Source organism: Pocillopora verrucosa, chromosome 10, assembly GCF_036669915.1.
Source record: "Pocillopora verrucosa isolate sample1 chromosome 10, ASM3666991v2, whole genome shotgun sequence".
NCBI lineage: Eukaryota > Metazoa > Cnidaria > Anthozoa > Scleractinia > Pocilloporidae > Pocillopora > Pocillopora verrucosa.
In genome coordinates this window covers 386497-450000 of record NC_089321.1, presented here as the reverse complement: position 1 = coordinate 450000, position 63504 = coordinate 386497, and the positions used below count along the sequence as shown (strand labels likewise).

The following is a 63504-nucleotide window of genomic DNA, read 5'->3' as shown; positions in this document are numbered from 1 at the left end:
TAGTTGACAAGTTCAACCATTGTCTGAAATAATAAAATCAACTCTTCTTTAGGTGGTCATGGGAAAACATGATTTTCATTCACCAAATTGACATTTTCCCTTTGTATTTTATGTGATATTTAACAGCATGTATGACTGTATGAAAACCTTAAGGCGAATTACTCTTGAAAATGTAAAATGGTCATCTACTCTATATAGACAGAATTTATACAATTATAGAAATGAGATTAACCTGTGCCTGTGTTATTTATTGTATTTAAATAAAAATTGCTACTATTAAAAATAAATCAAACTTTTCTTATTTGAACACTAACTAGAAACCCATAGCTTATTGCCCTATAATGCCTGCTTTAGTTCCAGCTGATTCCCTATAAAGAGTCATTTGATGCTCATAGCTTGTGTGCTGTGCTATCAAATTGGCATTGGTCGGTACACGACTAAGGAACAAGGAGATATTCTTGAAAAAATTATTCCAATAAAGTATAAGATTAAAATTGAATGCGAAAAAGGAAAATGCAAAGGAAACTGTAATAAAAATTGGGCAAAGTCCATTAAATATGGGAGCTGTACTTTAAGTATTTGCTAAGCCTCCTAAGATCCTACTAGCGAGAGGTTGTAGACTAAATAAGAGAGAAGTTAATGTAAACATATTCATGAAAAAAGTGGTTCCAAGGAGTGCATGACTAATTTGGAGTGCAGAAAAGTAAAATGAGCAAACCGAAGTAAAAATAGTCCGCCTTATTGTAATAGCCGACAATTTCCGATAATCACCCGAGTCGGAAACTCGTCACTCGGGCGTATCTCTGGCCGGTAGGATTTAGGCGCAACCCTCTAAAAAGGTCTATTAAACCGCAGTGTTAATCTTGGTGTCGGATGACACGATCGGTTGCACTGCAAATTATTACAACTGCCGATTGTGTTGCTGACACCTGAGGAATTCGATAATTCTCACTTGCTGTTGTTAAGGAACTTCTATCGAGTCTCGTTCAAAACATATTTTTCCTCTGATTTTCCTCAGTTGCTATCATGGCCATGATCTCAACACCAGTTTTGCAAGCAGCTTTTGGATGGCTTGTGAATAAATGCAGAGATACAGCAGTGGAAAAGTTTGGCAATATAACAGATCAACAATTTCGTAAAATCCTCATGAGTGAAATCGAAGGCATGAGCTCTAAGTTGGATGGATTATCAAGAAAAGATTTGCTGGCAAGTATCAGCTTCTTTAAAGAAGGAATCGAGTTGTTGTATGAAGCATTTGACGAGACAAGGTCAAGGAGTGAGTTTGGCGCAGATACAGCACAAGCGGCTTGTGCGGAAGCTGTGCAGCTCACTGAAGGAATGCGAAACTTGGAGCTTACTGAAGCTGCCACAAGAAAGCTTTCTGGTGCAAAGAAGAGATTCGAACGAGCTCGTGAAAGAGCAACAGATGCCTTTTCTAATGAAGCGCTATCACCAAATGACCGCATCTTAGCAATGCAGTACCGAGTGATGGCAACAGTATTAGAGACAATTGACAACCCATCGGATGCTGTAGCACCGTGTAAAGTGTGTATTAAGGAGCTAAACGGTCTGCCAGTGGTTCAGCAAAGTTTTAAAGTACACTTCAAGACAGGATTCGGAGCCGTGTGGGGTTGGTTTTACCCAGAAGAACGAGTAAAAATCATTTCAGGCGTCTATCGCGTCAATCGTGTTGCCTACGATGTCTCACAAGCGATATGCAGCAGAGGGCTTCTATTTCTGGAATGGCCCAATGTAGATACAGGAGAGGAGAAAGTTGACTTACTGCATGATGGGAGAGTAGCTCTATTGCAACGTGAACAAGATTTGGAGTACTGTGATCTATCATGGACAATTGGTCAGGATGGTGAAAAGGAGCAAAGGATGAAAAATCTTCTAGATATCGCTACCAACTCAAGCGGGCAATATATTGTAGCCGACCATAAATTGACAATCAAGGTGTTTGGCAATAGTGGCAAGCTTATGAAGTGTTTCAGACTTCCTCCTCTTATTGATGACAATAGAAGAAAACTATTGATTGATATCCATTGGGTTCAGCTGGCCACGGACATGAATGACAACATTTATGTCCTGGTTAGAGAATGTAGTCATAAGGACTCACACTGGATTTTTATGTTTAATAAAACGGCTGACCAGCATCACAGGTTTTGTTTCAGGACAATGAGCTCCGACTTTGACCTGTGTAAACTGTCAGTCAGTGATAGTGGTAAAGTGGTGGTACTGAAGGGTGACTGGAGAAAGAAACATTATATTGTGGATGTTTATGAGACTGATGGTCGCTTCGTTCGCAGTTTTGGAAAGCAAAATTTGCAGTGCCCACGAGACATCACCTCTGTAAGTGATGGCAGAGTTATGGTGGTGGACGAAATTCCTTCCCACTGTGTGCACATATTTAGCGAATGCGGTGACTATCTGAGCAAGTTTGATCTCAATGGGTTTCTGCACTTTCCAAAGATTGCATTTCACAGGGAAAGTCAACAAGTCGTCTTGGCTAGTACTGACGATGATAAGGAGCTCTCATGTTTTGAAATATACACCAAAGATGGTGAGTTTGTACGAAGCGTTTTTGTTTACAATATTGGCTATACCCTGAGTGCAATTGCAGTGAGCCTTGATGGACGCATTGCAGCTCTAGGAACTCCGTTTGTCAAGCAGTATAACGAACTTAGATATGACTTTACGAGATATGGATCGATTGTAGTATTATAGTAGTTTGGGGTAAGAGCGCAGTTTCGAAAAAACTGCGCTCTAACCACCCGACTACTACTCTACCGGAAGATATGCGTCATTTATATGTCACGCTATCATTTTTGTTTGTAATATATTGAAGGAGTGTGTCCGTTGCTACCATGTGACATTATCACATCATGGTTATAATATGGTGAAAATGTCTGATGTTTCATGTCACTGTGGTTATGATATATTGACATCATCTTATTGTTATTATTATACATTCAACTGGCTATCTCTTTTCTGATTGGCCAAAGGCGTAGAGTGGATTTTCGAAATCAGTGCCTGGGACGTCGTCTAGCTGTAGATTATACAATAATCATGTTAAGGACACTCAAGATCACGAGTAATCATGTCATGTATGACCGCGATGCATGATTTCTAAGGGTAACGGTATCAAGTTCGCGCGCTTTGTGTTGCCTGCTGATTTGTATATTTTTACACGTTTAGAAATAAATTATCAGGTCCACTTACTGTCGTGACCTTTTTTTGGGGGTTATTACAAAGCCGAAGGCTTTGGCTGATAACCCCTACCTCAACCTTGATTAATCTGGATATAACAAAAGCCTCAGCCAATAACTGTTTATAATATATTAAAAATTATATATTTTTAGTTTATGAATAATTATTATGATTATACAGATCCTTTCATTGATTACTCGGAATTAAAAGATGCTGTTTTCATTGATGGTAAAAATAATGTCAAAACAATTAATGAAGAAACTAAAGAAGAAGCAGCTAAATTATTTCAAGAAATATTAGATGAATTAAAAAGACCCAAACTTACGAAAAATACTATAAATTTCTAACTTAAATACATACAATGAATTGTAGTGAAGAAATACATGGTTATAGAGATGAAGTTATCTGTCCATTTTGTAATGGACAGATTAAAGAAAGAGTCGTCAGGATTGTACCATGTTGTCCGGAAATGAAAATGAAAATAAAATAAAAATAAAAAATATGTCTGTATTAAAAATGTGGTCAAATTGATGGATATGAGCATGACAATAAATTTATTAATTTTCATGAAAATAGATATAGATTTGCAAGAAGGTCTGAATATTATAGAGAGTATTATGATATAAAAGTAATTCATGGTGTTACAAGGGAACATCAATTAACAACAAAAAATCAAGAGAAGATATTTAAAATTTTTTAACTAATCGGTAAAACTATTCCCAAAATGCATGAAAAAGGAAGGAGAAGGATTAATACACATTATATGCTTAGAAAATACAGGAATGTTCATCATGCTGTTATATTTGAATTGAATGATGTTCCCTTTAGAATTGGAAAACATTGCTGATACTCTAAGGTTTTTGTAGAAAAGAATACAATAAAACTCAAGGAAAGTCACTGTTTTAAATTCATTGCACCGGAAAGATAAACGAGTAGAGAGTGGAAATAATTTGGCCTATCTATACACTGCAAGAGTCTTTCGTCACGCAGTAGATCGACCTCGTGATTATATGACCACATTGGTTTGTTTATTTGATCGTCCCAGTTGTTTTCTTAAATATAACCACTCCTAAAACTGTCTCGAAGCCCTCACACAGTGCAAGAGACGGGATATAATTAAATTTAATTGCACTTGGAAAAGGCTATTAAATTAAAGGTAACCTTTTGGTTTAATGAACCTTTTTATTTCTTTATTATCAAACCTGTGAGGTAAACGTTTGAGCGAAAAAAGAAAAAAAAACTTCTCAAACAATCTTTAAAATGTCGGTGATTTCGACAGAGTTTTATCTCAAACGATTATTACTGACATCTTTGATGGAGGCCTAGTCTAACGAGAAATACATGCAGTAACTTAGTTATGAGTTGCCCCCTCATTATTTCCTGTCATCTCTGACTTTGTTCGATAAAGACAAATCTTTCGTTACCCTTTTAAAACAATTCTGAGTTGATAAACGCCACGAAATACAAAAATGAATGGTCATTGTGATTTTTTTTAGTTTTTTATCAGTTTGAATTCATCTTGTGAGTCACGGCACAGTTATTGTCATCGTGTGAGTATTCACATATATTAAGTTTCCAATCGACGATCAGGTTTAAAACTGTTTATTTCTGTTGTGACATATTTATAGCTTCTGATGGACTGTTATCATTCTTGGACATGCATAAAAGCTGGTACTGATTTTGACCTGCTTCTTTGACTGTTTCGCCCCATTTGATTTGCCTCCTGATATATGTTTTAATTCGTTGATTCGTTCTCTTTGCAGTTGATGATGTTTGGGTTATATTCGAAGACAACTTCTTTAATCTCAAGGGTTACACGGCCCAGTTTTTAAGCCAAGTAGAAAGAGGAGACTAGAATGAATATGAAAATAAATTAAACTTTTAGATCTATGGAGCTTCAGTACACCTCTTAAGAATTTCAAGAGCTGCACAATGGACATAACGATAAGTTTTTTCCGGCAGTTTGGCCATGATTACCCAACTGTAGCAGAGCCACCAGTCATTCCCTTAATTTCTGAAATACCAACGCGTATAGCAAATATGAGAGTAGTGTGAAGATTGGTGATAAGTTGAAGGTATAGCTCAGTAAATTCATTCCTCGAGTCTACAGAGCCTTGGTAGAGGTAAGAGGCGAGAGGCGAGAGGTGATTATGACTTGGGCTTTATACAAAGGAGAACCCCTTCCGTCGGTGGAAAGTTTCAGTCGCAACGCAGGTTATGTTATAAAGCAGAGACAAAACATATCATCTAAAGCAGTTGACCTCTTAATCGTTATCCAATCCCCGAGGTCAAAAATACTTTAAAAACATTTTTAACCTAACATAATTAATCTGATTGCTTCCTTCGTTATCGGTAATGTTCTCCAATCCCTGCCGGCGTTTGTATCTTCGCTTTTTCCTTGTTGAGGTTTCTGTTAATTGCTTCTGAATCTGAAACACCTGCCTAAGCTGCAAACGAACGGAATCGTGCAATGTAACTTTCCGACTTCAAAATAAAACGACCATTATTTCGGTTTTGAGGTCAAAAGTAGAACATCATGTGGGGCGGGACTGCAGATCGAGAAAAATTGGTCGACGACAGTGAACTGCAGATTGATGAAGTACGTTAAAATTGGAAATATACATTGAAGCATTTAAATATTTATGGGCTTTGAAACATATGAGTCACGTTGAGGTGCTCCTCCTCCTTCCTGAAAGAAAGAATAGCGTTCATAACCAAATGACAGACTAGAAAATGATTAGATGCACTTAAGAACATATGCCTCGAAGAACTCACTTTGAAAGATAACTATTTTTTTTGGTGTTGGGTACAAGATAATTTTATCTTCAATTTAAATTGAACTCATGGAGATCAAAAACAAGTTTTATAGGAATTTAAGAGCTTTTGAAATAACTTATCGTATGGAACCAAGAGAATATAAACTGCTTATGATCTCTCGATGGAACAGTTTCGAATTAACACAAGAAACAAATCAATAATTAGATTAATGAAAAAATGAAAGCTTATTTCAAGAAAACAGAACATGAACCTCACCAAACGAACAAGGAAATAATTTGCCGAGAACAGTACATGGAGAGGCTCTTTTCCTTTTTTTTTTTTTCCTTGAAACTGTCTAGACTTGCCTTTTCATTTTTAACATCATGGCCTTCCTTTCGCTTTTTTTTTTGTTTATTGGTTCCTTTATTTTCAAATTTTATTTCATTTTACTGCCTCTTATCTCCCCACTCCAAACTCTTCAATCCACAATCACAACCGAAACATCTGTCGCACCGGTGTATTAACTAATTAAACCGCAGTGTTGACCTTGGTTTCGAGTGACACAACGGGCTGCGCTGCAGATTAACACAACTGCCAATAGCGTTGCTGACGGCTGAGGAATTCGATAATCCTAATGTTACACTCATTTGCTGTAGTCAAGGAACTTCTATCGAGTCCCGTTAAAAACGTATTTTTCCTCTGATTTTCCTCAATTGCTATCATGGCCGTGATCCCCATTGCAGTTTTTCAAGCGACTTTTGGATGGCTTGTGCATAAAGGCAGAGATAAAGCAGTCGAAAAGCTAAGCGATGTAACGCATAAACAATTTCGTAACATCATCATGAGTGAAATCGACGACATGAGCTCCAAGTTGGATGGATTATCGAGAAAAGATTTGCTAGCAAGTATCAGCTTCTTTAGAGAAGGAATCGAGTTGTTGTATGAAGGATTTGACGAGATAAGGTCAAGGAGTGAGTTTGGCGCGGATACAGCACAAGCGACTTGTGCGGAAGTTGTGTCGCTCACTGAAAGAATGCGAAATTTAGAGCTTACTGAATCTGCCACAAGAAAGCTTTCTACTGCGAAGAAGAGATTCGAACGTGCCCGTGAAATGGCAACGATAGCATTTTCAAATGAAGCACTATCAACAATTGACCGCATTTTAGCAATGCAGTACCGAGTGATGGCAACAGTATTAGAGGCAATAGAGAATCCATCCGATGCTGTAGCACCGTGTAAAGTATGTATTAAAGAGCTAAACGGTCTTCCAACGGTTCAGCAAAGCTTTAAAGTACAGCTCAAGACAGGAATCAGTGCGGTGATGGGTTTGTTTTACCAAGAAGAACGAGTAAAAATCATTTCCGGTGTCTGTCGCGTCAATCGTGTCGCCTTCGATGTCACACAAGCTATATGCAGCAGAGGGCTTCTACTCCTGGAGTGGCCCAATGTGAATGAAGATTTAGATATATGAAAATTCACATATTTGCACTGCGGTGGAAAGATGAAATTAGAAGATCCTCGCAGCTAAGAACACTACTGAAACTAGTAGTTGTAAATAGGACCTGAAAAAAATTTCAGGCCCGTACGGGATTTGAACCCATGACCTCTGCGATACCGGTTCATTCACTCGGATGTTAATTTATTTGTACCCAATTCATTGACCAGCTCCCAGTTGGCTTGTTAGCTCAATTGGTAGAGCGCTGCACCGGTATCGTAGAGGTCATGGGTTCAAATCCCGTACGGGCCTGAAATTTTTTTCAGGTCCTATTTACAACTACTAGTTTCAGTAGTGTTCTTAGCTGCGAGGATCTTCTAATTTCATCTTTCCACCGCAGTGCAAATATGTGAATTTTCATATATCTAAAGCTCCTTTGTATTGGAATATACACCAAAGATGGTGAGTTTGTACGAAACGTTTTTATCTACAAAAGTGGCTATTTCCTGTATAAGATTGCAGTGAGCACTGAAGGACACATTGCAGCTCTAGGACCTTCATATGTCAAGCTAGAGTCCGGCGTCATGGATTATAAAATAGGATATCGAATGATTGTTCTATAAAACAGATGCAAATGTTCTTGACTTGTGTCCTCGTTCATTTTGCGGAATCAACTCAGGCCTGAGAAAATAACCCCATTACTTCCTCTTGGTTGAAGCGCAAGGTTTTGAACAATCCTACTTTCAAGAGAGGTCTACTGCAAAGTGTATGATCTGATTTCGTTTTTTGTCTGGATTGTTTGCTATGTGGGTTTTCTTTTTTTCCTTACGAAATTACTTATAAAACAGTTAAACACATAATACGTTTTAGGTAAGACACAGAATCATGTACCTTGTTGGCGACGTTTTTATGCCACTTAGTCGAGTTTTTCACTTTATGCCTTTTTGGACCCTGAAACATACTCAAACGAATGTAACGTAGTTTCGGTTTTTCTTGGTGAGCAAAGCATATCGAGTTAGGAATTTTTTTCTTTTGTAATAATAGCATTCATGGTTCTAGGCTAATCATCACTGAACCTCAACCTCATGATTGTAAGTATATTTTTTTCCAAGATGTGATTATTAATTCACGATTTTAGCCGCCAATCATTTTCTTATACCGAGATAAAACTAGCATGTAGCGGATATATTTTTCTATTCTCATAACACATTTTTGTCGGATGACGTGAGGTTATTGTAAGGAGAAGCTGAATGTGATTCCCATCTGTTAGTGAAAGGGTTGATAGACAATTTTCTTTGGGTGTATGTGTATGATTTGATATTTTAATAAGCGTGTTCATAGACCCTGTATAATTTCAGTCGTGGCATTCACCGTAATGATTCGATTTAGCGCTCGGGGCGCTTATTTACTTTTGGTAGGCAAGGCGGTAATTAGGGACAGGGCGCTTATCAAGGACAGGGCGCTTACCGATATTTCTTTTTTAGAAAAAGCAGAATGAGCAAAACAAAGCTTTGATGATTTTATTTGAGGAGAATCAAGAAGACAGGAAAAAGGACTTGTTGTCTCTTGATCCTTCCTGACTAGAACGACCAGCCTAGCAATCGTCACACGGAAAACATATCTTATTGACCAAACGATGGTCTCTCAGATTCGTTCATCCCACATAGACCATACTTACCACGCTGAAGTTGCAGTTGGGTAAAGTAAATGTTTCAGCATTATACTAGTTATAATCAAAACAATCATGTTTCACCCTTCCATTTTTAAGTGCCAAAAAAAATCCATGTAAGAGAACAATCATACCTGCTGAGCAACCATACAGCTCCATTCTTAGTGATATATGACCATACCATGCTGTTGGTCGAAGTTTGATGTAGCGAGCTTTAATGGGTGGGTTTAACTGGTGATAAACAATGCTGTCTCTGTCTTTATTTCCTTTGAATACCTACAAATACATGCAAGTAAAATTAATAATCAGTTACCACAGTCATGTTATTGTTTATGTCAGTTTCAACTTACATTTAGAATTGTAACAGGTTGATTGCACTTGTTGTAAATATGCAAGAGAAAGTCAAAGGCTAGATATGTGGTATAATTAATTTTTTCCATAGTAGAATGCATGATTAGGGGCTTAGCCCCTTGGTATTTGCAGATGCCTTAATTAAGAAATACTTGCAACATATTATAACTGTTACCTCAGTCTATACTGTGCAGACATAAGGATATGTTTTTAAACACAGTAACTACATTTACCTTAGGTGAACTCTGTCCCAGTACTTTGAAGTAGTAGAAGGTCACTCCATCTTCACTGTACTGCAGTGTGTATGCTGTTACCCACTGGCTGTGAGCATTCCTTCCCTGTGTTGCTATACTTGTTAATTTGGTGTAACTGCCAAGAGCCACCTGTATCCATTGATTTCCGTTATTCTTCCCTGCTGACCATCCTCCTTGCTTGCCTCCACCAGCCTTGAAGTTTAATCTTCCCTGGATTGCTGCATGATTTCTATCCCATTCTGAAGATGCAGTGACCTGAGCATCTTTAATGCGTCCACTCTCCAAGCCAAGAGGTGCCGAACATTCTTTAAAGAAATAAAGAAGGTAAAAGAACAGTTTATGTGTATGTATTTATGTACTGAGATATGTAGGTATGTTTGAGGGTAGGTACATACAGTTCTATTGAAAATTTAAAAGTAACACAAAATTTGGATTAAGCAAAAATTTTCTTTGTATGTCATAACGTAGTATCTAACAATCTAGAGATTCTTGCCATATCAAATTCAGCATTATACTGGTTATAATCAAAACATATGTTTCACCCTTCCGTTTTTCAGTGCCAAAAAAGTTCATGTAAGACAACAATCATACCTGCTGAGCAACCATACAGCTCCATCCTTAGTGATATATGACCATACCATGCTTTTGGTCGAAGTTTAATATAGCGAGCTTTGATAGGTGGGTTTAACTGGTGATAAACAATGCTGTCTCTGTCTTTATTTCCTTTGAATACCTACAAATACATGCAAGTAAAATTAATAATCAGTTGCCACAGTCATGCCATTTTAAAGGTAGTTTAAACTTACATTTAAAATTATAACATGTTGATTGCACTTGTAAATATGCAAGAGAAAGTCAAAGGCTAGATATGTGGCATAATTAATTTTTTCCATAGTAGAATGCATGAGCAGGGGCTTAGCCCCTTTGTATTTGCAGATGACTTAATTAAGAAATACTTGTAACATATTATAACTGTTACCTCAGTCTATACTGTGCAGACATAAGGATATGTTTTTAAAGTGTTAAACCAAGTTACTGCTTCAACATTTACCTTAGGTGAACTCTGTCCCAGTACTTTGTAGTAGTAAAAGGTCACTCCATCTTCACTGTACTGCAGTGTGTATGCTGTTACCCACTGGCTGTGAGCATTCCTTCCCTGTGTTGCTATACTTGTTAATTTGGTGTAACTGCCAAGAGCTACCTGTATCCATTGATTTCCATTATTCTTCCCAGCTGACCATCCTCCTTGCTTGCCTCCACCAGCCTTGAAGTTCAATCTTCCCTGGATTGCTGCATGATTTCTATCCCATTCTGAAGATGCAGTGACCTGAGCATCTTTAATGAGTCCACTCTCCAAACCAAGAGGTGCCGAACATTCTTTACAGAAATAAAGAAAGTAAAAGAACAGTTTATGTGTATGTGTTTATGTACTGAGGTATGTAGGTATGTTTGAGGGTAGGTACATACAGTTCTATTGAAAATTTAAAAGTAACACAAAATTTGGATCAAGCAGAAATTTTTTTTGTATGTCATAACGTAGTATCTAACAATTTAGAGATTCTTGCCATATCCATATTTCAGCATTATACTGGTTATAATCAAAACATGTGTTTCACCCTTCCATTTTTAAGTGCCAAATAAGTTCATGTAAGACAATGTTTAATCATACCTGTTGAGCAACCATACAGCTCCATCCTTAGTGATATATGACCATACCATGCCGTTGGTCGAAGTTTGATGTAGCGAACTTTGATGGGTGGGTTTAACTGGTGATAAACAATGCTGTCTCTGTCTTTATTTCCTTTGAATACCTACAAATACATTCAAGTAAAATTAATAATCAGTTACCACAGTCATGTCATATTTAATGTCAGTTTCAACTTACATTTAAAATTGTAACATGTTGATTGCACTTGTTGTAAATGTGCAAGAGAAAGTCATGGAACTCCAATTTTGAATGTCAGGCTAGATATGTGGCATAATTAACTTTTTCCATAGTAGAATGCATGATCAGAGGCTTAGCCCCTTGGTATTTGCAGATGACTTAATTAAGAAATGAATAAAGGGGTAAATTACCTGTTAATTAAGAATTACTTGTTCCATTTTATAACTGTCACCTCTATACAGATATAAGGATATGTGACATAATAAAGCACACTCAGCACTAATCTGAGGTTACATTGTAAACTCACTAGAGAATAGACAAACAATTCTGAGTGATAGTCACTAATTAAAATCAACTCTGGATTGTATGAATTTAGAGGTCAGAAAAATAGCATATAAGGGAACTTTATTGCCATCATTCATCTAACAGTCATAAGGCCATCAAAAAAAAAGTTCTTTCTTTTTTTGGTCTATCACACAACAAGATAAATGGTAATTTGTTTCATGATTTAAGAGGCTTTCCTCCTTCGAGTTTCCTTTTTTCTTCATGCTTAGGAATAGACAGCACAATCACCTACATGCCAACATTTTTGGCATCACTTTGATGCCAAAATATTATTCAATTCATGTAATAATGATTTAACTGTGACAAAATATAATTTTAGTTGTGAAAGTAATTATCAGTTATAAGTTGCCTAAAAAATAATGATAACTGAACTCTGTGTTGTGCAATTTGTCTTGGTAATCACATGATTTCAAGTGCAATTTGGAATAAATAAGCACAAGTGAATTTTTTTAAAGACTAACAAAATTGCACTAGCCTGTAGGGTGAGTGCAATTTGTGGTCTTTGAAAAAATTAGGTCTGAAATCATGTGCATGATTTGAAATCGGACAAAAATTGCACAACATGAAGTTCAATTACCCCTTAATTACCTAGTCCAGTTTTAAATTGCAAATTTAGTCCCTCAGATAAGGATTTTTGTCTACAAATATTTTTATTGATCTAGTAGTGAGCTGGTTTGTAGAAGGTTACAAAAGTTGTTTTTCATTTTCTTGCAATTTGATTTCTTTCTTTGTAAACAAGTCTTGAAATCTGATTGGTTGTTGTGTCTTGGTAAGGCTTCCTTATTAGCAGGGAAAATATGTGATTTAAAGCACATGAATTAATTGCACCAATGAGAGCCAATCAGATTACAAGGATCATCAGTAATTTTAAACTAGATGAAATAAAGTCTGTAAACAAAGCACCCTCAAGAATGTTATACAAGACTGCATCCAGTATTATTTATGAAAAGACAGCCTATTTAATATTCTCCTTGTGACCCAAGCCATTTTCAAAGGAAACAACATGAACTTCAACAGATTTTCCTTCATTTAAAGGTTCATTTTCTGCACATACCAAAAGGATACACCTGAAAGTCATTCAGTAGGTGACACATGGCAGTAGACATACCTTAGGTGAACTCTGTCCTGATACTTTATAGTAGTAAAAGTTCACTCCATCTTGGCTGTACTGCAGCTTGTATGCCGTTACCCACTGGCTGTGAGCATTCCTTCCCTGTGTTGCTATACTTGTTAATTTGGTGTAACTGCCAAGAGCCACCTGTATCCATTGATTTCCATTATTCTTCCCAGCTGACCATCCTCCTTGCTTGCCTCCACCAGCCTTGAAGTTCAATCTTCCCTGGATTGCTGCATGATTTCCATCCCACTGTGAAGATGCAGTGATTTGAGCATCTTTGATGCGGCCATTCTCCATACCAAGAGTACTTGAACATTCTTTACATGACAAAAATAAATGAATAAACACATATTGTTGGGAATGTAAGAGGAATAAAATTATTCATAGCCCTGCAGTTGCTGCTTTAATAGAATTGTATTTCTTGACTTCAGTGGCAAGGGTAAATTTGTTTACAACAATTTATTAAGCATGCATATCAAGCTGTGTTGTGGGTTTTCTCCTTTTCTGCAAGATTACATCAAAAATAAACAATCATTGATTTCATTGATAAATAGTGCCTTTGGCATCTTTAAATTTAAAATGGTATGCTTAGTTTGTAAGAATAATTTTGAACTAGACTGCAATGGAAAATGTAAAAGAAATTTCTTCTCAAACATTAGCCCATTGTTTCGTGTTTATGAATCAGTTCAAATAGGTGATTTAAAGTGCAAATTTTCCTTCTCAAGCAAACTGATGTTATTAATAATAATCTTGAATGCTTTCATTATTTTGAAAACTTGTTTGATCTATCTGCAGTCTGCAGTATACCTTTAGTCCTGACTATTTTCTGAGCACCAAACATCATCAGTTCCAATTGTAGATCAGGTTACTTTCCAGATCAACATGTTGAAAACTGTATTAACCATAATTATATGTAGCAGACAGCATTAAAGTTTAATTGTACCATCTGTACATGTAATGTTAACCCTTAAACTCTCAAAATGTTTAATATGTAACTTCTATTTGTAACATCCATATTTATAATCATTATTACTTGAATATAGAACATTGCTTGGGCAAATTATTTTTCAACTAAAACTGTGGTTTTTTTTTTTTCTTCTGTTCTCTATTGTTGAGCTCAGTGACATGTCTGACTAGGACAGATCAAAAACTACAGTACATGCATTAAATTAAAGTTTGGTTGTCATTCACTTTCATTCTAAAGCACATCTTGTTATGACAGGTTCAGTACACATCCAAAAGTCAAGAAAAATACGATCTTTCCACAATTTACAGCCACAAAGTCAATGTTATATGTACATGCCACCTAAAAACAACATTTCGATTTGATATTTTCATTATTATCATTATAATCTTTTTTCTCTCTTTTTTTGATCGATTGGATAATTGGACGCCTTAGTATAATTCCGAACGCACAGTGCCTGTAACACTCGGACGCTCATAAGGTTTCAAATCAGACACATAACGCGTTTGGCAATACCGTAAATAACAAAAAACGGAGAGTAACCGTACAGTTTAAATTACATTATCCACGCAAACACCTTTCCTAATTGCGGCTTCGACATTCAGCGATTCCAGATATTTTCATTACCTCAACAACTAACTCACTTACATCTTTGCATGATCCAGTACTAAGCTGGCATGGATTGCTAAAGTTTTTTTCATTTAAGTTATCGATATTTGCCACCATTTCGCTCGAGCCCATTGCACACATCGCCTCCAGGAACATACATTGGGTTGATCTTTCGAAATCGATAAGCAATCGGCAAAACCGAGTATTACAACCGGGCTCATTCCGAGAAAAAATCATTGGCATATTTCCATTTCGCAAATGACAGATTTCTATTTTGCACATCATTCGCATATTTCCATTTCGCAAATGACAGATTTCTATTTTGCACATCATTAGCATATTTCCATTTCGCAAATTACAGAAATCTGTAATTTGCAAAATGGAAATATGCTACTGATTTGAAAAATCTGCGTGGTGAACTTTGCGAAATTACATTTTCTTCGCAAACACGATATTTCATCTAGAAACACACTGCGACATTTTCCATGTGCATTTGCGGTCAGGTAAGTGTGCTGGCACGCATTCGAATTATTCATCGACAACGATTTCTAGAAGTCTGTAATTTGCGAAATGGAAATATGCTAATGATTTGCAAAATACAAATCTGCAATTTGCGAAATGGAGATATACTAATGATTTGCAAAATAGAAATCTCTAATTTGCGCTTTCTATTTTGCAAATCATTAGCTTAATTATTTCCATTTTGCAAATTACAGATTTTCATTTCGTTTCGTTTCGCAAATTACAGTAAGCCTGATCCAGCACTATCTGGCATGGTTTCTAAGGTTTGTTTCATTTTAGCTATCAATATTTGCTACCATTCTCGGCGTGAGTCTTCGCTCCTAGTACTCAAAGCCTAAAGCCTAAATCGATATGCAATCGGCCAAACTGAGTAATACAACCAAGCTCACTCCGAGAAAAAATGTTAATCTGATTGATTTTCATCTAAACCTACTTTACTTGGATGAATCCCTCGAGGAAAAAAGGACTTCGGTCAGATTTCAATTCGAAAAACAAACGCAGGCTGTAAAAGAATATATATCTGCGATTATCTAATCCGACCATTGAGAAACCTTTTTTTTCGGAATGATTGTGTTTCACTTTTGAATTTTACTCCGTTGTCCTATTTTAGCTTCCTTGAAAGAGTGTCTCGGCTTGTTTTTTAGGCTTACTACTTACCATGACCGCGACTGATTGAGATAAAAAGCGACGGAAGCGCCAGGAGTATAAACGGCCAGTTGTACATGTAAGTAGAAACCATTCCGAAAATAACGGAATGCAAAGTGCTCGCGACTCTGCTTTGAATGAATGTCGAGAAACCACTCTGAGTTACTTCAGTTGAAAATAATCTTAAACGCAGGAGAGACGCAGTGATGAAGCTTTTACTCAGATAGCCTTGTTTGATATAGCCTTCTAATATGTTATAACGGGTCTATTCCTGTCCTGAAAATCAATCAGCCAAACGTTCATGCGTCGATCATTTGGAAGAATCAAATGAACGGGCAGCCCACATTAAACTTTTCAAGATTAGTTCAATTGCCAGTAATCGGATCCTTGTGTTTGCGCACATACAATTTTTTGTTTATTTTAGCAATTTAAGTACATATCTAACAATCCCTACCGGCAAAATAACGAAGCTTATTGAGGCGGAAGGGAAAAAAACATTAAAAATAAATTCTTCAAAGACAAGTTTTACTGAATAGATAAAATGACTAGGAGAGTATGTCTGTAGTCGAACAATGAAAAACAGTACGATTAGATATAGATAAGCCAATTAGGTATTAATTGAAATCTTAAACGCAGGAGAGACGAGACTAGGAAACTTTTACCCAGTTGGCCTTGTTTGATATAGCCCGCTAATATGTTACCCAAGGATTTATTCCTGTTTCGAAAATCAATCAGTTAAACGTTCATGCGTCGATCCACTCGAGGCGTCAAATGCAACGAGCAGCCTTCGGGCATATGAACTTTTCAAGATTAGTTCAGTTGCCAGTAATCGGACCTTGTGTTTACGCACAAACAAAACAGACAAATTTTCTTATTTTAGCAATTAAAAAACATATCTAACAATCTCTACCCGCAAAATAGCGAAGCTAATCGAGGCGGGAGGGCGACAAACATTAAAATATATTCTTTATTAACAAGTTTAATTGAACAGAGGAAATGACTAGGAGCATGCATATACACGAACAATGAAAAACAGCACGATAAGATATAGATAAGCCAATTAGGTATTACAAAAACTAAAAAAGATTATAATTTTCTAAATTTATCAATGAAAGTATGGACATCAATATAAGTATCCTCTCGCATCAAAATGTTCAGTAGCTGTCTATGCAATAGTCCTTTAATTTATACGTATTTTATGTAGTCTTTCGGTTCCAGAGTGACAAGGGAATTGGTGCTATAATTAAAGATGTTTATGTTCATTTCATAATCAACACGCTTTTGGTACGGTCTGAACATAACATAATTAGATTTTTGACGTTAAGAGATAACTTATTTACTATCAGCCACTTGCTCACATTCCTTAACTCCTCGTTAATTGCTAATTAAAGGGATCTCAAACTCTTATCACAATAATTTTTAAAATTGAGACAGGTCATCGTGCATGGCACTTCAAAGTTCGTTAAATTGTTCTTTATTATCGGCGAGAAAAAGTGAACCAGGAGATTAGGGGCAGAAGATGTGGAAAGAACACCTGGTGTACATGTAGCTTTGAGAATATTTATCTGTCGTCCTGAAATTTATTTTGCCAGTGATATCCATTTGGAAGGGGTGACACTTTCTGTATATACATCGCTATACGTTCAGTGTTACTTTAATAAAGCCAAACAAAATCAAAACAAACAAACGAGAGGAAACAAAAAGAGGAAAAAGAAACAAGCAGAAAAAAAATTCGGCCAAGTCAAACTCGGTCAAAAAGTATTTTAACATGACCATATAATAGGACGCGATAGACTGGCGCACGTGGTACAACCTATAAAAAATGGAAGATTCCTTTAATTTTTTCGAGTCAGAACAAGAAACTCACAGTTTTATTTCCTTATCTTGCTAAATATTTGTTGATGTTATGAAGAGCAATAACTATTTTTAATTGGTTAAACTTACTGTCAAAAGAAACACGCTGCTGAAAAAAGTTAAGTGATTTATATTGTGTTTTGTTCTGAGTGGCTCGCCTTGCATTTTCACTTTCTAATCATCTGATTACATTGCAATACTTACTGATGCATAAAACCTCAAAAGATTACATTGCAATACTTACTGACGCATAAAACACTCAAATAAGGCTAACAGCAGTGACGTGCATGAGAGACATATTATTCACAACAAAATTTTGATGTTCAATAGCCTTTCTTTGTCAACTGTAAAGTGCAAAGCTGGGCGAAAACGATATCATCTGGTTTGAAATCATGATTTAGCCTATGGGTTTGAGTCTATAAATAAAAACTCAGTCTTTCACCCTCCGAGTTCACACGGCTCGCTTTTCAACCCATGCCGTGCGAAGGGATTTCAATGATTCCAAAAGTAAACTAGATCGTAAGTGTGTAGGGCCGAAACCCGATGAGTAGCCGAATACAAATTTGGTTGAAGGAACCCGTTTTAACTCCAGTTGTAGTATAACAGCTATATTCGGGTAACAAGATAAAGAAAGAACAAAAAATAAAAGAATAAACTCTAAAACACATCACAGCTGAGAACAAAGCTAAGAACTAAGGAAGATTAATGAACAATTATCATCCTTTTTCGCCTCGAGCATCAAACAACATTTCCTTTGAGAAGTCGAATGATGCCGGAACGTGATTGAAATTTCTCAGTACTCAATAATCACGAGCAACATTTCACTAAACAAAACATTTTTCAAAAAGAGCTTTAAATTGCACTTTTGTTGATACCAGTCAGGGATTTCTGATGCTTACATTATCATTCGTTAGCGAAAAGAAGAACTTAAGACCACAACGGCCTATTTTTCAAACAGAAATATATTTTTTACCATAGATTCTTTGAAGAGGCTATAAATCTTCACACCATCATTCCTTGGTAGCTTTCTCTTTTTTATGTTCTGTTTTGTTTCATTTTTTGGGCTGACAGTAATTATCATTCAAAAAATTGCGATCATTCTTGAAATTTTGCCATCGTTTGTTTTTTCCTTTCCGTTCATCGACGCTGGAGAAGTTACTTATCGTGAAGATTCGCTGAAAAAAGCTCCCAGTTTCTTCCGATTACTAAGTTCCAAGCTGCCATTATGTCTGCAATCATAACAGCAGTTTTCAAAGCGACTATTGGATGGCTTGTGGATAAAGGCAGAAATGAGGCAGCAGAAAAGCTTAAAGATGGCGACATTACAGATCAACAGTTTCGTAACATCATCGTGCGTGAAATCGATGACATGAAGTCCAAGCTAGATGGATTATCAAGGAAAGATTTGTTAGCCAGTATTGGATTCTTTAGAGAAGGAATCGAGTTGTTGTATGAAGTATTTGAAGAGACAAGGTCGAGGAGTGAGTATGGCGCGGATACAGCACAAGCAGCTTGTGCGGAAGCTGTGTCGCTCACTGAAGGAATGAAACATTTGGAGCTTACCGAGTCTGCCGCAAGAAAGCTCGCCAATGCAAAGAAGAGATTCGAACGTGCTCGTGAAAGAGCAACAGATGCCTTTTCGAATGAAGCGCTATCACCAAATGACCGCATCTTAGCAATGCAGTACCGAGTGATGGCAACAATATTAGAAACAATAGACCATCCCGAGGATGCTGTAGCACCATGTAAAGTGTGTATTGAAGAGCTAAACGGTCTGCCAGTGGTTAAGCAAAGTCTTCAAGAACAGCTCAAGACAGGAATCAGGGCAATAAAGAGTTTATTTCATAAAGAAGAACGACGGAAAGTTATTTCCGGTGTCTGTCTTGTCAATCGTGTCGCCTACGATGTCACACACACAGTATCCGTAAAAGAATCATTTACAAAAGAACCATTCCTACCATTGCCTATGATTGATACAGGAAAGGAGAAAGTTGATCTGCTGCGAGATCGGAGAGTAACAAAAATACTTTGTAAACAGGGTATTGAGAACTGTAGTGTACCATGGATACTTGGTCATGATGGCGGAGAGGAGCGCGGGTTAATTTATCCGCATGCTATCGCTACCAACTCAAGCGGGCAATATATTGTGGCAGACGATGACTCGACAATCAAGGTGTTTAACAACAGTGGCAAGTTTGTGAAACGTTTCAGACTTCCTCCTCTCATTGATGACAGCGATAAAGAGCTATCGATTAAAACCCAAGCGGTTCGGCTGGCCACAGACATGAATGACAACATTTATGTCATGGTCGAAGAAAAGAGTGGTGAGGACCCATACTGGATTTTTAAGTTTAACAAAACCGCTGACCAACATCACAAGTTTCGCGTCACGACAATGGGCTGCGAATTTCAGCAGTGTATACTGTCAGTCAGTGATAGTGGTACAGTGGTGGTACTAAAGAGTGACTGGAAGAAGGGATGTTATATTGTGGATGTTTATGAGAATAATGGTCAGTTTGTTTGCAGTTTTGGAGGACAAAACTTGACTATCAGGTGCGACATCACTACTGTAAGTGATAACAGAGTTATGGTGGTGCAAGGATGTAATCCAACAGATGTTCACATACGCAGCGAACAAGGTGGTTTTCTAAACAAGTTTGATCTGCAAAGGTCCCTGGACACTCCTAAAATAGCATTTCACAGGGAAAGTCAACAAGTCGTCGTGGTCGGTGGGCAGGGACTTTTTCCAGACATCTTTTATATAGAAATATACACCAAAGATGGTGAGTTTGTGCGAAGTACTCTTTTCCATATGGGAGAGCCCTCTTCTCTGGAGGGGATTGCATTGACCACTGAGGGACGCATTGCATTAGCAATCTGGAGTCTAAATTTAGGAAAAAAAGTAATCATCATTTAAAAAACACAATGATTTCCTCTTCTTATTTTCACGTTTAGTTTACTAACTAATTATTATTAACGATAAATTGGTGTTTTGTATCAATAATCATGCAATTAACATAATAAGCACAATGCCTTTATTTTTCACACGGCATGATGTAGCTTGAGACAAAAGTTTTATGCCTAAAATGAAAGCTTTTATAGCCTCAATTTATTAACTTTTGATGCGTTGGAATTTAATTGAACAAATGCAATGCAGTTTTGAAATTTTCTTGGAAAATAAGTATTACATCATTGATCATGTAGGAACTTTATTGATGACTCCAGGCTTAGCCAGAGATATGATGCTTATTTGGAAACCAGCCTTGTGGTCCTCACTTCTATAGATATAGTGATAAAATTGGACATTGCAACTGCCATACATCTCCTTGTAATGGGAGGAAATATTCTCTTATGTCATGGCAAGGTGACACGTCTGACACAGCTATAAGCTGAGATATTTGTTTATTCTCATTACTAGTTTACTGGATAATGTATGGATATTGTAAGGAGAACTTGAATGTGATTCTCTTCTGTAAGTGAAAGCGGCTGATATCCAGTCTCTCTCACATATATGTGCGTAATTTTATATTTTAAACATGGTGTTCCTATCTTTTGATAATTTTAACCTTAGCTTTTATCAGACTTTTAAGCATAATGCGTGGACTGTTATTGTTTTGATAGGCGTAATGTTTGCTTAAGTAGTTTTGAACACTTTAGCTTTTAATTTGTTGTCGAATGTATCAAATTTAGTATTTTATTTAGCTGTTGTTTCCTGCGTGACAATTTTCAAACAAGACCAATTTCTGCAGTGAATTTTTGACGCGTGACAAATTTAGATGGTAAAAGAAATAGTATAATGATTCTTGGAGATCAAATCAAACTTGTCAGTAAATGCTAATTATTTCATAGCTGGCAGATCACGTGGGTGAGATGATGTGAGTCCTTTGCTCTGGTCGGTTACTCAAGCGGGCAAGATGGAACTCTTGCCCGTTAATAAAGAATGTCATTTTTTTGGATCTAGTGAAAGCTGAATTATAGTCAATTACCAGTAAATCTTACCACTTGCTGAATTTGTTCGTGTTTTCCCTTATGTTCTTCTTTTTTGTATGATTTCGCTGAACTTCGAATACAACTCTTGCCACACAGCCTCCAACCTCCCGTACCTTTTAAAAAAAATTCTGAATTGATGAGGAAGAATGAATTATCATTGAATGATCATTGTGATTTTTTTGTGTTGTTTATCAGCTTGAGTTCATCTTGTGAGTCATGATATATTGAGTTACTACTCAATGATCAGGTTTAAAGCTGTTTATTTCTGTTGCGACTGTTTATAGCTTCTGGTCGACTGTTATTCGTAGACATGCTTAAAAGCTGGTACTGATTTTGACCTGCCTCTTTTCTGTTTCCCTCCATTTGTTTTGCTTCTTGAGAAATTTTTGAATTCGTTGGTTCTTTCTCTTTTCAATTGATAATATTCGGGTAGTATATTCAAAGACAACTTCTTCAACCTAAAGGGTCACACGGCCCAGTTTTTAGGCCAAGCAGAAAGAGGAGAATTGAGTAAATATGAAAATGAATTAAACTTTTAGAGCTATGGAGCTTCAGTACATCTCTCAAGAAATTCAAGAGCTGCACAGTGGATATAGTCATAAGTTCTCCCCGGCAGTTTTGCTATGTTTACCCAACTCAAACAAAGCCACCAGTCATTTCGTTAATTTCTGAAATACCAACACGTAAAGCTAATATGAGAGTAGTGTGAAGATTGGTGATAAGTTGAAAGAGTAGCTCAGTAAATTTATTCCTTGAGTCTGCAGAGACTTGCTAGTGGTAAGAGGCGAGAGGTGATTATGACTTGGGCTTTATACAATGAAGAACCACTTCTATCGGAGGCCGCCTTCTGCAGTCGCAACGCAATTCATCTTATAAAGCAGAGACAAAATATCATGTAAAGCAGTTGACCTCTTAATCGTCACCCAATCCCTGAGGTAAAAAATAATTTAGAAACATTTTTAATCTAACATAATTAATCTAATTACTTCCTTCTTTTTCGATAATGTTTTTCAATCCCTGTTGGTGTTTGTATCGTCCCTTTTTACTTGTTGAGGTTTCTGTTCATTGCTTCCGAATCTAGGGAAGCTGCTTACGCTGCAAACGGACGGGATCGTATAATGTAACTTTCCGACTTTAAAGTAAAGCGACCATTATTTCGGTTCCAAGGTCAAAAGTAGAACATCACGTGGGGCGGGACTGCAGATCAAGAAAAATTGGTTGACGACAGTGGATTGCGGAATGACGAAGTACTTTAAAACTGGAAATATAAATTGAAGCATTCGCACATTTATAGGCTTTGAAACAATGAGTCACGTTAGGATGTTCCTCCTTCTTCCCGCAAGAAAGAAAAACGTTCAAAACCAAATGACAGACTAAAAAATTGATTTAATTCATCAAAGAACATATGCCTCGAAGAACTCATTTTAAAAATACCAATTCTTTTAGGTGTTGGGTCCAGGATAGTTTTATCTTAAAGTTAAAGTGGATTCATAGAGATCAAAACCAAGTTTTAGATGAGCTTAAGTATGGAACCAAAAGAATACAAACTGTCTATGATCTCTTTTTGGAACAGTTTTGAATTGACACAAGAAAAAAATGAATAAGTAGATAAATGATGAAAAAATGAAAGCTTATTTTAAGAAAACAGAGCATGAACCTCACCAAACGAACAAAAACAATAACAAAATTAATTAAAGTAGGATAGACCCCCACTAGAGCTTCTTTATGGGATCAGTTTCTTAGACCATCTCAGTTTACAACTTAGTTTGAAATGTGGAATAAATCCACGAATTATGTCTAATCTGTAGAGCGAGAGAACATTGTGGGGGAAATAATTTGCCGAGAACGGTACATGGAGAGGCTCTTTTCTTTTTTTTTCTTGAAACTGCCAAGACTTGCCTTTTCATTTTAACATCATGGCCTTCCTTTCGCTTTTTTTTCTTTGTTTATTCGTGCATTTCTTTTTAAATTTTTTTTTTATTTTCTACCTCTTATGTCCACACTCCAAAGTCCTCAATCCACGATCACAAGCGTAACCTTTATCGCACCGGTGTAATTACAAATTAAACCGCAGTGTTGACCTTGGTTTCGAGTGACACAGCTGGCTGCTCTGCAGATTAACACAACTGCCAATAGTGTTGCTGACGGCTGAGGAATTCGATAATCCTAATGTTACACTCACTTGTCGTAGACAAGGAACTTCTATCGAGTCCCGTTAAAAACGTATTTTTCCTCTGATTTTCCTCAATTGCTATCATGGCCGTGATCCCCATTGCAGTTTTTCAAGCGACTTTTGGATGGCTTGTGCATAAAGGCAGAGATAAAGCAGTCGAAAAGCTAAGCGATGTAACACATAAACAATTTCGTAACATCATCATGAGTGAAATCGACGACATGAGCTCCAAGTTGGATGGATTATCAAGAAAAGATTTGCTAGCAAGTATCAGCTTCTTTAGAGAAGGAATCGAGTTGTATGAAGGATTTGACGAGACAAGGTCGAAGAGTGAGTTTGGCGCGGATACAGCACAAGCGACTTGTGCGGAAGTTGTGTCGCTTACTGAAAGAATGCGAAATTTGGAGCTTACTGAATCTGCCACAAGAAAGCTTTCTACTGCGAAGAAGAGATTCGAACGTGCCCGTGAAATGGCAACGATAGCATTTTCAAATGAAGCACTATCAACAATTGACCGCATTTTAGCAATGCAGTACCGAGTGATGGCAACAGTATTAGAGGCAATAGAGAATCCATCCGATGCTGTAGCACCGTGTAAAGTATGTATTAAAGAGCTAAACGGTCTTCCAACGGTTCAGCAAAGCTTTAAAGTACAGCTCAAGACAGGAATCAGTGCGGTGATGGGTTTGTTTTACCAAGAAGAACGAGTAAAAATCATTTCCGGTGTCTGTCGCGTCAATCGTGTCGCCTTCGATGTCACACAAGCTATATGCAGCAGAGGGCTTCTACTCCTGGAGTGGCCCAATGTCGATACAGGAGATGAGAAAGTTGACTTACTGCATGACAGGAGACTGGCTCTATTACTACGTGAACAAGGTATGGAGCAGTATGATCTATCATGGACAATTGGTCAGGATGGTGAGAAGGAGCACAGGATAAAAAATCCACTAGATATTGCTACCAACGCAAGCGGGCAATATATTGTAGCCGACTATGACTTGACAATCAAGGTGTTTGACAATAGTGGCAAATTTGTGAAGTGTTTCAGACTTCCTCCTCTTATTGATGACAATGGTAAAGAGCTATTTACAGAAAACTGGAAGGTTAAACTGGCGACAGACATAAACGACAACATTTATGTGCTGGTTGAAGAAAAGAATCATCAGCGTTGGATTTTTAAGTTTGATAAATCCGCTGACCAGTATCACAAGTTTCGCGAGAGGACAATGGACCTCGAGTGCAATCTGTGTAAACTGTCAGTTAGTGATAGTGGCAAAGTGATGGTATTGAAAGGCAATTATACAAAGGACTATCATTTTGTGGATCTATACGAGACTGATGGTCAGTTTGTTTGCAGTTTTGGAGAACAAAATTTGAAGAGCCCGCGAGACATCAGCACTGTAAGTGATGGCAGAGTTATGGTGGTGGACCAAACGCCTTCCCATTGTGTACACATATTTAGCGAACTCGGTGATCATCTAAGTAAGTTTGATCTCAAAGGGTTTGTTCACTTTCCAAACATTGCATTTCACAGGGAAAGTCAACAAGTCGTCTTGGCTAGAACTGACGATGAAAAAGAGCTCCTCTGTATTGGAATATACACCAAAGATGGTGAGTTTGTACGAAGCGTTTTTATCTACAAAAGTGGCTATTTCCTGTATAAGATTGCAGTGAGCACTGAAGGACGCATTGCAGCTCTAGGACCTTCATACGTCAAGCTAGAGTCCGGCGTCATGGATTATAAAATAGGATATCGATTGATTGTTCTATAAAACAGATGCAAATGTTCTTGACTTGTTTCCACGTTCATTTTGCGGAATCAACTTAGGCCTGAGAAAATAACCCCCTTACTTTCTCTTGGTTTGGGCGTAAAGTTTTGAACAATCCTACTTTCAAGAGAGGTCTACTGCAAAGTGTATAATCTGATTTCGTCTTTTTTCTGGATTGTTTGCTATGTGAGTTTTCTTTTTTTCCTTAAGAAATTACTTATAAAACAGTTTAACACATAATACGTTTTAGGTAATTAGGTTTTAGGCCTTGTTGGCGACGTTTTTATGCCACTTAGTCGAGTTTTTCACTTTAGGTCTTTTTAGACCCTGAAACATAATCAAACGAATGTAATGTAGTTTCGGTTTTTCTTGGTGAACAAATCATATCAATTTAGGAATTTTTTTCTTTTGTAACAATCTCATTCATGGTTCTAGGCTAATCATCACTGACCCTCAACCTCATGATTTTAAGTATATTTTTTTCCAAGATGTGATTATTAATTCACGATTGTAGCTTCCAATCATTTTTTTATACCGAGGTAAAACTAGCATGTAGCGGATATATTTGACTATTCTCATTACACATTTTTGTCGGATGACGTGAGGTTATTGTAAGGAGGAGCTGAATGTGATTCCCTTCTGTTAGTGAAAGGGCTGATAGACAGTTTTCTTTGGGTATATGTGTATGATTTGATATTTTAATAAGCGTGTTCATAGACCCTGTATAATTTCAGCCGCGGCATTCACCGTAATGATTCGATTTAGCGCTCGGGGCGCTTATTTACTTTTGGTACCTCAAAGGAGGGCGCTCATTCGAGGCAAGGCGGTAATTAGGGACAGGGCGCTTATCAAGGACAGGGCGCTTACCGATATTTCTTTTTTGGAAAAAGCAGAATGAGCAAAACAAAGCTTTAATGATTTTATTTGAAGAGAACCAAGAAGACTGGAAAAGGACTTGTTGTCTCTTGATCCTTCCTGACTAGAGCGACCAGCCTAGCAATCGCTGCCTTGCGTTCACCTTATTCTCTGTTTTCCCGTAGAGGGTCACATTTATGACGAGATCATTCGTTTGAAGGAACTGTGCATTCACGTGGACATAATATGAATGAAAGACTGAGACGAAGACCACTGTTTTTGCAATGAGGCTTTAAGTGAGAAATCAAAGGAAGATGAACCCCCACAGTTGGTCTCAACAGTGCTATAACTAAAGCAGAATAGGGGTAGCCTTTACTGCAGGCGTCTTATGAGGGCGAGTTAACGTTAACTAGCTCGCGATCGTTTATTCAACCGGCCATGTTTTGTTTGATGCAGGAAGGGGGGCGGGGAAATCTTCACTCCTCCACCCCTACCCTCTTCTTATTTTTGACCGTCGACCGCCCCCTTGGTACAAATTTCTTTCCCTCCCCAGTCTTATAGAATAAACAGGTTTAAACCTTTATACCCTCAAAGTAACTAGCATCTAATTTATCTTTACAATATCACCCCTGAATCACGCATTAAGGTCTTAAGAATAAAGGAAATGGTCTCCAGGGAAGGAATCTTTTGATTAGCAAACAAATTCTCCTTGTCAGCACATTAGGAAATATATAAAGAACAGTGAGGAGAATTTGCATACTAATATGAAAGGTTAAGCAGTTTGGCAAAAAACTCGTAGAGCAGATTCCAGACCGTTGGGAAGGCAGGTAAACTAAAACAATCCCCCTTCCAAGAGAACTTTAAATAGTTTCCGCAGTTCTTGTCAACTGGGACAGAGTAAGAGGAATCTCGTAATTTTCAGATGTCGTGTAACACCCACGTGTCATAAGACAGACCGCTGAAGTCAAGCTTTCTAATTTGAAATTATTGTTTTCTGATACATGGATTTAAGTTCTTCAAATTATGGATGACGCTATATTCTTCTGTTCTATTTTTGAAATGATGGTTACTAATAAATTTACTTACGTTCTTCAAATTGAGGTTAACTCCATATCCTCCTGTGCTCCTTTTGCGAAGAAAAATCGTGGGGATGAATTCTCCTGGACATTGTTGAAATTTCAATGTAACTCCTTTTCTGCTAAGTTTCTCCATCACTTAATCAACGATCCGTGTTTCCTCCGGATAAGACAGAATTTCCTTTAGAAGAAGCTCTTAATCGTGTAGGGGCGGTCAACAAACTCACATTAACATCTTTGTACTGTTTTAGGAATGTATGCATGAAGCAAGCGATATGGCTACGAGATCATTATAAGTAGACAAAAAATTTTTATTCTTCTAACGCGTGTGCGAGGTCGTTCTGATTGCAGAGAACGATTTCAGAGAACGCCGCCGAGTTTTCTCAAAAAATGCGGAGGAACAAGAATTTGTTAGGATAAACGGCTTCGAATCCCGTTGGTCTGACTTTTCATCAGATACCGGCAATCTATCGTGGGTGGCAAGTACCACCTTTGATAAAGGGAAAGAGGTAAAGATGATAGGAAGAGAAAGAATCTTATGGCACAAGTGAATAAAATGTAGGTTACAAATGGAAATGTAAAAAAAGTTCCGTTTAGCGTGAATGCCTATGAGGGGGGCCGTAGAATAAAGTTTTCAATTGCAAGGAATGGGATTGTCAGTAAACCAAATAATTACGAAACGGGTAAACGATTAGATGAAAACACTTCTGATGATGCATTTCGGGAACAATTGATAAAGAGCTAACGTTCATTTCCCATTTAAAGCGTGAGCAGTGAGCGAAGCGAAGGCGTGCACCCACCCCCCGGCGTTATTTCCCACAAATGGCTCACAGGATCTTGGGTGAAAAAAAAATTAGACTGAAATGGAGTACTCAAAACTACAGTTTGATCACGTTCTGCAACTCGCAGTGTTTCGAAAGTTACCTGACTTATCAACAATTTAAGAGACGTACGCTAAAATAGTAGGTTTTAACTGTAAGTCCGTTTTGACAATCTTTCCATAATTTGCAGTTTTTGAACAGCTCAAAATTTAAAGACACGTCACAAAACATCTTTCAGCTATGAACGGCACCGTGCTATCACGATACAAAGCCTAGTGAACGATTTCTATGACTTTAAAAGTCCACAAGGAAGGGAAAAAGTAGATGACAAATCTCTCCCAAGGATCACTTATAACATTACGAATACGTTGTGCAAATACTTGACTGCCACTCTGATTTGGGCAACGTTGGAGACTCCTTAACTAAGTGGAAAACTAAGTGAGTAGGTAAAGAAGGAAATGAGGCTGATGATTGCTGAACCTAAAGCTGGCGAGATAACATCTCTATTGTATGTTAAGAAACATATTCCAATTACGAGAAAAGCTCAAATGATTTACAAATGATAACGACAATGACGAAGGTAATGATTCAACCTTTCCCGCTTTTTTTTTCCCAAAGGCTCAACGAGTCATTTTACGTCTTGAGTGTGATCTAATAAATGAGGGCAAAATTCTGTTTCTTCAATTTATTTTACTTTCAAGCAACAGCTCCCTAGCAGGATACCTAAGTATTAACTGAACACCACATCAAAAATATCTTGAGCAGAGCGTTTCCGAGATGAAAACATCTTATCCATTATGGTCAACCTCATGCTCTCGTAACATCCAATCACTCGTGTATGTAAGAGCACTGTCTGTTTTTATGTGTAAGTTAATACCCACATCATTTCCCTTCACCATTTCTTTAAAATAAAATATTAAACTTGAGAAAAAGGCTCTGTCAACCAGCTGATGTTCCTTATTAACTCTTCATCACTACCGTAAAACTTAAAACCTCGATTCAATATCCCGTACCTCAAAAGCTTAATGCAGTTATTTTTCAATTTTCAAAGACTGGCAAAAACAGAAGCTTCAATCAATCTTGGATTATTGTCTTGTGCTAGCGCCTTAATAGGAAAGTTCTAATTCTTCGTGTCCAGTAACCTTCTGCTTGCCGTCCCATCACAGTACTATATGCGGCATCATTAACGTTTAAAGCTGCTGGCTCATTAGTAAGATGTCATACTATTAATTCTTAACTTGATCACCTGCAATGCTTCTAAGGATGGCCAATCCTAAACCATCTTCATTTCCTAGAAAAGTGCTGCTGAGTTTTTCTATAACTCAGCAAACTAGCATTCAGTGGTTATCGTCTCTTGTAACGCGCCTTTTAACGTTAAAAGAGAAAAGTATTTAAACCATCTTAGCTCCTCTAAAGACGGGTTTAAAAATCTTTTCAGTCACAATCCCTTTTCGACTAACAGCTGATTGAAGAGCCAGTTCTGTCATCCCGTACTACAAAAGGAGAACTGAAAAATATAGGCGCAGGCACCCTTACATAAATCAAATCTTTTCGACAGTCCTGTTTGAGTTAGATCAGTGAGTAATCTCAAAAACCGAACTTAAATAACAAAACTGTTTGTAAGTTACATTTGTTTGCTGTTGATGTTGTTCCGCATATTTTTTTCGTCAGTTTTTGAGATTATTCAGCGTCTTAAAATAAGAGGTATGCTTGAGCTAGAGAAGTAGAAGGATAACAGGATTTAGCACAAATACGTTTCTTCAGTTACTTTGAAGTAATAATATAAAAATTACAAAAAAGAAAAAAAAACAATTACGTGAAAAGCGAGTGCTTTTTAATGGTCGGTTCGCCACCACAGAAATTATTTCTGTAAAAGTAAGTAAATTCAGGTAATTGTTTTAAAGATACGGCTTCCAGAATGCGAAAATAAGTACGATATAGCCTTTTAGAAAAATGAGCACGAACTTGTTAAACACCCTTTACACGAATATCCAGCTCAAACATCCTTCAGTGGTTCAAGTCCAGGTCAAGTCCAAGTGTAAATGAGTTTGAAGCTACTTGTGATGATTGTCAGCGGACAGAGCCTCCGGAATGTGAGGACTGGAACCTAGGGATGTCACAGAAAAGGGGGAATTTAGACTTAATTCCAAAGAAATTTCATTGCAAAGTTGAAAAATCCTCACTTGCGAAGCGTCATACTGTACCATGCTGGTTTAAGATGTCGTAACAATAAGTTTGTAATTAGGTCGGGAAAAAAATATACAAACAAAGAAGGGTGAATCATTTTGGGAATGGGGAAAGTCATCAGAGAGGGGTCCATGGGGTACTGGGGGCCGGGGGTAGAATTTATCCTCAGGATGCATCCCTAATATGTGTCCCCGGAAACAGCTCATCTACGTACCAGTCTCACCCAGTATTCTCCTGCGGCTCTCCTTTCTTTTCTCGTGCGTCAGGTGCAGGGGTCCCTGGACTAAAGAGTACACGTCGTAAGTCACGTTATCACTCAGCTCACGTTTCCCTCGGCCACTTGAAGGACATTTCATCGAGCATTTGGAACCTGGGTTGGTTGCATTGCATACAGTCACTTGGCAGTGGACGAAAACAAAGGGATGAGCACTAATGAACTTAAAGGCTTCCACGCTGAACCGCTGAGCACGAGAAGAAGGCGATGAATGATATTTCACCGTTACGTCACTTGGGCAGCTAAAGTAAAGCAAATTTCCTTGATGAAGGTGAAACTATGCCTAAGAATATCCTTAACAAAAGTTTTTTTTTTTAACTTATGTTGATCATCATGGAATTCAAGATTACGAAGTGTTTCCAATTTTACTTACTTGTAACTAACTATTACTTGCTTAGGAAAACGTCTCAAGTAACCGCAAAATAAACCAAGAGTAATTTTTCGAAAGGAGTAGAAATTAAGTGTCCAAAAAATTTATTACTAAACATACCCTTTCTTTATAAACTCATATTTCAGAGAATTCTTTTGATCCCGGGTGGGCGTGGCATAACATCGATCAGCCCTGACTGACAGCTTTTTGTCATCTGTTGCCACGGATACCTCAAAGTACAATCGTCTGTGCAGCTCCACAGCAACAGGGAAATCAACTTTCGTGTAAGGATTCACAAATGCCTTGTTGTGAAACATTCTCAACGACAGTGTCAAGTTCCCTTTGGCCTTTTCTCGAAGCTCAAGTGTTGTTTTAATTGGCGTCCAACCAAGCGATGAAACTATACCATGCGCTGAGTAATAGCAGCTGAACTGCACTTTTATGTCATGTACGCGTGTTACAGCACTTTTAGCGGCCACGGGTATTTTCAGTGTGTTGGAGTAGATGATAGCTGTGGGTGTATATCTGCTGACAGTTTTACAGCCCGTCAATGATGTTGTAACGCTAAGGTGGGTCCGTCCTTCTTTGCCTTTACATTTGGTGTCCAGGAGTCGAAGATTCTTTAAATCAAGACCACGGAGGAGGGTCTTTGGGATGACAATGGTCATGGTTTTATCGCCGCAGAGGACATTTACTCCAGGAGCTTTTAGTGAAAATATACAAGTATAGTAGTATAAACATACAAAATTTTAGAATCGGATGGTACATACAATCTCGATTGGAAATATGTATAAACCAAAAAAAAAACTGAAATAACTGATTCGAAACAAGTAAGTTGACACAAAGTAGAACATAGGCATGCGTAGCATGCAAAAGTTAATTTTTTTGCTGTGTGGGTTGAGAGGCGACAGTTTGTATACTTAATGTTTTCAGTTTTGCAACTGAAAAGAGCATAACTTTCAAAAGAACGAAAATATCGCATCACTTCACCTTAAGAGAAAGACAGAAAAAACCTAATTTATCTGAATTCACACAGATATTTTGTGGTCTATTACCTAAATATTTCTAAGTAAAAATGAAATCGGTGCCACGCTTACTGTTGTCTACTTCGCCGCTGTTGTTTATTCTCGTCAGCCAACGCCCTCCATTTCCCGTTGGAGAGAGAGTGCGTTGCGTGACGAGACCAAATAACGGTTGCAAAAGAAATGCTTACCGCCGTCCCTCGAACATAGAGAAAATCAAAACTATTCGTCTATAATAAGTTGCCTAAAAAAAAATTCCGCGTAATTTTACTACGAAAAGCAAATTGAAACTCTGTTGTACCTCTACTAGACCATAACCAAAGATATAATGCGATCTCGAATAAGTGAAGATACACTGAACAAGAGCAAACGATAATATCAGAGAGGGCTCCTTGATTAGTTGTTGCCCATCTAGACTTTGCCCTGCGTGTGAAAAATAAGTAATAAAATGCAGGTTGTTTTAAAAGGAATTAACAAGCGACTGGGTTAAGTTCAAGGTAGCTAAAGGCGAATTTTATTCGTAGAAAAAGTCAAAACGCAGGAGTAATGGAAATGATGGAAACTAAAGGCCCACCTAAATGTGGGACGTCAGAGCAGCAAAGCTGTTACAAGGCCGATTAGCACGAACTCAGCCAGGGCTCAATTTTAATCTAGCTATCTTTATTACTTTGTTCAAATGCCCTTTTGGATAATTTTCTCTGTTCTTTTTAGGGCATCCTATCTTAAAATTGTACACAAATAACATTATAATGAATTTTCTTTTAAAGCTTTCAGATTTCAAATCAGATTTCAAACTAACCCTGGGTTATCTTAACCCAGCTTTGAACAACCCGGCCCACGACTCACTACACTTTGATTTTGGTTCTTGTGCGTGCAAGGTTAAGCAACCCAGCCCAGCCCATACTCATACCCACTCCCAGCACCGGCGTAGGAGCAGGTGGCAAGAGAGCGCTGATTTCGCTTACGGTAAAACCTCAACAGGAATGCCATCTGAGCCCGGACTTCGCTGTAAGACAGATCAAACTAAAGGCTTTTCTTATCCCGTAATAAATTTCCTGCACCATGTTGCTGCCAGCCCAGGACAGACTGACCCGCCTCAAAAGGAAGACATTCTGGAATCTCCACTAAAGCTTAATAGCAACATTAAATACCAAAAAAAAGTTCTAAATTTTACAATTTAGCGTTTCCTCCAGAATCCACATTTCAGCATTACACTGGTAATCAAAACATGTACGTTTCACCCTTCTAACTTTCAGTGCCAAAACAAGTGTAAGACAACAATCATACCTACTGAGCAACCATACAACTCCATTCTTAGTGATATATGACCATACCATGCTGTTGGTCGGAGTTTAATGTAGCGAGCTTTGATGGGTGGGTTTAAATGGTGATAAACAATGCTGTCCCTGTCTTTATTTCCTTTGAATACCTACAAATACAAGCAAGTAAAATTAATAATCAGTTGCCACAGTCTCGCCATTCCTGTTGGATTATGCATGATTCTCCAATAGTTTCAACTAACATTTAAAATTGTAACGTGTTTATTGCACTTGTTGTAAATATGCAAGAGAAAGTCAAGAAACACCAACTTTGTCGCAATGCCATGCAGGCTAGATAATGAACTCTTCCATTGTAGACTGCATGATTAGGCACTTAGCCCCTTGGTATTTGCACATAACTTATAGGACTACTTGCAACATATTATAACTGTTATACTGTGCAACCGTAGGCATATATTTTTACAGTTTAAAGCCAATTTCTTGATACTACATTTACCTTAGGTGAACTCTGTCCTGGTACTTTATAGTAATAGAAGTTCACTCCATCTTCACTGTACTGCAGCTTGTATGCTGTTACCCACTGGCTCTGGGCATTCCTTCCCTGTGTTGCTATACTTGTTAATTTGGTGTAGCTGCCAAGAGCCACCTGTATCCATTGATTTTTATTGTTCTGCCGAGCTGACCATCCTCCTTGCTTGCCTCCACCAGCCTTAAAGTTCAGTCTTCCCTGGATTGCTGCATGATTTCCATCCCATTGCGAAGATGCAGTGACTTGAGCATCTTTAATGCGTCGACTCTCCAAACCAAGAGGTGTCGAACATTCTTAACAGAAATAAAGAAGGTAAAAGAACAATTCATGACTGCGAGTTTATGTACAGAGGTGTGAAGTTTGTTTGTGGGTAGGTACGTACAGTTTTATTGAAAAGTTAAAAGTTAGACAAAATTCGATCAAGCAGAAATTTTCTACCTATGTCATAATGTAGCATCTAACAATCTAGAGTTTCTTGCCACATCCATATTTCAGCATTATGCTGGTTATAATCAAACACGTGTTTCACCCTTGCAATTTTCAGTGCCAGATAAGTTGATGTAAGATAATAATCATACCTACTGTGCAACCATACAACTCCATTCTTAGTGATATATGACCATACCATGCTGTTGGTCGGAGTTTAATGTAGCGAGCTTTGATGGGTGGGTTTAAATGGTGATAAACAATGCTGTCCCTGTCTTTATTTCCTTTGAATACCTACATATACATGCAAGTAAAATTAATAATCAGTTGCCACAGTCTCGCCATTCCTGTTGGATTATGCATGATTCTCCAGTAGTTTCAACTAACATTTAAAATTGTGACGTGTTTATTGCACTTGTTGTAAATATGCAAGAGAAAGTCAAGAAACACCAATTTTGTCGCAATGCCATGCAGGCTAGATAATGAACTCTTCCATTGTAGACTGCATGATTAGGCACTTAGCCCCTTGGTATTTGCACATAACTTATAGGACTACTTGCAACATATTATAACTGTTATACTGTGCAACCGTAGGCATATATTTTTACAGTTTAAAGCCAATTTCTTGATACTACATTTACCTTAGGTGAACTCTGTCCTGGTACTTTATAGTAATAGAAGTTCACTCCATCTTCACTGTACTGCAGCTTGTATGCTGTTACCCACTGGCTCTGGGCATTCCTTCCCTGTGTTGCTATACTTGTTAATTTGGTGTAGCTGCCAAGAGCCACCTGTATCCATTGATTTTTATTGTTCTGCCGAGCTGACCATCCTCCTTGCTTGCCTCCACCAGCCTTAAAGTTCAGTCTTCCCTGGATTGCTGCATGATTTCCATCCCATTGCGAAGATGCAGTGACTTGAGCATTTTTAATGCGTCGACTCTCCAAACCAAGAGGTGTCGAACATTCTTTACAGAAATAAAGAAGGTAAAAGAACACTTTTAATTTTATAGTCATGCAAAATATGCAATGTGTTGGCTTGACATTTTGCAATACATCAGTTCTTGTGTAGATATAGTTACTGTAACAAGACTTCTTACCAGATAACTGCAGATGCAGAACCACACAATTCACGCTCACACAATAATTATAGCAAACAGTTCTCAAAATCTGCAAAATCTTACAACAAAGTAATTGAAGAATTTACTCCTTTTAAAGCATGCAGGTACAGTATCCTATGTGATGGATGAGATCTATGGAAAATTCCAAGATTGCTCTCAGGGTCATTAACTTCAAATCTAAATGAGAAATCCCCTGAATTTCATAAGTATAGCTCATCAAGAAGTCACAAAAACAATCAGACGTCTTAGCATAACTTGCACCATCCTGGGAACCAGTGACTTACTTCTAATTGCATTTTCCTTTATTGGAATTAGACAGGTGTTTTTGTAAACAATTAATGACATGAAATAAAAACTTTGTAATTGGGGCATTTCATAGAACAGACAGTTTAGCAAATTATAATGCTTTTAGTAAATCAACTTAGAAAAAGTTTGGAAAACATGGTTGCTTTCATGTCAAACTAACCAGCTGAAACTTGTTCTTTAGCAAATTAACACCAAATAGCCGAGAAAATAGAACCTCAAACTGTTTGGTTTTACTATAAATTTCTGGCTTTTGTGAATACTGTAAAATTGGTGTGAAATACTAGTCCTTAACTAACTTGAACCTACAAGATAAGAAACATCTCAAGTAAAATATATTGTCATGTTATCCCTACAAAATGACTTTCATCATAATGCAAGCAACAAAATTTACCGCATGATGTGGAAAATAAAATGTTTGCTACCAAGTGCTTATATTTACCAGTACCAAATGTTTGGTTCACCAAAACATTTCCTTAATTTTGTACATCTTTTGTCAATCAACTGCACATCAACATCCCTACCCTTTAATTCCGTCTACAAAATCCCCCAAAATTAGAACTTTAGTTCTAGCACCCAGTTGCAATCCCTAGATAATATTTATGTGTTAGCAGAACTGTTTGTCAATTGACAATATACATGGATGAGGAGGTACTCCAAGCATAAGCTAATGTTGATTAATGACAAAGAGTAACAGTTACCATACCTAAACAACCATACAGCTCCATCCTGAGTGATATATGATTATACCATGCTGTGGGTCTGAGTCTGATATAACGTGCTTGGATTGGTGGGCTTATTTTATGATACACAATACTATCCCTGTCTTTATTTCCTTTAAAAACCTTAAATAATCAACATACAAAATCTAGTAAGATAAGTGATTCCCATAACAAATTAACATCATTGTATTTATCATTATTCTGTTTAGTCGAGTATTAATTGCTTATTAAATAACCCTTTAACTCCCATGATCTGGTTGTCAATTCTCACATCTCACTGTTACACATTTCCTTGTAAATTAGTTGCAAGAATTTGGTATTATACCAAGATAACAACTTCTACCTGATACATTTGAGTATTCTCATTACCTGTTTGCTGGATAGTGGATGGATATTGTTGGGAGAAGTTACATGGGAATCACTTCTGGGAGTTTAAGGGTTGAACAAAGCAATTCTTAGAAATGCAAAGCATAATCACCTACATGCCAACATTTTTTACAATTTTTAGTTGTCAATGTACTATTCAATTCAAATAATGATACAACATGAATATCAACAGATTTTTGTTCACTTAAAGGTTCATTTTCAACAGGTCGACTTGAGATATACCCAAAAAGCTTTCAATATGTGACACATGGCAATTTATGTACCTTGGGTGAACTCTGTCCTGGTACTTTATAGTAGTAGAAGTTCACTCCATCTTCACTGTACTGCAGCTTGTATGCTGTTACCCACTGGCTGTAAGCATTCCTTCCCTGTGTTGCTATACTTGTTAATTTGGTGTAACTGCCAAGAGCCACCTGTATCCATTGATTTCCATTATTCGACCGAGCTGACCATCCTCCTGTCTTGCCTCCACCAGCCTTAAAGTTCAATCTTCCCTGGATTGCTGCATGATTTCCATTCCATTGTGAAGATGCAGTGATTTGAGCATCTTTGATGTGGCGACTCTCCATACCAAGAGCACCTGAACATTCTTTACAGAAATAAAGAAAGTGAAAGAACATTTTTATTTTACAGTCATGCAAAATATGCAATTTGTTGGCTTGACATTTTGCAATACATCGGTTCTTGTGCAGTTATAGTTACTGTAACAAGACTTCTTAGCAGATAACTGCAGATGCAGAACCACACAATTCACGCTCACACAATAATTATAGCAAACAGTGCTCAAAATCTGCAAAATCTTACAAAATAGTAATTGAAGAATTTACTCCTTTTAAAACATGCAGGTACAGTATCCTATGTGATGGATGAGATCTATGGAAAATTCCCAGATTGCTCTCAGGGTCGTTAACTTCAAATCTAAATGAGAAATCCCCTGAATTTCATAAGTATAGCTCATCAAGAAGTCACAAAAACAATCAGATGTCTTAGCATAACTTGCACCATCCTGGGAACCAGTGACTTACTTCTAATTACATTTTCCTTTATTGGAATAGACAGGTGTTTTTGTAAACAATTAATGACATGAAATAAAAACTTTGTAATTGGGGCATTTCATAGAACAGACAGTTTAGCAAATTATAATGCTTTTAGTAAATCAACTTAGAAAAAGTTTGGAAAACATGGTTGCTTTCATGTCAAACTAACCAGCTGAAACTTGTTCTTTATCAAATTAACACCAAATAGCCGAGAAAATAGAACCTCAAACTGTTTGGTTTTAATGTAAATTTTTGGCTTTTGTGAATACTGTAAAATTGGTGTGAAATACTAGTCCTTAACTAACTTAAACCTACAAGATGAGAAACATCTCAAGTAAAATATATTGTCATGTTATCCCTACAAAATGACTTTCATCATAATGCAAGCAACAAAATTTACCGCATGATGTGGAAAATAAAATGTTTGCTACCAAGTGCTTATATTTACCAGTACCAAATGTTTGGTTCACCAAAACATTTCCTTAATTTTGTACATCTTTTGTCAATCAACCGCACATCAACATCCTTACCCTATAATTCTGTCTACAAAATCCCCCAAAATTAGAACTTAAGTTCTAGCACCCAGTTGCAATCCCTAGATAGCATTTAATGTGTTAGCAGAACTGTTTGTCAATTGACAATATACATGGATGAGCAGATACTCCAAGCATAAGCTAATGTTGATTAATGACTAAGAGTAACAGTTACCATACCTAAACAACCATACAGCTCCATCCTGAGTGATATATGACCATACCATGCTGTGGGTCTGAGTCTGATATAACGCGCTTGGATTGGTGGGCTTATTTTATGATACACAATACTATCCCTGTCTTTATTTCCTTTAAAAACCTTAAATAATCAACATACAAAATCTAGTAAGATAAGTGATTCCCATAACAAATTAACATCATTGTATTTATCATTATTCTGTTTAGTCAAGTATCAATTGCTTATTAAATAACCCTTTAACTCCCATGATCTGGTTGTCAATTCTCACATCTCACTGCTACACATTTCCTTGTAACTTAGTTGCAAGAATTTGGTATTATACCAAGATAACAACTTCTACATGATACATTTGAGTATTCTCATTACCTGTTTGCTGGATAGTGGATGGATATTGTTGGGAGAAGTTACATGGGAATCACTTCTGGGAGTTTAAGGGTTGAACAAAGCAATTCTTAGAAATGCAAAGCATAATCACCTACATGCCAACATTTTTTACATTATTTAGTTGTCAATATACTATTCAATTCAAATAATGATACAACATGAATATCAACAGATTTTTGTCCACTTAAAGGTTCATTTTCTACAGGTCGACTTGAGATATACCCAAAAAGCTTTCAATATCTGACACATGGTAATTTATGTACCTTAGGTGAACTCTGTCCTGGTACTTTATAGTAGTAGAAGTTCACTCCATCTTCACTGTACTGCAGCTTGTATGCTGTTACCCATTGGCTATCAGCATTCCTTCCCTGTGTTGCTATACTTGTTAATTTGGTGTAACTGCCAAGAGCCACCTGTATCCATTGATTTCCATTGTTCGACCGAGCTGACCATCCTCCCTGTTTACCTCCACCAGCCTTAAAGTTCAATCTTCCCTGGAATGCCGCATGATTTCTATCCCATTGTGAAGATGCAGTGATTTGAGCATCTTTGATGTGGCGACTCTCCATACCAAGAGCACTTGAACATTCTTTACATAACAAAAATAAATGATTAAAGACATATTGATAGGAATATGCATGGGAGGAATAAAATTATTCATAGCTCTGCCTAGAATTGTAGCTGTTGCTCTAGAAATGTACTTCTTGACTTCAGTGGCAGGGGTAGATGTGTTTATAACAATAGTCCATTTTACAGTTGTGTGCTTGGTTGCCAAGCCTTTGAATAGGAGTAAGGCTAAGGGTGACCTTGTTATGATACAAACCTTGCTGCTTTTCAAATGTGAATTCAAAGCACAAATGATATTTTAGATCTTAAAAGGAAAGTGGCCCATTTTATCTGAAACTCTTCTTAAATGGATCTTTCAACCCTTTTACACCTTTATACAAAATTATATTAATTATCATTATTATTATTTTTTTTTGTACTATTATTTTAAATTTTTTTTGGTCTTTTTTCTTTACAACACATGTAAATATTCTCTGACCCATTGTAAATTATTATATAAATATTATTGTATTACAACAGAATACCCTCATATACATGTAGGGGAGCCGTAATCATAAAGTGTATTGTATTGTATTGTATTGTAAATTACTTGGTTATCATGCAAACTAGATACTGGTCTCTATCATAACAAGGTCACCTTCAGCCTCACTCCGAATCAAAATCTTTGTGGCTAAGTGCATAATTGTAAAATGGCCTATTGTTTTAAGCATGCATGTCAAGGTGTGTTGTGGGTTAACTGTTTTTTGGCAAGATTAAATCAAACCTAAACAATTATTGCATTTTTGTATTAAGAATTGATTGATAGTGCCTTTGGCACCTTAAAGTTTAAAATGGCATACTTAGTTTGTGAGAACAATTTTTCATAAGGCTGCAATGGAAAATGTAAGAGAAGGAGAAATTTCTTCCATACACAAGCCTTGTGTTTTATATTTGGAAATGAATCTGATCAAATAGGCGACAAAAAGTGAAAAATTTCCTTCTCAAGCACAATAATGTTATAAATAATAGGAACGAGCCTATAATCAGAAGTTATTTTGAAAACTTGTTTGAAGTGGATTTTGTATTGTCTGCATTCTGCAGTATTAAACATCACCAATTCCAATTGTAATTTAGGTTACTTTCCAGATCAACATGTTCAAAACTGTATAAACCATAGTTATATATGTAGCAGACAGCTTTCACGTTTAGTTGTACCACTTGTAATTTTAACCCCTTAACCCCTAGAAGAGTTTAACATGTAACTTCTATTTATAATATCCATGGATAATAATTATTATCATCATTACTTGGATACTGAACATTTCTTGGGCAAATTCTATTTCAACTAAAATTGTATTTTTTTTTCTTATTGTATAATATAATTTGGCTCTGTAACTTGTCTGACCAGGAGAGATCAAAAATTACAATACATGCATTAAACTAAATCATAAAGTTTGTTAATAATTCACTTTCATCCAAAACGAACTCGAAGAAACCAAATTATCGAACATAACGTAGTTCAAATCGCATCTTAGAAAGCACATGGACTTGTTACTACAGGATACGCTTCCAAAAGTCAAGAGAAATACGATCTTTCCACAAGTCACAGCCACAAAGTCAATTTTATACATGCCACCTACATACAACATTTCGATTCCATATCATTCGGGCACCATGAGCTTTAAAATCAGATGCATAACGCGTTTGTCAATACCGTACCGTAAAAAAGGCTGTGGTTATTCATCTTGGTAAATAACAATAAAAGCTAAGTTTTTGCGTTTGTCTGACGATGTAGTCACGTGTGATGTGGATCGCGACGTTTCGACTGCATACTGCTAGTCTTCTTCAGGCGATGAAGACTGAAGAAGATTAGCAGTATACGCAGTCGAAACGTCGCGATGTACATCACACGTGACTACATCGTGACACAAACAAAAAAACTTGGCTTTTACCGAACCGTAAATAACAAAAAACTGAGAGTGAACATACAGTTTACCCACGCAAACACCTTTCCTAATTGCGGCTCCGATATTCAGCGATTCCAGATATTTTCATTACCTCAACAACTAACTCACTTACATCGATGTACGATCCAGTACCAGCTGGCATGGATTGCTAAAGTTTGTTTCATTTAAGCTATCAATATTTGCCACCATTTTCGCTCCTTCTTCACAAAGCCTCCACGAACATCGGGTTCACCTTTCCAAATCGATAAGCAATCGGCCAAACCGAGTAATACAACCGAGCTCATTCCGAGAAAAAATGTTAGTCTGATTCATCTTAACTCTTCAACCTACTTTACTTGGATGGATCCCTCTAAGAAAAAGGGCTTCACTCAAGTTTCAACTCGGAAAAAAACACAGGTCGTAAAAGAATACATAACGATTATCTAATCCGACCTGCCAAATAGAGTCGTTGAGAAACGTTTTTTAGAGAATGATTGTTTCACTTTTGCATATCACCGGTGTCCTATTTCAGCTTCTGTGAAAAGCTTCTCTGCTTGCATTTTTAGGCTTACTACTTACCATGACTGCGACTAACTGAGATAAAATGCGACGAAAGCGCCAAAAGAATAATCGGCCAGGTGTACATGTGAGTAGAAACCATCCCGCAAGTAACGGAATGCAAAGAGCTCGCGATTCTGCTTTGAATGAATGTAAAGAAACCACTCTGAGTTACTTCAGTTCAAAATAATCTCAAACGCAGGAGAGACGAGTTTACGAAACTTTTACTCAGATAGCCTTGTTTGACATAGCCCGCTAATATGTTACCAACGGGTTTATTCTTGTCCCGAAAATCAATCAGTCAAACGTTCATGCGTCGATCAATTCGAAGCGTCAAATGCAAAGAGCAGCCCCCATGCATTTGAACTTTTCAAGATTGGTTCGCTCAAATTCCCGCCTCCTGAGGCCAAAATTGTGTTTAAATTCCTCACCCAAATGCTGGATCTGATCTTCCTTTTATCAGTATCGTATGTTTAAAAACCTCCATATCAAAAACCACGTTTATTCCGCTGGAAAGACTTTACGCCTCTGGTTTAAGCTCTTCACCCCACCCCGGTACGGACGACAGTCAAATGCTCAGCGGCGGGGGCGGGGGATGTTGAAGCCTCGAATTGATCGGCGCATTATCCAGTTAGTTGGATTACAGACAGAATTGGACGACACGAAGTCCTGTTACCAACTAATCAAAACTATGAGAAAATTCGAGATGGAAACTTGGTCAGACGAGACATCGATTATGCGTTTTCATAAACAATTAACTCCGCGATATGCGGGACAACAGCGCGTGACTTTGACGCCTGCTGTCCACTTATACAGACATGACGTGTTAATTGTGCCCTTAGTGCTCAAACCAGGCTGGTGATGTCCAATCAAACAACTGGTGATTACACTCTAGAAAATAAACGAACACTAAACATTAACCTACTAGTTTCTTAATTCATTTACGTGATAAAAAATGTTGCAATCAAAATTTATTTGCAAACATTTTTACGACGTTTAGAACTTACACGGTGCGACCATCTCATTAAAGTAAAGGTTTCTACACATGTTATGATAATCTAAATCTAATTATTCCGTTTTTTCTCGTTTTTACTGTTTGTACATATTTCAAAGCAATAGATGCCAGCTGATTTTTTTCATGTAACTCGCAAGGAATAATTGTAATTTACATATTACTAAAGGAGATCGTAATCACAATCTATAAGCCCCGGCTCAAAATATTTTCTACCAAAATGCTTTGATTGTTGTGTAAAAAAGTTTTCGCTGTCTGTCATACAAGATCAATATTGGCTAAAAAACGACGGCAAACATTTTTCACCGGAAGTTACATGTTAAATTCAGAGGATCTTAAAACCTTTTAAAACTTCATTTTAAGCGAGGATTCCTACAAATGTGATTTCTGAGAGTCATAAACAGTAACTACCCCTGTGGCAGCTGAATCGAAATTCTCTCGTCAGAAACGAAAATTTTTTAATATTTAGAGAAATACAACAACAATTGGGGGAATGAAAAATTCCCAGAGCTTTCGTACCCACGGCCGTTCTGCATATTTCATTATTCTTGTTTTTATATTTGTTATTTTGTTTTATTTTTTTTCCTACCGGTCCAAAAACATGCTGAACTTTTTAAAGGTACTTTGCCAATTTCTTCTGATATCTTCCAGAATAGGAGTGGTTTGGTTGCATACGTGTTCGATGACCTCAGGTTTCAGTAATCATTGTTTATCCACCTATATTCAGGCTGATGAGAGTAGTTGAGTTGTAATAACCAGTTTCTCACAAGGAGGATACTGGCAAACGGGGTAACTGGTAGAATTAGAAGAATATCGCTATTCCCTCCCTTTATACCCCAAGTACTTTCTTTGAGACCTCGAAGAAATTCAGTGACATGCTTAGTTCGCTGCTTTGTGCGAGAAGGTAATTTGGTATGATCAACTGAGTTGATATCGTAAATTGGCCACCGTAAAGAGTTTCAAAGCTGACGTTTCGAGCGTTAGCCCTTCGGCAGAATGAAGCTTTGTACTAGAGACGAAGGATAAATTCAACTGAGCTAACTGATAGTCTGAAAATTTCATGGCTCTGTGCATCTTTCCGTTATGAGAAATATAAGTTGAAAGTTAGGACAAACTTATCCAATATTCTTAAAAATTGCCGTAATTTACGTAATGCATCTTTATCAAGAAGGTTATCGCATAGATCAAGTTTGTAATTGCTGAAGTGTAAAGCTGTTTATTTTCCTTGTGTTATTCATAGCCTCTGATGGACTGTTCCCATTCTTGGATATGTTCAGGATTTAGAACTGGTTTTGTCCTGGCCTTTTCACTGCTCCGCTTTAGTTATTTATCGTGTCGAAAAATTTAAATTCATTGGTGTTATGATATTTTTTATAGTTTCGTAAGTAAATGTTTATGCTTGTGTTCTGCGACAACTTGTTTAACCAAGAGGGGTCACATGGCACAGTTGTCGAGCTATGTAGAAGGAAGGCACTATTAACATCTGACCGGATCTTAGAAATGCTGAACCGAGTGATGGTTACAGTACTAAAGACATTAGGCAGTCTCGCGGATGCTGTAGTAGCTAGTAAAATGTGTATTTTAGAGCTGAACGCGGTCTGTCAGTGGTTCAGGAAAGTTTTAAAGTACAGCTCAAGACAAGAAATTAAGGGGTCTGTTTAAGAGTAAAGAAGAACAAAGAAAATAATTTCCGGTGTCTGTCTCGTCAATCGTGTCGCCTACAGTGTCACACAATCTATATCCAGTAGGAGTTTACTGCTCACGGTTGATACAGGAGAGGAGAAAGTTGACTTGCTGCATGACGTACGGACGTTCTACAGGACTTTCACGCCTTTTCTCAACAACAAAAAGGTCAAAGATAAAACGGATATCACACTCCACATCCAGGGAACTCTATTACAAGATCAACGATCAGTAGCCGAGCAATTTGCTGACTATTTTTCCACTTTAGGTGAAAGCAGTTTTGATAACGGCCCTGCAATGAATCTCACAACAGAAGAATGCGATAGACACCCAAGCGTCCCCGCCATACGCAGTAGATGGAACTCTAACTTCTTATCTTCAGGAAAATCACGAAAGGGGAAACTTTTTTAAGTCTCAAGAATTTGAATACCAACAAAGCCATTGGTTTTAACATGATACCGTCACGCGCTTTGAAAATAGCGGCACAAGAACTTGCAGACCCACTGAAAACAATTTTTAATCAATGTATCACAGGGAAGACATCGCCAAATATCTAGAAAAAGGGAGAATGGATCCAGTTTTCAAGAAAGAGGACCCCCTGGAGAAGACCAACTATAGACCTATAACTGTATTAACAGTGGTTGACAAAATATTTGAGCAGCTTCAAAGTAAACAGATGCCAAAAAATCTTGAAACGATTTTTGATCTATTCATGTCAGCCTACCGTAAAATGTACAGCTGTCAGACCACATTGGTTCGTTTGGTCGAAGACTAGAAACATGCAATTGACCACGGTAAATCTGTCAGCGTACTATCAACTGATATGAGCAAGGCCTTTGATACGATGCATCTCACCTTGCTGCTGGTTAAACTAAAGCCTGACGGCTCCTCGGAAGGGGCCTTATCACTGATGCACTCATTCTTTGAAGAACTTAAAGGAAGAACTAAATTAGGAACTGCGGTTAGTGAATGGAAAGAAATAAAAATGGGCTGTCCCCAAGAATCCGATTTGGGCCCGTTACTCTGGAATATCTGCCAGAATGATCTCTTTTACCTGAGTCGTGCGTCAATTCTATCAATGTACGCCGTCGACCATCAGCTTTATTACGCGCATAGTAATGTCAAGGACCTAATGGACACAATTAGGAGCGAAGGGGGTCAAATGTCATCATGGTACCAGGAAAATCACGTGGTGGGAAATAAGCAAATACCAAGCCATGGTAATCGGCAAGAAACACGAGCCATCCCTAACATCTGTCGACATCAATGGCCACACTATCAATACTACTGAAGAACTTAAATTACTGGGCGTCACCATCGACAAAGAGCTAAGATATCTCGGACCATATTTGTTGTCAAAACTTTTGTCAAAACTTGGACATTGTGACGGTGTGTTAGGACATTAATATACCAAAGGTTCCAAACCTCGATATTTTATTACAATAAATAACGGATGAATGTTATGACAAAATTCATGGATATGGATCGAAGATTCGAAATCTGTAAAGTAATGCGTTAACAAATTAGTTTCAGTTCATATCGATAATATCAAAAGAAATCAAGGTAAATATTTACCCATTGGTTCTAGGTGTCCATAACACTGTCTAGCGATAGAAAATCTTAACAATTATATCTGTTACGTCATCAAATTATAATGCGCAAAGAAATTAGAATTTTGCGCAATACAGACATAGCGACAGACAAATGCTAACCCTGACATCATTCGTCTCAAACATCCGCACAAAAGACCTCGCGAACCTAGTTTCAAATTACGTCTGTACAGGGAATTGTCCGAAGTGTGTTTAGAATTTTAGACGTATTTGAAGTTTGTATATAGTTGTATAGGTAGAAATTATTATATTTTAGTCCGTATTTTAAAATGTAAATGGAATTTTAGATCTGTATGTATATATATATATATATATATATATATATATATACATATATATATTAACTTAACTTAACTTAATTTATTTGTAATTTTATTGCGAGTGTCCCCGATTAGTCGGCTTCCGGGCTGACTAGAAGTTTTAGACAGTTAAATAAAGTGTATTGATTGATTTATTGCGCTGCGTAAACAGGATATGGAGCATCGTGATGTATCATGGATACTTGGTCAGGATGGTGTAGAGGAGCACTGGATATAAATGATCCGTGTGGTATCGTTTATTGAAGGCTCCAAGCTTCAATAGCAAATTTATAGTGGTACTTACATGCTTCGTTCGCTACTTTTTAAGAAAGAAGGGGATAAATTTCATCGAAATCAGGATAGGCTATAAACGTATAGGATTTCTATTGGTTTTATAGCCCCTGTGCATCTATGCTATTAGAAACGTAGGTTGAATGTTAAAACAAAAATATATGAAACAGTCTTAAAAATAGCGGTTGTCTGGAATACATTCTGCACATAGTCTTTATGTTAAATATATACACTCCGATGGTATCAGACGCTGATAAAATAGGGTCTATCAGTATCGGACTCAATTTTTTCTCTTTCTCAGATGGGATATTAAGCTAAATTGGGTGGCACCTCTTAAGTTTCATCTCGTCAACCGTGATCATTAACAATCGCTGATTATTATCAGTGATTGTCTGGAATCATGCCTCTGAAGGCGCACTGAAACAAAAAAGGAACCCTGACGGTTACAAATTAGTGAGTGGAATACAGACCGGGCAATGCTGTAAGTTGTTTTCAGGGTTTCCGACAAAAGCGGCACTTCACCCTCTTCCACCCCGTTCATATCACCATTGCCAGCAAAATCTAGCAAGAAATATAAGACATAACAAACTCATCTGTAAACTTAGTATCTAATTCCCTAGTTTTTGTTTCCTCTAAGAAAAGATCGAACTACATCTTTGGGTAATGCTTTAAAACAATTCTGGGATTATGAAAGCCAAGGAAGAAAAGAATAAGGTCACATTGATAGTTATTTTGGATTTGTTGTGTTGTGTGTAAGTTTGTGTTCATCATGTGCGTATTTACAATGTTGTATTTTTAAAATTGAGACAGTTTGAACGAAATCGTGTATGGCTCGTCAAAGTTGGTTAAACCGGCTGTTCTTTATTTTCGGCGAGAGAAAGTGGACCAGGAGATAAGGAGCAGAAGATGGAGAAAGAACACCTGGTTTACATGTAGCTACGAGAATATTTATCGGTCTTGCTAAAGTTATTTTGCTAGTGATATCCATTTGGAAGGGGTGACACTTTCTGTAATGCTGCATACATCGCTATACGTTCAGTGTTAATTTAATAACACAAGATAAAATAGTTAAGTTAAGTTGCCTGAAAGGTAAGTTAAAGACTAACATTAGAAACATTTCAGTCATTTCTTAGTGATGTACGAAAGTTCTGAAATGAACCTTTAGTTTAGCTTTCAGGAGTAGATGAAAGTCTCCTTATGAACCATCCATGAACAATTTAAGATCACATGAAAGCAAGCCTTAATAACCATTTTATGGACTTTAAGAATTCTCCTAAATCTCGTAATCTCGTCTTTAGTTGACCAAAACTTCTACTTCGAAAGGCGACTTAGAAAAAGACACATGCAAGTGATTACAAAATGTTTGAAATTGCATTGAAAAAATAATTTAGTTCAAAATTCAATTGCTTCCTAGATGAAGCAAACCCACAATGAAACTGAGGATATCGGGACTTGTCCTATTTGAGGCCCATACATAATTAAAAAAGAGATGTCCAATTGTTACAAATTATTAAATTTCATACTTTATCAAAACTGTTTCTCTTTCATCAGTGTATGATTCATATAATCTCAATCATGTAATGTGTAATAGAATTTTTATCACTAAAATACCCAGACTATAACTAGCTATTGTAGTTAAAATACACTACACAAAAAGCTATTAATTCACATATTGTGCTCTGAAAGCGAGTGACTAAGAAACTTATTCTGAACTGATACAATAAAAAAATATAAATTAAGCCTATCATCTAAAAAATCAGGATATTTTTTATAGTCCATCTAAAATTGTAATGGTTGTATAGATTATATGCTATTTCGTTATATATATATATATAAATATACTTATTAAATGCAATAGCATACCATAATTACGTTAAAAAGGTTGTGGTTATTTATCGTGGTAAATAACAATAAAAGCTAAGTTTTTCGTTTGTCTCACGATATAGTCTCGTGTGATGTAGATCACGACGTTTCGACTGCATACAGCTAGTCTTCTTCATCATGCTTTATAAGATCACGCATGACCAGTCGACCTCATCGCCTGAAGAACACTAGCAGTATGCAGTCGAAACGTCGCGACCTACATCACACGTGACTACATCGTGAGAAAAACGCAAAAACTTAGCTTTTTATTATTATACCCTAATTACTTCCAGTAAATTAAAGCACCAACGGAAAATAATTTGCTTATATATTCTAAATGCAGTTTGAAACATAGAAATGATGTGTACAACTATGTATAGCATGTGGAGGAAATCAAATGTAAAATTGCAGAATTCACAATTATTCAAGATCACTATAAAATGGGGCGATAAAAATTTCCAAATAACATGTTTCATGAATAGGAGGCCTTGTACAGGAATGTAAAAGAACCCCGTTCTAAACTTGGCCAATTAATACTTTTTACTCGGTATTGCCCAGAGGGCAAAGTCTAAATACAGGTTTTGGCTTTGTTACTTTGTTGTTGTTGTTGTTGTTGTTGTTTTTCTTGTATAATAATATGAATAGACTGTACATTTTCAAGCTGATTAATTACCAAAACAATAAGAGTTTTTTTCATTGCATTATTGCCCATTCTGGAATATTTTCAGTGGTTAGGTATCTCAGCAAAGGTTTCCCCATTAACCCTGGGTAAGATTCCCTCTTTAGCTCTGGTGGTCAGCTTTTTAAATGTAAACCATATTAAGTATTTTTGTTAATATTTTTCCTCTTTTTTCTGCTCTTCCAATAAGGTCTACCTACAGAGTATTTGGCTACTCTTAAGGTGTTGCCATCCCCATCATTTTCATATCATCTTTATTCAATGTTCATTACCTCCATTATAAGTAATTGGGTCGCTCTCCTCTTACTATGCTGGTCGGCTCAAAAACAAAAAAAATCCGGCCAAGTCAAACTCGGTCAAGAAGTATTTTAACATCTCACCCCTGTACATGACCATAAGTTATGAAAATTTTGGAAATTTTTTTCAACCTAAATAGGACACGATAGACGAGCGTACGTGGGATAATCACAACAAGATTCAAGATTCCTTTGATTTTTTCGAGTCAGAACAAAAAACTCACAGTTTTATTTTTTTATCTTGCTAATTATTCGCTGATGTTATGAAGAGCATTAATTATAATTGATTGGTTAAACTTATTGTGAAAAGAATCCCGCTGCTGAAAAGCTCTCAATGTCTTCTGATTTTTAAGTTCCAAGCTGCCATTATGTCTGCGATCAAAACAGCAGTTTTCAAAGCGACTATAGGATGGCTTGTGGATAAAGGCAGAGATGAGGCAGCGAAAAAGCTTAAAGATGGCGACGTAACAGATCAACAATTTCGCGGCATCATCGTGCGAGAAATCGATGACATGAAGTCAAAGCTGGATGGATTATCAAGGAAAGATTTGTTAGCGAGTATTAGCTTCTTTAGATAAGGAATCGAGTTGCTGTATGAAGCATTTGAAGAGACAAGGTCGAAGAGTGAGTATGGCGTGGATACAGCACAAGCGGCTTGTGCGGAAACTGTGTCACTCACTGAAGGCATGAAAGACTTGGAGCTTACTGAATCTGCTACAAGACAGCTTACCAATGCAAAGAAGAGATTCGAACGTGCTCGTGAAATGGCAACAATTGCTTTTTCAAACGAAGCGCTATCAACAACTGACCGCATCTTAGCAATGCAGTACCGAGTGATGGCAACAGTATTGGAAACAATAGACCATTCCCGCGGATGCTGTAGCACCATGTAAAGTGTGTATTGAAGAGTTAAACAGTTTGCCAGTGGTTCAGCAAAGTCTTCAAGAACAGCTCTAGACAGGAATCAAGAGTTTATTTAACAAAGAAGAACAACGGAAAGTTATTTCCGGTGTCTGTCTTGTCAATCGTGTCGCCTACGATGTCACACAAACAGTATCCCAGAAAGAACCATTGCCACAATGGCCCATGATTGATACAGGAAAAGAGAAATTTGATCTGCTGCGAGACAGGAGAGTAACAAAAATACTTTGTAAACAGGGTATGGAGAACTGTAGTGTATCATGGATACTTGGTCATGATGGCAAAGAGGAGCACGGGTTAAATAATCCGAGTGGTATCGCTACCAACTCAAGCGGGCATTGTATTTTAAAAGACTGTGGCTTGAAAATCAAGGTGTTTGACAACAGTGGCAAGTTTGTGCGACTTTTCAGACTTCCTCCCCTTATTGATGACAGCCGTAAAGAGCTATCGATTGACAGCTGGCCGGTTTATCTGGCCTCAGACATGAATAACAACATTTATGTGCTGGTCAAAGAAAAGTCGAGTCGCGAGCGCTGGATTTATAAGTTTAACGAAAGCGCTGAACAGCACCACAGGTTTCGTGTCAGGACAACGGAATTCGACTTTAAGCTGTGTAAACTGTTAGTAAGTGATAGTGGTAAAGTGGTGGTACTGAAGAGTGACAAAGAAATGGAAGTGACAAAGAAATGGTCTGTTGTGGATGTATATGAGACTGATGGTCATTTTGTTTGCAGTTTTGGAGAACAAATCTTGAGTTACTCGTACGGCATCACTGCTGTAAGTGATGGCAGAGTCATGGTGGTGGAAAAAGGGGATCCGTCGTGTGCTCACATATTCAGCGAACAAGGTGACCATCTGCACAGTTTTAATCTGAAAAAGGCTCTAAGATATTTACAAATTGCATTTTACAAGGAAAGTAAACAAGTCGTCATAGCTGGTGTTAAGGGTATGATTTCAGACATCTTGTATATAGAAATAGATACCAATGATGGTAAGTTGATGCAAAGTATTTCGATCTATTTGGTAGAGTTCAACATAGCTCCATTTGGGATTGCAGTGACTTCTGAGGGACGCGTTGCAGTATCAATCTTGTTTGACGATTTAAAACCTAAAGTAATAATTATTTAAAAAACGTACTAATGTACTGATTTTCCCTTCTTACTTTCACTTTTAGTTAATAGACTTATTATTATAATGGATAAATTGGTGTTTTGCACAATAACCATGCAATTAACATAATAAGCACAATGCCCTTATTTTTCACACGGCATGATGAAACTTAAGACTAAAGTTTCGTGCCTAAAGTGAAAACACTCTTATAGCCTCAATTTATTAACTTTTGATGCGCTATTATTTAATCGAACAGATGCGATGGAGTTTTGCAATTTTCATGGAAAATAATTATTACATAATTAATCATGTAGGAACTTTATTGGTGGCTCCAGGCTTAGCTAGAGATATGATGCTTATTTGGCAACCAGCTCTGTGGTCCTCACCTCTTTAGATGTATTAATAAAATTCCACATTGTAACTGCCATATAACTCCTTGTAATGCGAAGAAATAATTTTTTTATATCATGCCAAGGTGACACGTCTTATAATTACTCAGCAATAAGCTGAGATATTTGTTTGTTCTTGTTACCTGTTTACTTGATAAGGTATGGATATTCTAAGGAGAAGTCGAATGTGATTACCTTCTGTAAGTGAAAGTGTTGATATCCAGTCTCCCTTAAATGTAAGTGCGTCATTTTTTATTTTAATCATGGTGTTCCTATCTTTCGATAATTTTAACATTAGCCTTTATCCGTCTTTTAAGCATAATGCGTGGAAAGTTACTGCTGTGATAGGCCCAATGTTTGCTTAAGTAGTTTTGAACACTTCTGCTTTCTTGTCGAATGTTTCATTAATCAAATTTAGTATTTCATTAGGCTGTTGTTTCCTGCATGACGATTTTCAAACGAGACCAATTTAGATGGTTAAATATTAGGATAATGATCCTTGTAGATCAAATCAAACTTGTCAGTTAAAGCTAATTATTTTATAGCTGGCGGAGCACGTGGGTGAGATGATGCGAATCCTTTGCTTTGCTTGGCTACTCGAGTGGGCAAGAGTTACATCTTGCCCGCTGATGAAAAGTGTAATTTTTTTTGTATCTAGTGGAAATTAAAATATGGTCAATTATCATCAAATCTTACCACTTGTTGAATTTGTTCTTGTTTTCTCTTAGGTTCTTCTTTTTCGTATGATTTCGATGAACTTCGAATACAACTCTTGCCCCACAGCCTCCAACTTCCCGTACCACGTTCTCCCACCTCCCTTTCTTTTGCGGCCCTTTGTTTCCCAACTCCCGCCCTCTTTGTATTACTCCCGTCTCCAGTTTGATAAAAAGGACTATTGATTTAACAAATTACTTTTCCATTACTTTTAATTTTCGCACGTTGTCGGAAGTAGCTTTAGTCGTGAGCTATGTAAAAGTTGGCTCCAACTAATGATTCATAAAATTGTTGAACCGTTTGCAGTTTTGAGCGTTCAGTTTAAGCGCTGATAGACCGTTATTGCACATTATTCTTCGGCTGGTCTAGGAGATATATTTTAAAACTACTCGGATTTCTTCGAGAAGTCGAGGTCTTTTTGAAACCTCTCCGGAAAGATTTAAAAGTTGTTCATATATTCTCTTATACATTAATTCACTAGCAGTATCATTTAGCTTTGTGATTGTGTGATTTAAAAAGAAGCATTTGCAGATGCGTGATCTTATTTCTTATTGTCACATACAAAAATACTGAATAAAAGGGGGTAATTTTCTAAGGAATCTGTGGTGCTGCGTCGGTGGGAGAGTATAGCAGGTAATTTGGTGTTAACCGAGTTGAAAACGTAAATTGGCCACCGTAAAGAGTAAAAAGCTGACGTTTCGAGCGTTAGCCCCTGGTCCATCGCTCTGACGAAGGGTTAGCGCTCGAAACGTCAGCCAATTTACGTTTTTAACCTTGTTGTTAGCACTAAATTGCCTACAAAAATACTAAGGGTGATCAATATGGCCTTGGACGACGTTTGACGTGACTCGCTTTGCTCGCTGGATAATTCCGACTGCTGACACTGTATACATGTTTCATGTTATCTCATTCACGACTTACGATGTAATTGACTTCGAAAGGTATCTAATATTGGCCTTTGACGAGAGCAATGTGCGAGATCTGAATGAAAATTTTAAACCAAATGACCGCACTGCGCGGGCGGAGGTAAAACTATTTGCAACATATGATCTAAAGGAGAGTTGATAATACACGATCCTTACTATGGAGACGTTTCAGATTACGAAGTCATGTTCGATTTTGTTCACAGATGCTGTGTGGATTTTTTGAAACAGTGTTAGAGAAGATAGCGACTTACTGGTGTTTCAACCACCGAGTCAATAATTTTAATGCCTTCGATTCAGACGCACTGAAGAGAAATACTAAGTTTTGAGGTATGACGACGGGTGTATTCATTTATATTGTGAAGCTCTGACTGCCAGAGCACCGCGAACAATGGACGAAACATCGAAACTGCAATATGTTTTATATCCATGCATGCCGGATTTACACACACAAATGAGGATAGACCAGAGCGCCATGCCATATACTTGAAGGGACTGTACATAAAGTCGATTTACTATCGATCTTCTGAATGTTTCATTTAAGGTCACTGCCAATAAAATCTGGTCAAAATTCTTTCAAGTTTCCCGTTTTCTTTTGCTTTTTAGATCGAGGAAGCTTTTAAGTTGTGTGCCCACCGAAACAAAAACTGTGACAACTTTTGCTATTTTCGGAATCTATACTTTATAAGCTCCATAGTGACATATAGTTCTTCATGGTTTGTTTTATAAGTACCGCGCTTAAGACGATTTTTCCAAGAGGCACCCTATTTTGTTGACAGTAACCTCTTTGAAAGTTTTGCTACATCAACTTTCTTTTCAAACTTTCAATCTTTAGCATCTTACGGACCCTTAACCGCTACGATGACCAAAATGAATGTCATAAAAATGTTCAAACGACAAGGCTGATTGATTATTTCACCGCAGGCTACTGAACAAGAAACAAAAGCAGCGCCACTGATTTGTTTTCCTGTACACCAAAACTTTGACGACGAAACAAAAAGGAAAAAACCGCAAGATACAAGATCACCGCAATAACTTAATTTATAATGGTAATTGAAGTAAGTGGAATTCAATTTGGTCTGAAATCATACGCATGATGTGCCTTGAAATCACAAGTATGAGTCTAGACCAAAATTGACATGAAGTTCAATTGCCACTTTATTTCATCTTTTTTGAAATCAGAAGATTGATTTATCATTGCCTATTATTCGTTTTTAAATTTTACTGATATTTGGCAGTCTTCACAAAAGTGAGTTTTGCATCATGATGGCACAAAACATTGGAATGAAAGGTATTTCAGAGCGTGGCTGTGTTGATAACGAAAAAAGTTTGTTATGCACCGTGGTCAAAAAATAGATCTGTAACCCTTGACTGTGGATTCGTTTGATTAACAGCTCGTAGAAGCGGTAAACTAACTAAATGTGTGGCTAACTGAATATTTCTACGGTGCGAATTAATTCTTCGAAGTTTTAATCAGTGCTGTTAGTACTAATAAACAGAGAACTGTACAACAAATCGCTTTAGCTGCTTCACGCTCTTTGATCTGAGGTAAGGTCAGTCGGCGCGAAGAGTCCCTTAGAATCTTGCACGTTCGGTTAGAATTTGCTAGGTTAGAACGATTTCGTAGAGTTGAATAACTGATCTGGAAATCAAACACGATGTTTGGAGAGGATGAAAAAAATCGAGAACGGAGTCAAACTAAGGAAGATAGAGTTAAACAGGATGAGTGTAGAAGATAAACTTATGTACAAAGTAGAAATCAAGTGTATGCTATTCAGTTGTAGCAAGTCAAACGTATCGTGAAGAGGAGCTAAAAAAACCGAAGTGACTTCCTATGGAGTAAGCTGGTATCCAGTAAAAAGAGATTGCGCTTTCTACAAGAAATTTGAGAAAAAAACCAAACTTGGAAAAAATTGGTTTCGCTTTACATAAGTATCTTTGTGACTTTAAAACCGAACTTGGAATCACTGTCGGAGAAAATGCACACCTACCCCTTCCCTAACCCAACGACAGTCAACTGATAACAAGTTAGGGTAAAATAATCAAAAAACTTCATAAGTGCATCTGCGTTTGTGAGAACAGGAAACTGTATAGCATAGTCCTAATTTCTATTGAGATCCGCTTTGCGCACCCTAAACGAAACTACAATTTTCACAATTGTCACTTAGGCCGATAAAGAAATTCGAATCAAATGCACTTCGTGCGTTTGATTTGAATTTTTGATCGGCAGTCGTGAATTAACGATTAATTTATAGGAAGATGGGACGAAATGGCTGAGATGGATGTAGAGTGAACAAGAAAGATTAGAGTTTTGAAGTAGAAATGAAAGAAAAAGATGAAGAGAAATCGTGAAAGTTACTATGTATTACCCTGATTCATTAGAGCTTTCAGACTTTGCTGTATTCTTACGCCTACAAGAAGGAGCTGACTTACATCGTGGAGTTGCTCGAGGTTTTCTATTTCATAAAGAAAGAAATCAGGACAACAAAAATCAAAGATAGAGTTAGGGCACCAGAGATGGAGGGTAATAGAGTACGAAAAAGGAAGAAAACGGCCGTCTTTTTCCGGGTATCAGCCTGCAGAATCTTCAAGATTAAAAAACAAAAAAAAAAAGAAGATTGGAAAGAAAGTAAAGTCGGAATTGATTATAAAGTACAACAGAGGAAAAACTAGTATGCAGATCCAAAATTTAAGGAATAGGAAAAGGTTCAGCAACAGCAACAGAGATCTCTCCCAAAGTTCCGTTTGTTACAATCACATTTTGTCATGCGGATATTTCTCTTGTGAGGATAAGAGGAAAAAAACTAACTGAAACTACAAGGAGATATTTAGAAACAAATTTCTTTCTTGCGAACCTTGGATATCAAAAAATGGCTTTGTTCGTGACTTTCCTTAATAACATTCGCTCGATACAACGCGTGCAACTTAACTGTATTGAATCACGGTGGTTCGTTTTCTTCACATCAGCTCTTCAATAATCTGGAATGTGCGATCAGAATCTCACCCCTATTCGCAAAGATGCGTACAAATCATGTGAAATTAATATTGAATTTCGAAACTAGTGTCCCAAGAAAGACCAGGAGAAAAAAGAATGCCTTTTTCCCATGACAGCTCTGGTTTAAGTTCCTCACTCTACCCAGGAAGGGTTCAAAATTTCTCTCCTCCCCCGGTACGGAAGACAGTCAAATGCCTGTGCGTTACTCAGCCGGGGAGAGGGGGGATGTTGAAGCTTCGAAATGAGTGGAATTTTTTCATGTAACTCGCAAGGAACAAATGTTATTTAAATATGACTAGAGGACATCGTAATCGCGTTCTATAAGCCCTTGTTCAAAATATTTTCAACAAAATGGTTTGATTGTTATGTAGAAACAGTTTCTGCTGTCTATCATACAAAACCCTATATCAAAATGATCACTATTGGCTAATGACCGCATCTCAGAAATGCTGAACCGAGTGATGGTTACAGCAATAAACAGACAGTCCCGCGGATGCTGTAGTAGCGAGTAAAGTGTGTATTAAAGTACAGCTAAACACAGGAATCAATGCCCTTGGGGGGGTTTGTTTAATCAGTAAAGAAGAACAAAGAAAATCATTTCCGGTGTCTGTCCGTCAATCGTGTCGCCTGAAGTGTCACACAAGCTATATGCAGTAGGAGTTTACTGCTCCTGGAATGGCTCAGAGTTGATACAGGAGAGGAGAAAGTTGACATGCTGCATGACGTAAGGATAGCTTAGGCGCTGCGTAAACAGGGTACGGAGCATCGTGATGTATCATGGATACTCGGTCAGGATGGTGTAGAGGAGTACTGGATATAAATGATCCGTGTCATATCGTTACCAGCTCAAGTGGGCAAAATATTGCTGTAGGCTGTGACTTGACAATCAAGGTGTTTGACCACAGAGGCAAGTTTGAGAAATTTTTCAGAATTCCAGCTCTTCTTGCTGACAAAGAAAATATAAGAAACAGACTTAAAAATCGCAGTTGTCTGGAGTACATTCTGTACATATATAGCCTTTATGTTAATTATATACATTCTGGTGGTATCAGGCGCTGATATAATAGGTTTTATAGCTAAACTGGATGGCAACTCTTTAGTTTCTTGTCAACACGATTTTTAAGATGTTCGAAATGGGAAAGTTTCTAGCCTGATTATTGGCTCTCTGAACCGGGGGCTCGTTTTTTCACATGAAGTGACACTTATCACTCAGTGACCTAACAGTTTTAAAAGGAGGTCAATGATTGTTTAATTCACGCCTCTGAAGGCATACTGACACAAAAAAGAAACCTTGACGGTTAAAAATCACTGAGTGGAATGCAGACCGGGCAATGTAATAAGTTGTTTTCATGGCTACCGACAAAAGCAGTATCTCTCCATCTTCCTCCCCGTATATATCACTAATGGCAGCAAAATCTACTAGCAAGAATACAATACACAACAAACTCATCTGTGACCTTGATTTAAGTATTTTAACTTATGACATGACAATAAGCGATTAAAATTTCGAAAATGTTGTTTCAACCTCTATAGAACGCGATAGGCGGGCGCACGTCGGACAACCACAAACAAAATTCAAGATTCCTTCAATTTTTCCGAGTCAGAACAGGAAACTCACAGTTTTATTTCCTTATCTTGCTATATATTCGTTGATGTTATGAAGAGCAATGCCTATTATTGATTGGTTAAACTTACTGTCAAATGAAACACGCTGCTGCAAAAAGTTAAGTGATTTACGTTGTGTTTTGCTCTGAGTGGCTTGCCTCGCATTTTCACTTTCTAATCATCTGATGACATTGCAATACTTACTGATGTAGAAAACCCTCAAAAGTGGTTAACAGCAGTGACGCGCATGAGAGATGTGTTATTCATAACCTTCCTTTGTCAACTGTAAAGTGCGAGCTGGGCGATAACAATATCTGGTTTGAAATCATGTAAGCATATGGGTTTGAGTCTATAAATATAAACTCAGTCAGTTTCACCCACTGAGTTCACACGGCTCGCTTTTCAACCCATGCAGTGAGAAGGGATTCCAAAGATTCTAGAAGTAAATTAGATCGTAAGTGTGCGGGGCCGAAACCCGATAAATAGCCAAATACAAATTTGGTTGAAGGAACCCGTTCCAGCCCCAGTTGTGGTATAGCAGATATTTACGGGTAACAAGGTAAAGAAAGAACTATAAGAGGCTAACAGCAGTGACGTGCATGAGAGACTTATTATTCATAACAAAATATAGGCTATGTTCCGCAGCCTTCCTATGTCAACTGTGTGCAGTGCAAAGCTTGGCGATAACGATATCTGTTTTGATTTAGTGTATGGGTTTGAGTCTATCAATAAAAACTCAGTCTTTCACCCTCTGAGTTCACTCTGCTCGCTTTTCAACCCATCCAATCATTCTAAAAGTAAATTACATCGTTTGTGTGTAGGGCCATAACCCGATAAATAGCCAAATACTAATTTGGTTGAAGGAACCCGTCTCAGCTCTAGGTGTGGTATAACAGTTATTTACGGGTAACAAGATAAAGAAAGAACTATAAATGAAACACATTACAGCTGAGAACAAAGCTAACAACTACGGAAGATTTGTGAACAATTACCATTCTTTTTTGCTTCGGGCATCAAACAACATTTCCATTGAGAAGTCGAGTGATGTCGTGACGTGATCGAAAATTTCAATGATCACGAGTATCATTTTATTACACAACACAAAAAGAGCTTTAAATTGTGCATTTACTGATGTCAGTCAGGGATTTCTGATGCTCACATCATTCGTTGGTGAAAGGAAGAAGTTAAGACCACAACAGCCTATTTAAGTGTCTGCAATGAGCAACATAACTTTTCAAAGAGAAATATGTTTTTCAACAAAGGATTCTCTGAAGAGGCTATAAATCTTCACGCCAGGCTTGATTGCCTTCTCTTTGTTATGCTTTGTATTTTTTTTGGGCTGACAGCAATTCTCATTCCAAAATTGCAATCATTCTTGAAATTTTGCTATCATTTGCTATTTTCTTTGTGTTCATCGACGCTTAAGAAGCTGCTTATTGTGAAGATTCGCTAAAAGATGCTCTCAATTTCTTCGGATTACTAAGTTCCAAGCTGCCATTATGTCTGTAATAATAACAGCAGTTTTCAAAGCGACTATTGGATGGCTTGTGGATAAATGCAGAGATAAGGCAGCAAAAAAGCTTAAAGATGGCGACATAACAGATCAACAGTTTCGCGGCATCATCATGCGAGAAATCGATGACATGAGGTCCAAGCTGGATGGATTATCAAGGAAAGATTTGTTAGCCAGTATTAGCTTCTTTAGAGAAGGAGTCGAGTTGCTGTATGAAGTATTTGAAGATACAAGGTCGAGGAGTAAGTATGACGCGGATGCAGCACAAGCAGCTTGTGCGGAGGCTGTGTCGCTCACTGAAGGAATGAAACACTTGGAGCTTACTAAATCTGCTACAAGAAAGCTCGCCGATGCAAAGAAGAGATTTGAAAGTGCTCGTGAAAGAGCAACGGATGCCTTTTCTAATGAAGCGCTATCACCAAATGACCGCATCTTATCAATGCAGTACCGTGTGATGGCAACAGTATTAGAAAAAATAGACCATCCCGAGGATGTTTTAGCACCATGTAAAGTGTGTATTGAAGAGCTAAACAGTCTGCCGGTGGTTCAGCAAAGTCTTCGAGAACAGCTCAAGACAGGTTTCAGGGCAGTGAAGAGTTTATTTAACAAAGAAGAACGACGCAAAGTTATTTCCGGGGTCTGTCTAGTCAATCGTGTCGCCTTCAATGTCATACGAACAGTACCCGTTAAAGAACTATTCCCAAAATGGCTCATGATTGATACGGGAGAGGAGAAAGTTGATCTGCTGCGAGATGCGAGAGTAAGAGAGATACTTTGTAAACAGGGTATGGAGAACTGTAGTGTACCATGGATACTTGATCATGATGGCGAAGAGGAGCAAGGGTTAGAGGTGCTGAGTGATATCGCTACCAACTCAAGCAGGCAATATATTTTAGCATACTTTGACTTGACAATCAAGGTGTTTGACAACAGTGGCAAGTTTGTGCAAGGTTTCAGACTTCCTCCTCTTATTGATGACAGCGATAAAGAGCTATCGATTAAAAACAGGGTGTTTCGGCTAGCCACAGACATGAATGACAACATTTATGTCTTGGTCAGGGAAGAGAGTCGTATGGGCTCATACTGGATTTTCAAGTTTAACAAAACCGCTGACCAGCATCACAATTTTCGCGTCGAGAGAATTATTTTCGACTTTAACCTGTGTGAACTGTCAATCAGTGATAGTGGAAAAGTGTTGGTGCTGAAGGGTGATCGGAGAAAGGAATATGGGATTGTGGATGTTTATGAGACTAATGGTCAGTTAGTTTGCAGTTTTGGTCAACAAATCTTGAGTTACCCGTGCGACATCACCACTGTAAGTGATGGCAGAGTTATGGTGGTGGGAGGATGGGGTCCGAGAGTTGTTCACATATTCAGCGAACAAGGTGATCATCTAAACAAGTTTTGTTTGCAAAGGTCTCTATTCTCTCCAAAAATTGTATTTCACAGGGAAAGTCAACAGGTCGCCGTGGTCGATACTGAGAATTTTTCAGACAAATTGTACATAGAAATATACACCAAAGATGGTGAATTTGTGCGAAGTATTTCTACCCATATGGGAGAGCCATTCTCTTTTCCGCAAGAGGTTGCAGTGACCACTGAGGGATGCATTGCGGTATTAACCCGGTATCCAAACAAAGTAATCGTCATTTAAAAAACGCACTGATTTTCCCTTCTTACTTTCACGTTTAGTTTACCAACTAATTATTATGAACGATAAATTGGTGCTTTGCATCAATAATCATGTAATTAACATAATAAGTACAATGCCTTTATTTTTCACATGGCATGATGAAACTTGAGACTTGAGTTTCATGCCCAAAATAAAAGCTTTTATGGCCTCAATTTATTAACAAATGCGATGCAGTTGAATTTTCTTGGAAAATAAGTATTGCATCATTGATCATATAGGGACTTTATTGGTGGCTCCAAGCTTACGCTAGAGATATGATACTTATTTGGAAACCAGCCTTGTGGTCCTCACTTCTTTAGATGTATCACTAAAATTGCACATTGTAACTACCATATATCTCTTTGTAAAGCGAGGAAATATTTTTTTTATGTCATAGCAAGGTGATACGATCTGACACAACAATAAGCTGAGATATTTGTTTATTCTCATTACCTGTTTACTGGATAATGTATGGATATTGTAAGGAGAAGTTGAATGTGATTCTCTTCTGTGAGTGAAAGGGGTTGATATCCAGTCTCCCTTAAATGCATGTGCGTCATTTTACATTTTAATCATGGTGTTCCTGCCTTTCGATGATTTTAACATTAGCCGTTGTCAGTCTGTTAAGCATAATACGTGGACAGTTACTGCTGTGATAGGCCTGATGTTTGCTTAAGTAGTTTTGAACATTTGTGCTTTTCTTGTCCAATGTTCCATTAATCAAATTTAGTATTTCATTTAGCTGTTGTTTCCTGCGTGACAATTTTTAAAAAAGACCAATTTCTGCTGTGAACTTTGTCGCGTGACAAAATCAAATGGTGAAAAATTAGTGTGATGATCCTTGGAGATCAAATCAAACTTGTCAGTAAATGCTAATTATTTCAAAGCTGGCAGATCACGTGGGTGAGGTGCTGTGACTCCTTTGCTCTGCTTGGCTACTCAAGCGGGCAAAATGGAACTCTTGCTCGCTAATGAAAAGTGTTAATTTTTTGTATTAAGTGGAAACTGAAATATAATCAGTAAATCTTACCACTTGCTGAATTTGTTCTTGTTTTCCCTTATGTTCTTCTTTTTTGTATGATTTCGTTGAACTTCGAATACGACTCTTGCCCCACAGCTTCCAACTTCCCGTATCACGTTCTCCCACCTCTAGTTCTTTTGTAGCCCTGTTCCCAACTCCTGCCCCTCTTTGTATTACTCCCGTCTTCGGTTTGATTAAAAGGACTATTAATTGAACTAATTGCATATCCATCATGTTAAATTTTCGCTCTTCGCCGGAAGAAGCTGTAGTCGTGAGCTGTATGAAAGCTGGCTCCAACGAATGATTCAAGTCACTACTCATCCATTGTAAAACTGTTTGCATTTTTGAGCGTTCAGTTTAATTAAGCGCTGATAGACTGTTATTGCACATTATTATTCGGCTGGTCTCCAAGTCACATTTTAAAACTGCTCGGATTTCTTCAAGAAATTGAAATCTTTTTAAAACCTCTGCAGAAAGGTTGAAAAGTTGTTCATACATTCTATGATACATTTATTCACTAGCGGTATGATTCAGCTATGTGATTGTGTGATTTTAACAGAAGCATTCGCAGAAACGAGGACTGATTTTTCATTGCCACATACAAAAATATTGAGGCTGATCAATATGACCTTGGACGACGTTGGACCTAACTCGCTTTGCTCGCTGAATAATTCCGACTGCTGACACTGTTTACATGTTTCATGTTCTCTCATTCATGACGTATAACGTAACCGACTTCCAGAGGTATCTAATTACACCGGCTGATTTCAATTTTATGTTTCCT

General features: G+C 37.4%; 5 protein-coding genes across 6 annotated transcripts; 2 read left to right on the top strand and 3 right to left on the bottom strand.

Moving 5' to 3' along the window:
• Positions 1-8982: 8982 nt before the first annotated feature.
• On the bottom strand, positions 8983-10069 carry LOC136283921 (EGF-like repeat and discoidin I-like domain-containing protein 3). Its single transcript, XM_066173486.1, has 4 exons — positions 10036-10069; positions 9656-9981; positions 9206-9347; positions 8983-8996 (listed from the first exon to the last, which is right to left on the bottom strand). Exons 1-4 carry the CDS (start codon positions 10067-10069, stop codon positions 8983-8985), a joined length of 516 nt encoding a protein of 171 aa, XP_066029583.1.
• Positions 10070-10229: 160 nt separating this feature from the next.
• LOC136283920 (EGF-like repeat and discoidin I-like domain-containing protein 3) lies at positions 10230-15957 on the bottom strand. The gene is made up of 5 exons (XM_066173485.1): positions 15776-15957; positions 13015-13340; positions 11346-11487; positions 10728-11053; positions 10230-10409 (listed from the first exon to the last, which is right to left on the bottom strand). The coding sequence occupies exons 1-5, from the start codon at positions 15855-15857 to the stop codon at positions 10230-10232; spliced, it is 1056 nt and encodes a 351-aa protein (XP_066029582.1). The 5' UTR covers positions 15858-15957.
• Positions 15958-18771: 2814 nt separating this feature from the next.
• On the top strand, positions 18772-21588 carry LOC136283947 (uncharacterized). The gene has a single exon (XM_066173546.1). The coding sequence runs from the start codon at positions 18843-18845 to the stop codon at positions 20532-20534; it is 1692 nt and encodes a 563-aa protein (XP_066029643.1). The 5' UTR covers positions 18772-18842; the 3' UTR covers positions 20535-21588.
• A 7393-nt stretch (positions 21589-28981) lies between these two features.
• On the bottom strand, positions 28982-41820 carry LOC131800079 (uncharacterized). Of its 2 annotated transcripts, none has more exons than XM_066173304.1 (12): positions 41700-41820; positions 39338-39663; positions 38672-38810; positions 37185-37510; positions 36519-36657; positions 35031-35356; positions 34542-34683; positions 33931-34256; positions 33442-33583; positions 31253-31835; positions 30703-31004; positions 28982-30408 (listed from the first exon to the last, which is right to left on the bottom strand). In XM_066173304.1, exons 2-12 carry the CDS (start codon positions 39641-39643, stop codon positions 30356-30358), a joined length of 2784 nt encoding a protein of 927 aa, XP_066029401.1. In that variant the 5' UTR covers positions 39644-39663; positions 41700-41820; the 3' UTR covers positions 28982-30355. The 2 variants fall into 2 exon arrangements, with proteins under 2 accessions (XP_066029401.1, XP_058973738.2); XM_059117755.2 differs by lacking the exon at positions 41700-41820 and adding an exon at positions 41340-41459.
• An 18095-nt stretch (positions 41821-59915) lies between these two features.
• Positions 59916-62728, top strand: LOC136283873 (uncharacterized). The gene has a single exon (XM_066173390.1). It carries the CDS (start codon positions 60014-60016, stop codon positions 61679-61681), a length of 1668 nt encoding a protein of 555 aa, XP_066029487.1. The 5' UTR covers positions 59916-60013; the 3' UTR covers positions 61682-62728.
• Positions 62729-63504: the final 776 nt, after the last annotated feature.

Bases quoted from the DNA above. Each gene is read 5' to 3' on its own strand.
- LOC136283920 (XM_066173485.1), bottom strand. From the start codon at position 15,857: ATGGTTTCTACTTACATGTACAACTGGCCGTTTATACTCCTGGCGCTT. The intron at 13,341-15,775 runs GTAAGTAGTAAG...TGTCATGTAAAG, and splicing joins CTCAATCAGTCGCGGTCATG to AATGTTCAAGTACTCTTGGT. The intron at 11,488-13,014 runs GTATGTCTACTG...ATGTATTTGTAG, and splicing joins CAGGACAGAGTTCACCTAAG to GTATTCAAAGGAAATAAAGA.
- LOC136283873 (XM_066173390.1), top strand. From the start codon at position 60,014: ATGTCTGTAATAATAACAGCAGTTTTCAAAGCGACTATTGGATGGCTT.
- LOC136283947 (XM_066173546.1), top strand. From the start codon at position 18,843: ATGTCTGCAATCATAACAGCAGTTTTCAAAGCGACTATTGGATGGCTT.
- LOC136283921 (XM_066173486.1), bottom strand. From the start codon at position 10,069: ATGTACCTACCCTCAAACATACCTACATATCTCA. The intron at 9,982-10,035 runs GTACATAAATAC...ATTTCTTTAAAG, and splicing joins AAACATACCTACATATCTCA to AATGTTCGGCACCTCTTGGC. The intron at 9,348-9,655 runs GTAAATGTAGTT...ATGTATTTGTAG, and splicing joins TGGGACAGAGTTCACCTAAG to GTATTCAAAGGAAATAAAGA.
- LOC131800079 (XM_059117755.2), bottom strand. From the start codon at position 41,364: ATGAATAACCACAGCCTTTTTTACG. The intron at 36,658-37,184 runs GTACATAAATTG...TGATTATTTAAG, and splicing joins CAGGACAGAGTTCACCCAAG to GTTTTTAAAGGAAATAAAGA. The intron at 34,257-34,541 runs GTATGATTATTA...ATTTCTGTTAAG, and splicing joins GTTGTATGGTTGCACAGTAG to AATGTTCGACACCTCTTGGT.